The 55703-nt window shown below is 38.7% G+C and overlaps 1 protein-coding gene and 1 non-coding gene across 2 annotated transcripts; both read right to left on the bottom strand.

Moving 5' to 3' along the window:
- Positions 1-3654: 3654 nt before the first annotated feature.
- On the bottom strand, positions 3655-52429 carry FAM120B (family with sequence similarity 120B). The gene is made up of 9 exons (XM_010156512.1): positions 51410-52429; positions 48079-48259; positions 42242-42337; positions 36039-36211; positions 31624-31716; positions 12898-13104; positions 8902-9010; positions 7648-7761; positions 3655-3716 (listed from the first exon to the last, which is right to left on the bottom strand). Exons 1-9 carry the CDS (start codon positions 52427-52429, stop codon positions 3655-3657), a joined length of 2055 nt encoding a protein of 684 aa, XP_010154814.1.
- On the bottom strand, positions 17642-17712 carry TRNAG-CCC. Its single transcript has one exon. It is a non-coding gene; the product is annotated as a tRNA-Gly (tRNA).
- Positions 52430-55703: the final 3274 nt, after the last annotated feature.

Below are 55703 nucleotides of genomic sequence, written 5' to 3'. Positions count from 1 at the left end.
TGTACTTGTGCTTGGGATTGCCCCTGTACAAGTATAGTATACTGAAGTATACGAAATAGGAACTAAGTTGCACTGAAAGTTGACTCAAAGTACCTGCACAAGGCCCAAGAAACAACATTAAGTGACCAACAGTGGACTAAAACCAACAGAGTTTAAAACAGTAATCATTGTACCATAAAGACACAGGCAAGTTGGACAATAGCTGTAATACTACTTCTGAAAATAGATTTCAAAATTAGAGCTAAATTTTATCTTTGGAATATAAAAAATAATGCTTTTTCCTTATGCTTAACCCTTCTAAAGACATTTAATTTCAAGTGTACTTATGTACTAAAAAGTACACCTATCTCCAAAGTAGTAATAAAGTCTGTGTGATGAATTCTATGATAATAATAGACCAGTGAAAATTAACACAGGAGATACCCGATTGCTGTGCCTGTACTCTTGTTCAGCTACTTAGGTCTCTTGGGACTAATATCAATATAGAGTCAAAATCATGGTGCCACTAATATCTGCAAAAGATGCACCAGTGATCTCAACAGGGAAAAAAATTTACCCTGTGTGCCTCAAACAACTGCCACTTAGGAAAAACTAAGAAAGCATGCATTCAAAATGTCTGTTAGTTTCCTCTTGATTTAGTATTTCCTCCAAAATTATGCTGGTCAGAGGCTCACGCTGACACCTTTACTTTGAGGCTAAAGACAGATGTAAAGTCTGGCATAAACCTTATATGTTTTGTAAATGAGTCACTACACATGGAGGAGAATTCTAGGTATTTCAGAAGAGGACTATGCATCTGACTCAGCTCTGAAAGGCCCCAAAACAATAGGAAATTAAAGCTGTAGCAGTTTTGTACATAGAAATTAATTTTATAACTTTCTGGAATGTTTTAGCTCCTCTTTTCTCAACCTCTGACACCAAGTAAGCCACATGACAGAAAAGTAACATTTTTTAATCCTGACATAGTTGTAAACACTTCAGAAGTACCCTTTTTTTGTCTGACTGAAACTGGGCACTTTCAACCTCATACAGCATAAAGGTTTAACAGAAGAGACATGATAGTTCTGACAACAAAACCAGATTAATTAAATTTTTGCAGCTTTCTTCAACACCTAGGACTGGCCTCTACTTTTTAGATGTAATTTTTTAATGATCATTTTTCATAACTGTCAACAAAGTTTTTGTAGCGTGTTCCAAACAATACCATCGGGAACCTAAATTACACAAAAATTGTTTCACAACATTCCATAATTGACTTCTCTATGCCATAGGCTAGGAAAAAAAGTATACAAAGTAAAATGGAACTGAAAATGAGGCATGATAAATTCCTGATTGAAGCCTTCCCACCACCATTCTTGAAATACTGATGAAGTTTTCATGACCTTCACCATACAGCATTTAATAAAAACGTATCTTCTTCTCTTATCCATTTCCATCTACTTCCAGTAATGACCAGGGTCGTCTGAGTGATCTGAAAGACACACAGTTGTGAGGAGCCAAATAAGACACGTGAACATCAACACGGAAACACTTTTAGAAGTTACAGCCTGCTGCAGGGTAAGATGTTATGATCTGTATTATGCACACGATTAAGCTACCATAACGATGCATTCTTGGTTTAGTGGTCTATATTTTAATTATCCAGGTCAGCATTTAACGATTTGAACCTTAAGTTTGGCAAGTCTTAATGCAAGCATTAAGTTTTGGAGTGTCTGCTACGCTCTGTTGGTATGGGTCAGGAGACAGTTTTCACACAGAAACCTAATTTTCAAATGCTTATAAAAACAAACAATCTTGGCAGTATACAATAAGAAGCCTAAGACCGAGATACAGCTTCCATGTCAGTTAGATCTAGAATTATGATTAGGAGAACTACAGTAACAAGGTATCAAATCAGTATTATTCAAAACAAAAAAGAAAAATAATCAAAAAAAGTGGACTTTCTGGCATGACAAACATTAAGGCTACAGTTCTCTGCATAAATACAAAGTTTTGTCCATGTGGAACGCCACTGACTTCACCGTTGGGAACAGTCATCATCCTCAGTAACCAAACATGCTTTTATGAAAACATGCAAACTATCAGATTTCAAAACTTGCTCTTAACATTTTGCCTCTATCTTTGGATATCCTCTTTTTCTGCTGCTCAGTCTTTCTAGAGAGCAGGAACAAGACACCAGGCTTTCATTTTTCTTCCATTATATACCTCCCATATAGAAGATGAGAGTTTACTGTATAACTGAATGTACTGAAAATGCTGGTGCACAAAACTAAAGATTCTGTGATACCAAAGCACATAAACAGATGAAAACCCATCAGTTCCATGAACATCCACCTGAGCCAACCCAATTCAAAGATTGCTAGAAACCTAAGAAAAGCATTGAAGGCTCCATAGATGGACAGAGTTTTGGATCGGGTTGAGATGCAGATCAGTAAAGAGGTACCTGTGGTTTTAAGTGTGTTGCCCACTTTCTATGTGATATAAGTGCTGTTGACACTTTTTTCCTCTGGTACAATTTTTACATTTCATGATTTAAAATGGTATTTCTACCATAAAACTGCCTTTTTTTTTTTTTTTTCTGAAGACCTGAGTGTGTGAATGGAAGACATAGGAAAGTCGCTGCAATCTCTAAAACAGTTTCTTAAAAAGCACAGTAATGACTTGAAGAGGGGCTTTGGTGGTACCAATCTACTAATACATGATCCTATGGTGCTGTTAGAAATTGCATGTGCTCTGTTATTTTATCTCTCTATAGTACAATTTATATTAACTCTATTTACAAAGAATCAATGTTATGATTAAGGAAATACATACATAACTGAACTTGAAACACGAAGTGGTATATATCAATTTTTAAGAAGGAACTTTGAGAGTAAGTGTTCAAATTAGAATTCTGGACAGGAAGAAATACTTAGTTCTCATAAATATTATTTATTACAGAAGTATAGCATGGCACGACTCGGATTCTTTCTCTCCTCGACAGTGTTGTTGGTTGACCCTGCACAGTTTGCTGAGACAGAGGAAGTTGCTTAAACCGAAGTGCCAAAATAAATAGCAATTTTTGGCTCTCGAAAGAAAGCGCTGAATTTTATAGGCAGGTCATTTTGTTTCACTGCAGACGATGTTTACATCAGTGATGTTACATTTCAAACTTTTCTAAAGGTTTCAGTAACAATGATATGACCCATAAGATAAAGATATAATCCATCATTAAGACACAAACCACAATTCAGCATGGATATTCCACACTATTCATGGTGAGCAAAGTCTTGTAATATACACACCTATAATGAAAATATGCAAAACTTACAGTTTGTGTCTTAGAACTTACAGTCAGGAATTTCTAATTATGTAAAAACAATTTCTGCCTCACAGTGTCAAAAGGACAAAACAGTGTAGTTATACTGGGATGCTACTGTGTGCTTCAGCTAGTATCTTTAAGTGAAGTTTTAGTGATACTGGTCTCATAGCAAGCTTAGACCTCACATGACAAGTGACTAAAAGGCTGAATACCCTCAGCTTTGAGTGGTTTCCCTCTCAGTCACATGGTTCAGCTACTCTGTAAAGTTCATAAAAACAGGCTCTCATAGAGAAAAATTATCTCAATGACAATTATCCCATCATCTCAGTTTGCTACCTGTACAGATGCACTCTTCACTGAGGAGGAAAGTGGAATCTTCTCCTCCAGTCCGGATGTCCCACTCTATGTTCTCTACCTGGAAGGAACAGGAGAAGAATTAAATATTTTTAATTAACATTAAAGCAGAATAACAAGAGCTTATTCAGACAGTCTGAAAAAAAAAAAAACGTTTATAAACATTTTGAAAAAAGAACACATCCCTCTCCGGTTGGTGTAAATTATGGCTAGTATTTTGAGATGTTGGAGGATAAAGTCTGTGGTGGCATTGCTCTTTTTAAAGCTCTTGGGCTGCTGTAACTTTTAAATCTAGTTCAATTAATGGGTTGGGATCATACACTGCAGTTGGTAGATCAGACTGCGTAAATTCAGGAAAGGAAAACACACCATTTATAACCGGGCATAAGTTATGTTAACAAACATTTTCATCCTGGTATAAGTGTGCCTGTGTAGAATGCTGCTTTAGTTATAGATTCACATAAGCAAAGTACTACTCAAACCACAAATCAAATCTTTTCTTCAGCACCAAAGTTCTAACAATTCCCACCTACATTACAGTTCTATCAAAATCCCATTAATCAGAAACACGCTTGAACACAGAGCACGCAACAGGAGTGTAGAAGCCTTTATTAAATACCTACCAAACGAAAACTTGCTACAAACTCAGATCCTTCAGTACAGTTGTATCGTGTTCAACTAAATGTGCTAAGACTGAAGTGACTGTACCCCTTTTTGATGCAAATACCTTCCATGAAGAAATGGGATTCTGGATAATTCACTTTTGTCTTGGACAAAAGAGTTTCTCTTTACTGAGATGTACCCCCAACAATTCTATTTTTTCCATCTTTCCTTGACACTCATCTTCCTTTCCCCTGAAAAACTGCTTTCAATTTTCCATAAAAGCATTTCTTCAAAACCTTGTTTTTAAAGAAGAATGAATTACTTTTGAAAATTTGATATTTTCAAAGTTGAATTCTTTAAAAAAAAAAAAAAAAGCTCCCCATTTTCCTTCTTCTCTTTTAATAGAGAGATGGAAGAAAACCAAGGTAAAGGTGGATGGAAACAAAGAAAGTGAAATTATTTTTTTGGAGATGACACCATTTTCTTCGGCAGGATACAGCTGACCTCCAAATGCAACAATGTCTAAATGCAAGTATGAAATTCTCAAAACACTTGACTCTTTTTCCCAGCTCACTGTTTATGATTCTGGTGGTAGATGACTGACTGGTAGCTGAAATTGTCACCCATTGTCACTAGCTGTCTGACAGCTCTTACCCGTTATGTCCTCATCCCTCCCCTGGGTCCATCATACAGAGACTTGGGGAGTCTACCTTATCACCGTCAGAAATTCTAAATCCTTGCCAATACCTTTCACTATTACTAACGTATTAGAGTATCCTTGATTTCAACCATTCATGTAGCTGTTACAACCAGTCCCTTAGATACGTCTCCACTATCTCCTTCCCTTATCTTCAGTTTATTTTTCAGATAGCTTTTCAAATACTAGTATGAGAATCATTGTCCAAATAACTGAAACTTTAAAATATAGCTATAAAAGTTTATAAGATGCACAGATGGCGTTAAACTTTTTTTTTTTTTGGGGCTATATTTGGTACGTTGATTAGGATCTAGGTGGTAATTTATGTGCTATGACAAACCTCAGTGTTTACCAGTTGGACTGATGAAGAGACTGCCAAAGACATTTGATACTCAGCTGTGATTTCCACAGTTCTTAGTGCTCTGTTTATTTTTAGCCATTTGTAGAATAAGGTAACAATGTGAATCAAAACAACGTATTAATGGTCTTAACTGCCAATTAATTGGTCTTAACTGCCAATTAATGAAGTTTTGTCTACCAATAGGCTATATGTGGTGTGGTGCTTCAGCCACAAACCTAGAATCTGTAAAGTCATGCTTTATTCGACATCTAAGCTACCTCAGACAAGACTTTTAAACTCAAAACACATGGATTATGAAGTGCTGCAATACAGTTTCACATCTCAATAACAGACTTTTATCCTTAGCTTTAAATTATATACCTACGATCTTTAGTTTCAAAGGCATCAGAATGGATAGACACTCAGAACAGGATACACAAAAGTCCGTGTGCTAAATTAACAAACAAGAAACACTAAGGAGAAATCTACCTCCATGTGAGGCTTAGATGTCCTGCCCTGAGTCACATGGATGCACTCTCTGTTTGTGACACTCAGCCAAGAAAATTATTAACTTAAATAAATACAATCAAAACAAAAAAATACAAACCCCACAAAAAAAAAAAACCCACACCAAACCCACATGTGAATTCCCTTCTCTCTAAATACAGGTAGAGGATGAGATCTTAATTACAAGAGATCAGTGGTTAGTATTCACCATGAAGCAAGCAATGCCTAAGTTCAATTCTTGTTCTGCCTGAGGGGATTCAAACCACCATCTCAGAGAAATACCACTGCTTTTTAGGTTTATGTTTTCTGGGTGGAGGCACTCTTTCTTCCACTGTTGAAGTTGAGCCATTGTCATGGAATTCTTGAACATTAACTGATAAGAGAGAGCAAAGGCTGCCTAATCATTAGGTACACTCCTGACACAGCAGATGTGGGCCCCCATGGTTACTGTTCCATTACTTTTTAATGCACTTAATCCAAAGATTTATACATAATAAATGCAACAGCAGGAACCATAACACTATACCACAGGGAAGTATATAAAGAATAGGATAGATGGATATCAGTAATATGACTGGGAAGTTTTATCACATAAGCTAACATGGAGCACAAAATTGTTACTTTTTTATTCTTTTTTCTCGCCCTTTGGTGCAGAGACAACATGCTACACAATGAAACAACCCAAATAACTGCCTCAATATTAGCAAACTTTGTCAAAATGAGTCGTCTTGGCAGATCATTTTAAAAAGGAACTCTAAAACACTGCTGGGCTCTTTTTATGGACAGATATATTTTGCCAATAAATCTATTTTACTTACAACTTAGGCAATTTGACTGCACTTATGGGATCATGTTTTAAGAGTGTCCTGAGGGTAAACAATAGGGCTAGTATAGAAGAAGCCAGGATGTTTTACTAATGCTACTGAAACACTTTTACAACACAGTTCAGCACAGCTACCATGGAACATACTTGTGGAATACATCTAGTCGTAAGATCTCTGGAGCTGGTCAGAGATGCCCTGACTCTTGAATAGCAGGCTTCTAGAGAGTCACAGAAACAATTATCAGATTTGAATCTGCTCACAGTCAGCATACACACTCTCTATTTCAGCTTTACATTTTACATACACGATCAATCTGATCTGTGAATGAAATGGTAGTATCTCACTCTCAAGCATACAACAGGGGCAGCTGAAACACATGAAAGACTTTCTTTATTATTGCTTATTTTCTTTAATCTACATGTATATGCTTTAACTCATAATTATGAGAAAGTAAAACAATTACGTCAGCTCAACAATGCTCTCCACAGTGATGCTTCATTGAAATGTCTGTTCTGTTCAAGAAGTGAGACTAGTGAATGACTTAAGACTAACGCCAAGACATAACTTTCATTGGTATTACTTAGGTGATGATCTGGAAGCTGAGACCCTGATGTAGAAAATCACTTCAGAACGTGTTTAACTTTACTCATAAGCTGAAGTGCTTTGTAGAAGTATTTACTAAGCTCTGAGACTTCGGACAGACATTCTGTGCAGCTGTGCCAATCTGTTTTACAGCTATTACAATTTTAAACACAGTTCAGCTGAGACCAAGCATGGAAAGTTTAAATACCACATGAAAGCTTCTTTCCCAGAATGTTGTGAGCAAAAGACAACTCCAGTTTGCAATGCTATACTCCACCTCACCTTGCAGAGTCAGTTTTAGCTAATGGTAGTCCCCAGCTACAACTGATAGAGGTTTTGTTACTGACTGCTGTGGCCACAGGGTAGCTGCATATTGACACAAAGCTGCTATATTGTTGACAGAGGCAATTCCAAATACACACCCACACACATTTTTTACCTTGTGGTTGAGGATTTCTCCATTGGAACCCCCTCATCTGGTTATGATATGGAGGAACAAAAGAACTTCCGTGTGTTTGTCGGAACCTTGGATTAAATTCTCTTTGTTGTGTTCCTGAAAAACAGTATTTACTGAGCAACCCTGACTGTACATAAGATTAAATGAAGAAAAACAGACAGCATATTCTTTTTCGGGAAACAACTTTTCTTAGTTTTATGCCAAAATACTTATGCACAATTACGATTTTTTCAAACTGAAGTCAGCCTAATAAGCACGGTTCTAGTCCTCATTTCCATCTATGTACATCATGATTACAAGCTGTTAACAAGTGTATTTAGAAATCAGATCAAAATTTTATGACACAGATTTGGAGATTGCAGTCATTAAAAGAAAGCAGAAATCTTTGTCCAAATTGGAATCACAAGTCATAATTAAAATGGTTAAGCAGAGCTCTCAGGCAATAGCAGATGCTAACATCTGGTCTGGTATCATCCATCACCAACAGATACCCTTAGTTTTCAGTGGCCAGCACTACTACAGTTCGGTACCAGATCAGAAGTACTGCTGCCACATACTGCAAAGTACTGAACTAGTAGAAGATCATTCTGTCTGTTGCAATTTGCTCGAGGAATTTTGAAGGGGTAATTCTTATCCTCACAGGCATTACAACTGTTCAGGTATTAAGCAGGTAATAAACATAATACCAGCACAAACACCGAGATTCAGTGTGAATTATTTTGAAGCCTCAAAAGCCTCAACGTTCAGGCTGATTTGTGAATGATGCTGAAAACCTTTTAGATGGATTTTTTTTTTTCCCCTGAAAGTTAGGCAGATCAGGTGGGGAAAACAATGTCTTCAGTAAAGTTGGGGGAAAAAAGCAAGGGGGAAAAAAAATAGCTCCCCTAAGGGAAAGGAAGAAAAAACCCCTTTGACTCATTTAATTCCTCCTATAAAAATAATTTCAGTCACAGAGTAAATAGCAGCGATGCTTCTGTCAGAGAATGATATTTTATTTACTGCATATATCTCACTATGTAGCTAGATGGAAATATTATTTTATCCGAACTTGAGTAATCAAATTCACATGAATTCCTAAAACTGGAAATATTTTCTTATCTGTCCTTTGGTTTCTTGGAGAAAGACCTTAGAATTTACTCAGCTTGGTGGGCTGCCTATGTAAATACTGCTGCTCTTGAAGGATAACTGTGCTCATCAATATATTGACTTTATTGAGAAAATTAACACAATGCCAACCTCTGATAAATCCACTCCCTCTAGGTCTGCTTTGTATTGTTCTTTTCGTCGCCACGCAAACCTTGCAAATCAAAGATTTCAGATTCTGGAAAGGTGCATACAAAGACTCCTGCAGACAGTAAGGTTAAAAATCAATGACCGTTCTGCTTTTCTCTGTTCAGGTGTAGCACAAATCAATCACAGATACAACAACTTAAATAATTTTCTTAGCCAACGCTCATACATATATGAAGGTGCTAGATCTGGTTCACATTTTTTCAGGAAACAAAGTTCAAACATTTCATATTAAATGTGGATCCTCAGAGGGACGAGTAGGGGTGCAGATGGAATGTTTTCCCCTTTCTCAGTTAAGTTTTTCTTCTCTGCTCACATCTGTAAATCATGTGCTTGCCTATTCTATTACCTTGCACCTGTAGATATACCCAACTAGACTTGTATCAACAGTACCTCAGGTAGAAATGGTTAAAGCCTCCAGATAAGGGCTGATGAACTCATGGGAAGCACACCAGTGAAAATCAAGTATCTTAATTGTCATATATGGGAAACAAAACTTAACACAGTAGTGATGCATCAGACCCAACTCCTGGCTGATAAAATATAACCAAGTCTAAAGAGAAATGGCAAGAATTAAATAAAAATGTTTACCTTGTGGTGTGATGAAAAGCTCTATTGTCAAAAGCTATTTAAAGATGTAATACTAAGAGATTGATATATCCTTAACTTCCACTGATTTCAGTGGGCTTTGAAGTGTCAGGTCCTGGAATCTTTCTCTTTTTTATCGATTTGTACTGGGTGTGTGCAGAGTAGTACCCATTCAAAAGGACTATGGAAAAGACAGCAAGAGCATAATTTGTGATTTTCATAAAACTGAACTGATTTTTACAGGATGACAATTCCTTTTTTGTAACCACCAAGGCAGAGGGGGAGCAGGAAGGAGTGGAGAGGATTACAGGATAAGGTAAAACTCCAATAGGTGGCAAGACTGCAGCAACTAGAGAGGTTTATTAAATTAGAAGTAGAATCAGAATCACTGAATCCTCTTGAGAACTTTCCTAGCGCATTTTTTGAGTCGACAAACCTCTTTACAGAGCCTTAAGCAAATCCCACAGATTTTTTTTTTTCCCCTCACACAAACTGAGTACAGTCTGTGAAAAACACCCACTAACGGGAAAAAATTGTATACTTGGGAGAATAAATTCAGAACATGCTTATGAAGGCTGGATGAAAGGCATGATTGGAAAAAGGTTGAAACATATCAATTATGCTGACCCCATTAGGTAATTTAGTTTTAATTTTAGAAAACTGATCATGAACATACTCATTAGTGAGAAGAACAATAAAAAGGCTAATAAAGTGATAATATCATTGCCTCACTGCTTTATGAGACTATTATATCCAATTTTCTGTGTGGATAAACAAACTAATATGATTACTGTTATGAAAAACAGAACTAGCATAATATGAGCTTAGCATGTTTTTTTTTAAAAAGCAAGATGGCTCTATTTTTGATTCTTATCAGAAGCTTTCAATTTTTTATCTTTAACAGCTGCTAGGCTACACAAACACTTGCCCACAAATATATCAACTGCATTTAATTTATATATTTTCTTCTTTTGGTACAAGAATCTGTGGGAAGCAAACCCTAAAATGTTCAAAATTTCTGGTATATATGTAAATATTTAACCAATGTTGTATTTCTACTGCAATTTTCATAAAGCTATTAACTGTATTTAAGCCCATCCTAATTAAAACAACACTGATTCGGAGATCTCCTGAACTCCCTGAGGTAGTGTAACTGTCCAGATCATAGAGGAGGAACCTTAAGAGTTAGGATACAAGAACCAAACACCAAAAAGAGTAACTTTTCCCTATTACTTATCTTTTCTGTAACAAAACATCCCATGTAGAATAACTTCTTTTCTGAATACAATGCTATCGCTATCATCAGATAAGATTTATGGTGCTCAAGGGTAGATTGTTAACAAACAAGTGCTGAAAGATCTTGGCTTCCAGCAGTACATTAAGCTCTGCCAGAAACTAAGTACCAGTTTTATTTATTAAAGCTGAACTTACAATAATAGGAAAAACCAATCACATATGCTTGTTGCCTTGCCAGTGTCCCCAGCTAAACTGGCATCTCTTGGCAATGCTCAACCCATGAGATTCTTGCCTCAAACAGATAAGCTGGAAAGCTATTTTATTAGTGTGGGAGCTCTCTCTCCCATATATGTACCATAAAATCGTACCTAAACAAGAAAAAGACATTTAAACTACTCTAAAAATTCACAGGGCTAGACTATTTTTCCCCAGAAGAGTTTATCTGGCGTTTGTTTAAACTGGAGTATGAGGCTTTTAAAAACCCTATCCTAGATATTTCAGTTGATCAAGTGAATTTCCAACTCTGTTCTAGGGATCTAAGCATCTTCCTTCTAAGACAGGTTAAAATATAACTTTAACCTGACCCCATAAAGATTTTGAAAAGTTAGCAAAAACATACTACCTAACACATTTTAAAATGCCTCTCAGACAACACAAATTTTGTAGAGATTTAGAAACATACTGTAAAAGTTATTCACTAACCTGAATTCTACCCAAATGGAAAAGAAGTATCAATTTCACATAGAACTGTATAGTTTTACATTTTCCCATTTATTCTTTAGCCCCTCTATTGTTCTACAAAAGTTCTACATGAAAAACTGGATGAACCACTGTCCCAATCTAAAATCTACTGAAATCAATGGACCAGTTAATGGGAACAACAGGATTTGGATAGAGGCTATGGTCCTAATCATATGATTAATTCCATATGGAAAGGATTATCGTCTTCTCCATGCTGAAAACACATACATTCCACCCACCCACACGCGTTCCACTCATCACTCCAGATCAAGATGGTATGTAATTGGACACAAAATTAGAAAAGAAAACTAATTATACAATAACTGATATTGAATGCTTGAGATTAAAATAATTCAAAACAGAAAACTTTTTTCTCTGTAATCACTTCTATTTATCTTAACCTCGAGTGAGATATGTAAAAGCAGGTAAAAACCTTTCAAAGGTAAAATTTTCAAAAGTAATGGAACGATACAGGATTTTCAGCTCTACATGGAGAAGAGACACATTAATCAAAGGTCTTAAGAGTTATCGGCACAGATGAGTACAGATCTAGCCAAGCATCTCTCCACATATTCTGTGCTGCTGGGGTTAGAGCCAGGCCTGGTTCGAGGCTTCGCTAGTGCATTAACACAGCCTTGCACCCAGCCTAGCAGAGCCTGCCTCCACACTGGGAGGTGATGCCACCCCAGTGCACCTGACCTACCAGACGCTGCTGGTATCTCCCTGTCCTTGCCTGGGCACACGTTTTAAGTCATACTGGGGTTTTTTGTTACATCGCATTCAAACTGTACAAAACCCCAGCTTCTGAAAAAGTGGGATTGAGAACTAAATAAATACTTCGAGGTACAGCAAGGTGTTTGTCGAGATTCTAAACAAATGCATAGATATATATATACCTTCCTCTGATTTCCAGTTCCTCTCTAAATTCACCAAACCTTCACCTCGAACTTTAGGTCCCTTAGTATCTTTAAAAATATCACTCTTAAACACTTTATAATTATACCTCAGTATGCTTATTTAAAGACATTCTTAATATGTTGCCTAAAATCTTACAGGAAAAAGATTAATATCTTAGTACTAGAAAAGCATTACAGGCATTTTCATGTGTTGAAATTGACAACCATTTTGAGAATTCTTTACATTATTTTCTAGGGAACTGAAACAAAAATAAAGGTAAAGTTACAGCTTCCTTCACAGTTTCAGTATTTCTACCTTCTTTGTTTTATTTGGTGGGGAGGATGAAAAAGGAATAAGAAAGAGAGGAAAACTACGAACAAAGGGGACTAGTGTAAACACAAATACTAAACCAACAAACCAACATGGACAGGTACATTTGTCAGTGAATACAGAACTATCTAAAAGGACACGATTACTCACACTGCCTTCCAAAAGCTCTTCCATAGAGCAACCTTGGTGTGACTGCTGGTATTTTTCTTGAAAAAGTTTTCCATCAAACATTTCCCAAGGCATCAAATCATCCATTCTGAATGGAAAGCCACAGGTACTATTGGCCATGAGTAGAGTTGTAAGGCCACGAACAAAGACAGCGCCAAGATGTACAGCTCTGGGGTCCACTTGTGCAAGCTGTTAACACCAAGAAAAAAGGAAAAAAAAAAAAGGTAGGCCTCAGAAACCAGGAAATACGAGCAATCTTACCATCACATATAATAATTATGTGAACAGCAGAGCAAATGATAAACAGTCCCAAAGCTGTGACAATGGTAGTCCTCTACTGTGGGAAACCTCAGCTGGTCCAAGGGATTGGAATGTAAGCTTAACATTAACCTTGAGCAGATAACCGTGTACCCTTAAGGAGTCTGGAAAGTCCCGAGAAGAGCTGAGTAAACAAGAGCAAGGTACTGCCTCCACAAGGAGAAGTAGTTTATCGAAGATGTAACAAAGAAGAGATCATCCTATCATGAACTGTTGCTCCTTTGAGCGAACCAATCATGTATGGACACACATTCTTAAGATAGATATAAAACGGGCTTGTATGAACAATAAAGAGTCCTTTTTGGCCTTTGGCTTTGGTGCACGATTCCGTGCGTGTCATGTCCGTCTCAACAGCGACACTCTACTGCACAGTAGAATTCATAAAAGGATTCTGTATCTAATTTTAATCAATAAAGCAAAACAAGTGAAGTTCATTTTAACAAATAGAGCATATCCGTCAAGTTTTTAACACAGATACATTCAAAATGAAAACAGAAAGACAAAATAAATGGCTGCTATCCACAGTATTTCTCAAGCATTACCAGTTCCCCAGAAAGAATTCTGTTATGGAATGCAAAACATGAACTGGGAGTATGAAATTATGTGTACAGTGATCCATTGACCTTCCACAGTTTGATCAACCGGGAAATGTTACAGCACTTAGAGATCATTTAAATTATAAGATTGGACAGAACAAAGTTTATTATGCCCAGACGTTTCTTTTAAACACTACAATTTCCTCTGACTGTAGTCCGAAAGTCAAATTATTTCACTTCAACATGGATGTCTCCCGAAGAAATACTAGAATGGTATGACAACATCCAGAAAATGTTTAATGAGAAACTCAACAAGACAATTAAAACTCACAGCCAAAATAAACTTGATGGGTGAATTTAACATCCTGCTGTGGCAGAGCACAGCTAACTATAAAAGCCTTGAATCCAATATGGGGAAAACTGTGATTTTAAATATTGTGTAAACAGTACAAAGCTCCTCAGTGGGGAATGCCTTTTCCGCAGTCTGTACTGAAGCAGTCTGTCAGGACCAGGAAGGATTCATAACAGCGTGGCTATCAATACTGTAATCCGTGGCAGCTGGTACCCTTACCGTATGTTGTGGTTTAGGCCTCGCTGGCAACCGAGCACCACATGGCCGCTCGCTCACTCCTACCCCCAGTAGAATGGGGAGAAGAAAATATGAGGAAAGGCCCATGGGTTGAGACAAGAACAGGGAGGGATCACTCACCAATTACCCTCACAGGCAAAACAGACTGGATTTGGGGGAAAAAAAAGTCAATGTAATCTGTTACCAATCAAATTAGTGTAGGATAATGAGAAATAAAACCAAATCTTAACACCACGTTCCCCACATCCCTCCCTTCTTCCAAGTCTCAGTTTTGCTGCCCATTTCTCTCCCATCTACCCTCCAGCAGCAAAGGGGGATTGGGAATGGGAATTGTGGTCAGTCCATCACATGGTGTCTCTGCTGCTCCTCCCTCCTCAGGGGGACGGATGCTCACACTCTGCCCCTGCTGCAGCGTGGGGTCCTTCCCATGGGAGGCGGCCCATCTCTTTCCACTGCAGGTTCCCTAGCAGTTGTTTTTTCCCCTCTTAAATACATTATCCCAGAGGTGCTGCCATCATCATTGACAGGCTCGGCCAGGGCCAGAGGTGGGTCCAACTTGGGGCCAGAGAAGCTTCTGGCAGCTTCTCACAGGAGCCACTGCGGTAGACCCCAGCTACCAATGTGAAGATATGAGGTGTACCTCCACTGGCTGCTTCTTCTACAGAGCAAAAGCAAAAGAGGACCTAGAGATGATGATGCAGGCAAAAGATACCAGGCAGGGTGGTCAAGAGCCCTCTGGGAAGAACTGCCTCTAGTGATTCCTGGAAAGGCATCAAGCGGACTACCAGGGCACTGACCCATCAGGACACTCTGTACTTGAAATTCACCCAATACAGACAACTGGAGATAATCACTGACATCCAGAGAAATGCAGGCAACACAAGCTAATTTGAGCAGTCATTTAGAAAATGAAAGGGCCATCCTTTCCTGACTGTGACATTTCATATTGAGCAAAGGAGACCTTCTTCTCCCCTCCTTTTAAAATAAAAATATTTTCAGTATGGGATCAGGCTGCTGAGTTTCAGGAAGTTATTGCCTCCAGATGTAAACTATTGTTTTGCCAGCCGCGACTAGTGGATACTCATAACTCTTGCGCAGGAATGGAAAGCAGCTTTTTTGCATACCATTTAACAATGCTGAAATGTACGCGAAAGAGGAATGTGGTGAACTAGTATTGTTTGTACTAAAATAGCCAGATACCATGCTGGAGCTGAAAGATCCTTATATTGCACTAACCAGGTTGTTTCTGATCACCTGATTACATCTTAGGACCTGCTAAGGGAATGAGTCCACCTCACTACAAGCTTTAAAATGGAACCTCATTGGTTGTTATCACAAAGTAAGACTTTATGAGTGGGAAGTCAAAAGGGTACGAAGTGCTGGGAGCCCTCAGAACTCCATTTTTTTTGTACACTAATCCAGCTAGGGAATTCTTTCAGAGTTTATGCAACTTAGTCTTTTCCCAACACAACAATAAATTGAACTTTAACTAACTTCAATAAAATACTTTAGAACACACTTTGACAAGTTGTAAAGTTTTGCTCTTAAGCAATAAGGAAAAGGGACATGTGAAGCTGTAATGGGTAACAGGTTTAAATTGAAAGTGGGGAGGTTTAGATTAGATATCAGGAAGAAGTTCTTCCCGGAGAGGGTGGTGAGGCACTGGAACAGGTTGCCCAGAGAAGCTGTGGGTGCCCCATCCCTGGATGTCTTCAAGGCCAGGCTGGATGAGGCTTTGAGCAACCTGGTCTAGTGGAAGGTGTCCCTGCCCATGGCAGAGGGGTTGGAACGAGATGGTCTTTAAGGTCCCTTCCAACCCAAACCATTCCATGATTCTATGATTCTAAGCTACAATTAGCAGTAGAGGCCAAGAGTGACAGCAGCACACCAACCAGCTGAATCCAACTTGGCCAAAGCCATATCAAGATGATTTGTATCACCAATATACCAAGTCTCTTTATTACAGATCAGCACAAAACCAGACTTAAATTTCCTGTCATACAAATCAGTATCTTCTGTCACTGAATTATCAGTAAGTACTGATAATATCAAAAGATTTAATTGCTGAAAACAAACTTCCCTGAAGAATAATGAAAGCAAGTATTTAAGCTGCTGAAAATAAAAGAGTAAATTCTGTCACCTGCAGCAAGCAATTTCCCTTCAGATTTAAGGGCTGTGTACTTCACGAGTATTAATTCACACCTTTTTGTCATTTACTGACAAGATGCTTTTACCATCCTTTTTAATCCCACTGGTACCAAGGATGTAAAACAGCTGTTAGGACAGATTACTAACACTTCATGTGAATGCTGGATGCCATCTGGGCCATAAATTTTAAAATAAAGCTTCTATATCTTTATTTTATTCTGGAAACTCTAAGCATATACCCAACAGAAATATGCAGCTAACCCCCTTCCTCAGTTCAAGTTCATGCAAACCAAATGCATGTTTTGCAGAATAAGTGTCTAAAGAGAATCTGTAAAGTTTTGCTTTTGATGGTGATGCACAAAATAGTAAAATAGAGAAGAGGGCTTTGCTGTACCAAGCTGGAGATCAGTGTAGTACTGTCATTGATGCTCATTCTGCCTGAGTATGAAGTCTGAGCCACCAATACAACCCTAACTGTGCTCTTCTGAACTACACTTGAAACACAGAATCCTAGAATTGTCTGGGTACAAAAAGAACTTTGAGATCGCAAGTCCAACCATTAACCTAACACTGCCAATACCACCACTCAACCTTGTCCCTAAGTGTTACATCTACACATCTTTTAAATACCTCCAGGAATGGTGACGCCACCATCTCCTTGGGCAGCCCACTCCAACACCTGACAACCCTTTCAGTGAAGAAGTTTTTCCTAATATCTAATATAAACCTCCCCTAGAGCAACTTGAGGCCATTTCCTCTTGTCATATCTCTTGTCACTTGGGAGAAGAGACCAACCTCTCACCCCCTGCAACCTCCTTTCAGGTAGTTGTAGACAGCGCTAAGGTCTCCCCTGGGCCTCCTCTTCTCCAGGCTAAACACCCCCAGCCCTCTCAGCTGCTCCTCACAGGACTTGTGCTCCAGACCATTCCCCAGCTCCGTTGCCCTTCTCTGGGCACACTGCAGCACCTCAGTGTCTTTTTTGTAGTGAGGGGCCCAAAACTGAACGCAGGATTTGAGGTGCGGCCGGCCCAGTGCCAAGCACAGGAGGACAGTCCTTTCCCTGCTCCTGCTGGCCACACTGTTCCTGATTCAGGCCAGGGTGCCATTGGCCTTCTTGACCACCCAACAAAAGTTGTGCACCGACCGGTAATCGAACCCAAGTCACAAGAACGGGAATCTTGCATGATACCACTACACCAGCGGTGCTGCTGACATACAGATTAAAAAGATAAAATAATGTCGCTGGTGACAGGTTTTACAGGTAGGAGACTCCACTGTCTAGGGATATCAACCCAGAACTTTTCTAAAGCAATAAAGTATCGGGACAAGGATGGGGGGAGGAGGGTGGTTGGTGGATATCAGGTAAGGCTTGTTTTTTTAATTGATATCAATATTGGCAAGACCAAGGGAAGAACTATCAACAGTGATTTCTCAATTTTAATAAGACAGGAAATACATTCACTAAAGGGCAGTTTCTATTTCCCATGTCTGGCAACAAAAAAACAAAGGAAATGAAAGCACAGCGAGTCTATAACAATGAGCCTGTGCACATGGTAAACCACAGACTTGCTTTGCAATGGGAATGCACACAACTGCCTGGTGTCTGCAATGCAAAGATGTCATGACGAGGAGAAGTGGAAAATTCCAAAAGAAAAGAAGGCTTGCCTTCCAGGGCATTACACCCTTGAGATTACTTCTTATTGGAAATTGTGTCTGTTCTTTTTCCTATTTTTATAAACTCAGGACCCCAGTGAATCATGTGAGATACACCCCTGTGATCCCGCTGCTGCTACTCCTACCACCAGCTGATGATCTTTGTGTGAGAGAGACGGAGGAACGCGTGAGAACTGCTCCTCCTGCACCAGCTGCCTGCGCTGTGCCCCCGCGGCTGCTCCTACCAACAGCAGCTCCCCATCCTCTCGGCGTTTGGGGAAAAAGATTATTTTTCCTATTTTCCAAAATTAACTGAAGACAGAGAAAAGAACTGGAAAGTTCACAGTCCCCTAGTATCATTGTAGCAGAGGTTACAGATATCATGCCTAGAAGGCCTGAGCTGAACTGGGCAAGCTCACTTGAAAAAAGCAAGAGAAGTGCTACGTAAGAATACAAAAAATAATGCACTTTGAAAGCTGCACAACCTATTTTCAGGAGCATACTAAAACACCCCACAACTCCTTCAACCACTCTACTCTACGGAGTTCAGAGGGTTGAAATTCTATTAAAAGGATAAATAGGTTATACCGCACTTGAAATGTGACAGCAACTATCTGAGCATGCCAGATGTCAGCAGACACAAGTGAAGGCCAGAACTGTAACCACTGGCAAAGGCATCTCATACCTTCAATTCTAGAGACCAAAGAGAAGGCAAAGATACATGATAACCATTTTGCACTTCTTAATTGCACTACTTTACACGTCATCTATGTCTCAATGCACTAAATACTACATTTCATTTAAGGACTGGTTCATTTAGCAGGATTTTCAACAACATTCTGGGGACACACTTTTTCAATGAAAAAAATTTGTATCAATAATTGTTACTTAGGTTAAAGTTGTTCTTACGCATGTATTTTTTTTTCCCAGTCCATCGCCTTCTTCCTGTGGCTGAGCTGAATACAGAAGATATAGGAGTATGGCTAACGTTTTGAAATACAAATTTAAAAAGAAATAACTTAAAAATTACATAAGGCATCCTTCCACCCTCTCCTCCCTTTCCCTCCCCAGCCATTCTCAAAAGAACATACCTGTTTCTGTTATAAAAAGGAACACAAAACACTCAAGGACAGGTTAGTATTTGCTAATTTCTAGTTAAAATCAATCAATTGAAGAATAATAATTAAAAATCAATGAAATTTGACCCAAGCAATAAACTGCTGGAACTCAAGCGATGGTGATCAAAAGCTGAGTAATTTCCTAGTTTAACCAGTTCATGTTAGATCCATTTGAACTCAGTCACTGTATTATCAGTATAGTACTTCTTACATTACCTCCCCCAAACCCACTTTTATCTTAAATGACCAAATATTTAACCATAGGCAATTTATGCTTGAGCAATAAAGGCAGCAGGTAGATCCTATCTCAGGAACTTGTCATTAAAACAGTAAGGCTTATTAGCTTTGCTTGGGAGAGGTAAAGCACACCGTGTTCCAAATGCAGAGAGATGAACTGTCAACTGTTGACAACTTCACTGAAGTTAAATTCTCTGCAGTGTAAAGTATCACTAAACAAATTCTTTCAACCAAAAGACAGAGTCCTTTCTTGAATTCCAGATCTTCCTGTCTTTAACCATGAGTATAAATTCCCAGCGTGAGTTGTCACAAGATGCTGCAACCTCTGCGTCCTGGAACTATATGCTCTGTTCTTGAGCAAAGATAACCTAAACCAGTGCAAGAGTGGCAAATTTAAGGAGAGATGGGCTGGTGAAATTGCATTTGCTTGACATCACTCAGCTTTAAGCAATAGGCTGCTGGGAGTGGAGTACATCACCTACTTCCTTGACCTGTCAAATTGAGGTGGGAGAGGAGCACCAGTATTTTGAAAACACAACTAAGGTTTATTCTGATAAAAGATTACAGCTTAAATTAAGCTCTTCCTGCTTAAACAAGGTGTGTCCAAAGGAAAATGGGGATTGAAAAGCGATCCTATGAGGGCATCTGCTGCAACAGAATCTAGAAAAACCAGTTTTTAAACACTTCTAAGGCTTCACTGTAAATATTTAGCAGTAAACAACCTGATTGTTTAGTGTTTATATCTTAAGGAAAGATTATTTACTGGGTTTTATCAGGAGTTTGATGTAAAATGAAACCTCTCAGTGGATCAACACTGTTATTTACATTAAGCAAAAAACTCCAATGAAGTCAACCTAAAAAAAGCTTTAAAATTGCTTTTACCTTTAAGCATCCTACAACATAACAACACCAAAGTGCTACTGCTACCTAATCTGCAATCAGGTTAAAATCATCTTCAGTTCCAAAAAGACTGCTGCTCATTTCTTGTTTAATTTTCAAAGATACTGCCCTTTATCAGAGCTCTTATCTACAACAAAACCCAGCATAAATGACATTTATGTGATGAGATGAATCTCACCAGTTAAAAAGTTTAGCCCCTTCAGCTAATTTGTGCAACTTTAGCTGAGTTATGCAATGGACAGCACACAGACACCTGCAAAAAAAGATTAAAACAACATTTCTTATTGTAGCCACAACTGCTCAACTCTGATCTAAATGTCTACTGGGCTAATGACAGTCCATAACACACGTGACATTTACAGAACATTCACATAAATTTTGAGTTATAGTCATCAGACTCATAATCTGGCTGTAGGCTGGCTGACAGCCACATCCTTTCTACCAAAGTGAATGGATTCATTAGGATTTTAATTTTTACTGTCTTAAATACATGCTCATGTTTTTGATGACGTACTTGTCTCTGAGCTTCTTCACCTTTTCCTCATATAGATAATACTGGACTTATTTGGTAGCATAATATATTTTAGTTGTTTGAGACTGAAAACTCTTGTGAAGACATTTTCTTTCCTTCATTTGTTTTCCTACTTAGTTAAATGTTGTGGAATTACAAGAAAGGGACATACTGGTAGCTCCATCTGCCTTGCAACTAACGAAGTTTGTCGCAGATGGGGGACAAACTGCTGGCAGACTCCCGGTACGTCAGCACCAGGAACTGATGGGCTCCTGCATTTTTTTTTTTCAGCAGTTTGAAATTGTTTCCCACGCCTGTAGCAATGTCTCCCTCTTACATGGATGCCCTAATAATGTGATGTCACATTAAAGTTTCCTCCTGTTGGGCAATTTAGAGTGTCTTCCTCTTCTCCCCAGCTGTCTATTTAAAACAAATCAGCAGTAACTTATTTCTCTCAGAGACTCCTACATCTCTGTCAAAGGTGGCTGAAATTAGCCAACATATTCAAAAGCCATTAGGGGACACTGAGAAAAAAAATTAAACACATACAAAAGGTCATTACCCTCTCTTAATTTCTGTAACTTTCCATAGTAAGCCTTCAAAGATCAAACTTTTTCCACTCCCTTACTTGCTGACACTCACTATAAATGTCTGCATTCTACCCTACACTGACTAGCTCCTTGACCAAAATCTTTAAAATGAGAGGCTTCGTTTGCCACTACCTGCATCTTGACCACACTCCTGATCTAAAGTCCTTATCTACACCTTACCCCAGCCCTTTCCCGTTGTTTAATCATTGGGCAGGTCCATGGGACAAAGTTTTAGGAGTAAAAATTCTTCCACCAACACAACTACCTGGCAGAGCGTGCCTGGCTGCCTTTGGTAACGCGGCATGCCCTTTCACAGCCACAGACTACGTTGGCAATGATAGCTGGCTGGGTGTGCAACCCCTCGGCGTGCTGCTGCCTGGTGCCCTACCTTGTGGACATTTTTTGCAGTGTACTGTGAAAACGCTGCCGTAGATTAAGACATCGTTGTGCCTACAAATAAATTTTGATAGGTGGGAATTCATTCCTAAAACTGTCCAAGGCCTAATTAGCCAAGCTTTGCAATTAGTTTTGGGAGTTTTCTCCCCAGAGTCAGTGTAGATGCTCAAGATCTATTTAATTGTGCTAATGTATGACCATTCCCTCTCTTAAGCTGTTTCAAGTATGTACTTTCCAAGCGCCTGACCTATTTCCCACTGAAACCAACAGAAAGAGCAGTGAACTTCAGCACAATTAGATTATGCAAAATTCAGTATGTTTGAAGCTCTGCGGCTTCCAGAAACATTATAATGACAACTGTTACTAATGTCATATCTGGGATATTAGCACTTCTAATAAAACTGTCACTGAACCAAGATGGTTAGTATAGAGAATTCCAGGAGAACAAATACTGCTTGCCAGTGCAATATAGGATTTGGGTATTAGTTTGGGTTTTTTTCTCCGAGGGTTTCTTTGTATTGCAAAGCAGCTGCACAATAAGATTGTTGATAGTACAGTTCACCTTTTGAAGTGATATGGTCCAAGATAAACAGTTGTGGCTAAGGAATTCACCAGGCATTAAGTCCACAAATTGAGGAAGAAAAGAAGGTCTGCTGCTACTTCACAACAATCCCAAGGTCCAAGACAAATCAAATCAGGAATCAACCCAGCAGTATCTCAGATGACCTATGAAAGGAACTGCCAGCCCACAACCTGTGTTCAGGTGTGTTCAAGACACCAGGAATTGGTTTGTAATTAAGCTGCAACAGAGTATCCACTTCCAGAATACTTATTTCTTCTGGAATGGAAAATTGCCATACACGGCTCGAAAGCTGACACCTTTTGGCACAAGATCATCAACCCCATGCTGTAGCTTAGATGAACACATACAGCGAAATTAGAGAATCCTTGTTTGGGGCACGCAGCTGTTGCACAAAGATGGTCGTCTGAGCTACTGAAGAACTGACTACAAATAAAGGTTTTACAGGAAAATGTAGAATATTACATGTATGTGATTTTATTTATCAGCACAAGTTGAATATAAACAAGGAAACCGTTCACGTGGGAGTAATGGCCATTTTTAAAGGTGTACTTAACATGATGAAGAACGTTGTTTAAAAGAAAAAGAATGCTCTCAGCACTTCTGCCAGCATCGGACTCTGCAGGCACTTTGCTGATGAAGTAAGCGTTCACTGACATTCCAGCCAGAGGAACTGATCCACAGCCATTTTAAAACAAAAGGTACCCATTTTTTTTTGGTACAAAGTGTTGTGCCAAAATGAGGTTCCTGCAGAACCACTATGCTTTCAGCCTCCTATAACTGACAAGTATGACTTGCCATTGTTGCTAGACAGAAGTATGCCTCTGTTGTATTGAAGCCTTGGTGTACAAATGCAACATATAATCATATAATTTTGCTAAAAAGTAAATAACGCTGAGGGATGGTTTGTCAGAAGTGTTCTGGCATGGCTCTGCTTTTATTAAATTCAGTAGTAAAGCTCTCATTGCCTTTAGTAAGAGCTTACAGAACTTCAGCCCTAGCACAGAAGCATTTTCTGCCAAGACGTACTTCTGTATCCTATATACAGAAAGTAAATAGAAAACTATTGCTAAGTAGGGAAGGATACTTATGCATTAGCGTGCATTAACTGCCTTTGATAAAACCAATACATACATAATTTCATATTTGGCATGGAACTGAATGTCTCTTCATGTCTCCATCTATCAGAGGAATATATAGCAGCCTAGCTGAATGCTATATACCTTTTTAGTTAATGTGCATATGCTTTCTACTACTGCTGGTGTGACACTAGACACACCAATTAGATTCCTAAACAATTAACTAGATCTCCCCATAAGTCACTAATTTTGTTTGGAGGTAAAACACAACCACCTTTACACATCTGGTGTTTGTCCTTGTGCCTTGTTTCCTCACTTACAACACTGGGATAGAATTGTCTCAATGAGTGATGACATCTGGCGTTACTAAGATATAACACTGGTAAGGGGTGTTATGATGTGCATGCATCACTTTTAACACAGCTCCATTTCTTTACAAAAAGCTTCTTTAACCACAAATGAAATAATTCTAAAATAAAGGCTAATATTAAAAATATATTAAAAGTTCATGTTTATACAGAACTTTTGGCTAAAGAACTTCAATTACTGGTGCATGAGTGTTACAAGCAAGAACTATATGACAAAGAACTGCAAAATTTGACAAAGTAACACAGGAAGCAACAGGCAGGAACTGGACACTGTCTTGACTTTTGACCCTGGGACAATGATAACGTCAATCAAGAATACACTCGAAAAGAAAGGGAACAAATCAGCTCTTGGTTAGCCTTGCTGTCTCTGATACCTTCAAGATGACCATTTCTACTATAGTAATTTGAAAAATTCCAGTGCAGCCTACAAAGCAATGTAACCATACACGTAAAGGCTTGTTTTATTGTCTTCCTCCATCCACCTATAAATGGCTCATTAGGTCATTTCAGAAAACATTTTTGCTTCTCTGAAGTTACACACAACCACCTTCTTCTCCAGGGAAAGCTTAGACAGATGTGTAGCTGGCGTTCCTCCTCAGGCGTGACAGGGGCACGCAGGCAGCCCAGAGAGGCAGGTGCACCGTGCCACCTCTTCCTGATGGCATGCTCCCTTCCCTCCCCAGCTCCAGCACATTATCTGCCCTGTCCGGACACAGGTCAGCCTTTAAAGGCAACAGAGAACAACCCCACCTACGCCACGCAAACACCCCCTCCAACCTTCATGTACTGCGTGTGCTTTCTAACGTACAGTACGCAAGGCAGCAAAAAATATGTATCTCATGAGTAAACGTACACCTTGACCAACACAAGCTTGGCAGGAAAATGCCAGTTTATATCAGAAATTATTATTTTCTCTCTCCGCAATAAGTTATCTCTGACTTTTTCAAAGCTGCCAGTTCACTTAATATTTTGGGAGAGGTTTATTACTCTCACTACCAGTAACTACCTGTCCCCTTCTGCAGTATTACTGAGCATGGATTAAAAATTGACATTAATTTTCTTACCTGAAATTCTAGAGTGTCTTTTACCTTAACCATCATGAAAAAAGTCTTTGCTATATAAAGCCTAAGAGCAATTTATAAATGAAACATTGCTCCTATTTCCTTGCTGTTGAAACTTTGCTAATGAGCTACATGGAATTAAAAGGGAAAACTCACAGAAAAGCAGAGCAAGGAGAAAAACACAAGATTATCTTCCACAAAAAGGAATCCTCTAGTTTAAGGCCCTTGCTCAAAATCTTGCTCAAGATTATCTCTGTAAGCAAACTGCATCCAACTAATAGAATACATTTTTCTCAGAAGGTAGAAGAGCTGATCCAGTCATGCTGGGGTTTGCATTTGTGCCAGTGACACCTAAGAGAATTCAGAGTTACTTGAATTCTACTCCTTGAGCTTACGTCAAATGTAAAAAGCGTTCAGGGAAACAGACGCTGATACTACTAATAAATATACCCAATTTGGTAAAGAAGAAAGTAGGGGAGAGCAGGGCAGAACAGCAATCTTGCCTGGAAGTTGAGCATGTTAGCCTAAAAAAGCTGTTTTATATGTCTATGAACCCACAACAACAAAGAAAGATAGAGCCAGTTGTCCATGCAACAGGACCAAGGAAACTCAAATTTCTTCAGAACTTCAAAAGATGGTTATGAAAACAGCAACAGATTTAGAGATGGGACTTTCAAACAATACTGTAAACAGTGACTAACTTCAGCTACTGAGCTATAATTGTATTTGCACCAACGCTTGATCCATGCAAACGCAATACTTCTCTCCCGGTAATGGAATGGGTGAGCCACACCCACCACTACAAGACATTACAGAGAATAAATAGATTCTTTGGTACTGAACTAGGCATGCAGGCCCGGGAGGCCAAAACACAGCTATTATGAGAAAAGCAGAGTATGGAAGCCTGAATACATTCAGACTTAACATGAGCAGGTTCATTTGATGCAACATTCTCTTGATTATTCATGTAATTTTTTTTAAAAAGTGTTTTAAACCAAAACTAATTTAGCTGCTAGAAGACTTGAACTGTTTCTATTTGGTTAGTTCATTTAAGACTATCTTGAGGAAATGAGACGAAAGTTGTATTTCTGAGGTTAAACAGGGTCTGAGCCAACCTCAGTTACATCCCATACTGCTGATTTTTGCTCCTGATTAGCTGAGAACACTGAGAAAACCCAAAGACTGCAGATGATAGAATGGGCTGGGAAGCAATGCCAAGATCAGTAAACCACCTCAATCCCGACTGTTCCCCATCCCCTGCCAGTTACAATTTCACCTATCATTTTAAAAACACTTTTGACAGATGCAAATTTTCTGAGAATATGAAGCACGTGTGAATGCACTCAAATTCCACTTTAATTAACACCAGTGTGCACCACAGAAGCAGGTTCTAAGTATGTGAGAGGTTCATCTTTGATATCTTTACAATATTCTTACTTGTATTTTATGTTTTCCTCAATCTAATTAGACTTCAAGCAATTATTTATTAGGAAACAGTCACAGAGGCACAATAAACATACAATCCCTGGGGGAGGATTTTTTTTTTTTTTAGACAACTGTATTTTGAAAAACATAGATAGCTCAAAGTCTGTTTGGAGTCTGTCTGAAAAATATCACATCTAATGGCATTGACAAATGTAACTTGGCTTGCCAAATAGGTCAGAAGATTGAAAATCTGGAATGTTCAGTATCTGGGTATTGTTTATACTTTTCTGTCCCATGGCAAGAGAGAAAGAATACTAAATTGAAGAACACACAACAGATTTATCAACATCTTTCTGAAATTTGCGGGACCCTAACCAAGATACTTACACAGTACTCTAAAATACTGCTTTTTTGCATACATGTGGTGAAGTACCCTCAGGAAAATATTCAGAGAAAAAAATATCTTCCATGATTTGGGCATAATACTATTATCAAGCTAATTCTGCTTCTGTGACACTGTACCACAGAAAATATTCAAAGGTTCCATGCAGCTACAGTTCTTGCTAGAGCTACTTCTGACTGTCAAAATATTTAACCAGTTTGCTGAGTATTTTTTTATTATTCCAAAAGCTAATTAAGTAATACTTAGTATGTATATTATGAAAGTTCATTTGCAATCAAATCGCAAAGACTCTCTGGAGCTTATCATTTAAGATCTGAAATGACTGTGCTCATTTTGTACCAGTAATACCTTTTAAATAACCAAAAGCACTTGAAAAATCAAAGGAATACACTTCAGTGCTTGTCTGTCTTATACCCCAGACACAGCCAAACTGTTCCTTTTACATGTGGCACAAAAAATGTAATCACTCCAAAGCAGATATTCTGGAATAACTGTATATTTTATAGCAAAGCTCTAAAGATCTTGCAAATGCAATGAATTCCAGCAGAAACAGACATGTATGTCCACCTATGCATCTGCTACTAACTTTAAGTTCGTATTTTCTGACATACACTTTTAAAAACATTTAACAGGACCCAAATTCCACCTACCAATTTCCAGGTGTATTTCCTTTTTAACTAGATTTTCCTATCTGATCTTTGGCTACAACATCCAGAAAAGATGGGACTCGCAACTTCCCACCTCCAATATAAAGTTTTCATATATCTGCATATGTAGAGAAATGTATTTCTGTTTATAATGCACTATGGCCTCTCCTGCTTGGACAGTATTTTACATGCATTACAGGTGAAAGATGATCTATAACTGCAGTTGTAAACAACCAGGGCCAGCACAACATATGAAACAAAAGTGCAAGCATGACTGCTGGTGCCTCTTTTTCTCTACAATGGCCTCAAAGTTAGACTGATGGCCCTGGGCTTTTTGCCAAAACCACACACCAGATTAAAATAGAAAGAAGGGAAATAGGCAACCTGGGGTTCAAAATTTAATTCTGACCTTATGTATAAGCTCTATGGGAGACTTGGGCAAGGCAAAATGTTAATCTACCATATAAGTGGGGCACAAGGAAACTAGGAAAAAAATTAGAGAAAAAGAATATATAAAATCTCTCCTCTTGTCGTGTGTTTATTTTGGTATTTTGAAACATCGATCCTGAAAAACAATCAAATCTTCACGCATACCGTTATTCTCAGAAAGTACCTATTTAACGTGCATTTTAGTTATATGTCCATAGCCTGCCTTCTTTCAGCATGAGACAAGCTATATCTTTTATGGCTTTGACCCACTTTATAAAAACCATGGACATTGCTGTTTCGTAAATTTGTGGGTTTATGGATCTCGTTAACTATGAAATATGGACAACACATCAGAATGCAGATTTGAAAGTGAAGGCTGAAAAGACCTCTTCATCCTATGAGAAGAACAGGCTTTCTTCTGCTACCACATATTTGCTGATGGACTCTTGAAGAGAGCAATTTTTTTTTAATCAAATCTGTGTTCTTCACATAATTGTTAGCAGGGAATAAACACTTTTTCTACATTTAAAATAATACACCATTAAGTCCAAAATTGCAAATGAGCAAACATTTTAAGAAAATTTTGCAGATGCTAAGTTTAACATAACTTCCTTGAAAGCTAGGTGGGTCCCCCCCATGGGGTGCAGTCCTTCAGGAGCAGCCTGCTCCAGCCTTTGTACCCCACTGGGTCACAAGCCCTGCCAGCAAACCTGCTCCAGTCTGGGCTCCTCTCTCCACAGGGCCACAGGTCTGCCAGGAGCCTGCTCCAGCGTGGGTCCCCTGTGGGGTCACAAGTCCTGCCAGCACCTCCTCCCCTCTTTCTCCACTGACTTTGGGGGTCTGTTGAGGTATTGTGTGTTGAGGTATTTCTCTCACATCTCACTGTCTCTCTGCTGCAGTTGCACTTTTTTTTTTTTTTTCCTTCTTAAATACGCTATCCCAGAGGTGCTACCACCATTGCTGATGGGTTCAGCCTTGGCCAGCAGCAGGCTTGGAGCCGCCGGTTGTCATTGGCTCTGTCAGACATATGGAGGCTTCTAGCAGCTTCTCACAGAAGCCACCCCTGTATCCCCACCCAAAACCTTGTCACGTAAACGCAATACATTTGCTCTGTTACTTCACTGTTTCTAGGGACAGTGTTTCACTTCTCAGAGGAGAAGAAAAAGTATGGTAAACTGATTAAACCCCGTTCCTCTGTTTTCCTACTATAAAACCCATATAATAATTACCTACATGCTAGTGTAATCTGTTGCACTTGGATCCTCCACTGATTTTAAATACAAATACCCAGGAAATCAAGCTAGTAAATAACTCTTGATAATGCTACTTATTAGAATAACTTAATAGCATAAGTTAGTTTTGTAAAATTATTAAACAAACATAGTAATGAGTAAAAAACGTTTAAGCTATTCTGAGATGGAATCTTGAAAATTAGATACCTGCACTACAATGCTCAGAATGCTTGCTTTATTGATCATTATTTTTAGACTATTTATATAAAATATTCTATTAGTTAGTCTCCAGCCATTCCAATAGAAAATTCATGGGACATTAAGTTCATTGACACACCACATTTCAGACGCTCAGAAATGAGAAACAGACAATTTTTCACTTCCTGTGAAGTGAGATTAAAGTCATATGAATCTTCAAATTGATTCTGGTGCTGCCACAAAATTAGAGGTGGCTTACATATGAAGAAAAAAAAAATTTTTTTATGGTGATCAGTACAATATAACATCTTCTCTTGATATAGCTTGACAAATCAGATACACAACAAACTGAGAAACAGCAACTGTTTTCCACTGGGAGATCCAAATCGTTAAAACACAGGAGTGAGGTTAATTTGAAGGTAACAGGGAAGTTTTAAAACTGTTACTCACCTATTCACACCCTTGGAAGGCAAAGAGGCCAAAATCTTTCCTCACTACTCTCTTCAGAGTGATTTATTCTGGCTCAGCTACCAAAGGCACTACTGTGCATTTCAACAGAATAAGACAAGAGAGTGATCTACAAAATAACTGGATATAAAAATTTCCACTGGATTATATGAATCTTTTGTTGTTTTTTAGCGCAGCAGAGGGCACTGCTCCCACGAGCAGCAGCATGATGTAACTTTGAAAAGTACCTGCCAATAGCACCCAGAAGTCCATTCCAACAAGCTCCATGTGTTTCAGTGACAGATGATACAGCCTAACAGCTGAAACCAGCACCAGCTTTGTGTTTCATGCACTTCAACAGTGGCAGAGCAGACAATATCCGATCTGCCATAAACTTTGTGGGAAAGCTACAAAATTTTGGGAACAACTTTGAATTAGTAGAATGACTGCTGATAAGCAGCATACATGGATTAATATTACATGTTTGGATGTAACGCTCGTTTATAACTTCACAGAACACCACCACGAAGGAATCACGCAAAGACATCTAATTTGAACAGAATACAGACCCAAGCACTTTAGAAACTTACCTAACAGTACCTGTGAGTGCACCTATAAACAAACTGTTGGCTTGGCTTGCTTTATGCTTTCACTGTATGACTGCCACAACAGCCTTGGTAAAACAACGACACTCCCAGTGTTAAGTGCAATGTGTGTGCAGTGATGTCTTCGACAGAAATAAATCCTACATTTCTGCTGTTTCCCATATTGCCTTCATCTCATTGCTTCCTTTTCGTTACACAGATCTAACATGTGATCAGCTGCAGAACAAATTTGTGATGAATTTGGAAAAAAATTGATAGGAGGCTGGAGAGAGTTATTTTGGTCCCCATGCACTAGAAACCAATGGCCAGTAACAGGAGTGGTTGATTCACCTTGCTGTCAGCAAAAAATGCTTTTAAAATTCTAAACATGGGCTGTTCAAAGCAACAGAGAATTTATTGGCAATATAAGCAAGATTTTCTGAGTGAAGATACATTAAGGTTCCATCTATTTCTCATCTTTTGCCACTTTACACTGAAGTAAACCCACAACTCAAGTAGCCCCTTCCCTGTGCTGTCAGTGCCGTAGTCTCTGCCATACGCTGCTAATAATCCAAATGCCACCTCAAGCTATGAGATGGAAAATACGCTGGTATAATTAGATATGCAAGAACTATTATTGAGATGGTTCTACTGCAACAACCATCAGGGAACCTGCTTTTTCACAAGTGAATTCAACACGATAGGAAAGGAAAAAAACAGATTTGCACAGATCATATAAAAATTTCAAAAAGTATTCCTGAATAATTACAGAATAGCGTGATCCAAGAGGTCTTCACTACAGTGGGCCACATCAAGTAACCGGGCAGTTTTTCTTGTTAGGTTTATGTTATGTTTATGTTCTCCCACAAGTAGGAATACTAAACTTTATGTAGTGATTTCCATTCAACTTGTGTCCCAAAACACTATCCTCTTCAGGAAAAAAGAAGGAAGCAAAGTTGCAAGACAGGATTCACCATTACAAATTTTCCATCGGCTGAAAGTCTGGAAGCCAAGTCATGAAGAAATCTGAGACTGATTTCCTCACCCTAGGACAGCAACCACTAGAAAACGTCTTTTTTTTTTTTTTAAGTGATTAACAAGTAAGTATTCACATCAACTGCAGCACACTAAAAACCTATGTTTCCAATGACCTTCAGTTCCCATATCCAAAAAAACTTAACGTAGAAGAATTTTCCCAAAAACATTTATCCCAAAGTTAGCATGAACATTTTATGTTACTCAATTATTCTGGTCCATACCTGCAAACCTGCCAGTTGAGCAGCTGACTTCCCTTTGAGGCAGAGAATGACTGCCACAAATGCATTTAAATCCTCCAGAGAGAGGCTACTGACCTAAAAAAGATGAAAACATAAGACATTATCTGAAGGCTGTGAAGGTGAGCTTTCTGAAAATTGCCTCCTCTTGCTCAAGCAGATCAAACTTAAATCAATGACCTCATGAAGTTACGACTGCTGTGAATACATCATCTAGGAAAAGACACTTAGGGGATAAAATACTTACTTTCACTACTTGAATGAAGTGCGTAACCTAATACCCATGTATATACACAGACTTCCACACACCGAACAAAATGCCCACCCTTCCTGTATTCCCTTCTCTCTTCTCTTGGAGTTTCTTAATAACAGGAAATTTCTTCATGTCCATAAGACTAGGCATAGTGAAAAAAAAGGGGGATTTAAGAAAACATTATTTGCTTTATAATCAAGACCTCACTGAGCCACAGATGTGATGACCTTTAGGATTTCTTTCAAATGCTTACATGTTGGAAAGTTTAAATAATCTAAATATTTCAATTACCTATTTTAAGCTAAATTTCAGGATTTAACAAAATGTATTTGAATTCTTTCAGGTTTCTGGGTTACACATTGAAGTGGGAAAAACTCAAATCTATAAGAAAACTAAACCTAAAAAATTCATATGGGAAAACATAAAGAAAAATTCTACATGCATGTAACAGTTCACTCTAATACTTCTATCAGAAAAGGCAGAATGGGGGCATTTGCTATTGAGATTCTATAGATTCTGAGATTCTATAAAGGCACATGGTCACTTCAGGAGAAAGCCAGCACCTCTAGAACAGCTGGACTGATTCCCTGACAGTACCAGTCCAGTTCTGATCACCTACTTCCTCTTGTAACAACACTATACGTTATACATGTACACCATGACCAAATATCTGTTACAAATGTTGAGGCTATAAAGAGGGCTCAAAGTGAGATCCATAAAGCATTACAATTCTTTTTCAGCTGGAACTCAAGGAAAGGTTTCTCTTGCAAAGTGTGGACATGTGTGTTGTGGGCTTACAGTACAGTTGAAAGGCTGCCTAAAATGCTGCACTGCCTTTCTTTTAACAGCTTGATTTTCAGGGAATCATAGAATGGTTTGAGTTGGAAGAGACCTTAAAGATCATTTAGTTCCAACCCCCCTGCCATGGGCAGGGACACCTTCCACTAGACCAGGTTGCTCAAAGCCTCATCCAGCCTGGCCTTGAACCCTTCCAGGGATGGGGCATCCACAGTTTCTCTGGGCAACCTGCTCCAGTGCCTCACCACCCTCTCCATGAAGAATTTCTTCCTGATATCCAATCTAAATCTCCCCACTTTCAATTTAAACCCATTACCCCATGCACTATCACTACATGTCCTTGCAAAAAGTCCCTTTCCAGAATTCCTGTAGGCCGCGATAAGGTCTCCCCAAATGTTGTGAACATCCCATTTCAATCTACTAAGTGTTTCTATTAATGCTATTAAAAAATCAAAAAGAGACAGAAAAAATAACAAATAAGTATTGATGTAAATCAAGAGAAAAAAAAACCTAAGCAGGCATCTATAATTATTTATTTGCTTAGAAGCAGTAACCCATTATTTCCTCCTCAAGATAAAAATTATTCAACCACTATTGAGTATTTCTTTTTTTTTTTTTTTTAAATCAGGCATTGCTGCTTATTCCACTGTAAAATACTTTGCCCTCTATGACTCTTAAAACTTGCATAAAGCACAAGAATGTGAGGGGTATCAGAAAGGTTTTAAGCTTTCAAAATGCCTCTTGGTATTCATTAACTCCACCTGGCTGCTAAGATCTGATAATGGCCCTACTTCATCCTGTATTTCAAGTCAGGTGTCACCTTTGTGTAGATGACAACAAGAGAGCTTCACTAAACCTGCACATTTTATACACTGCAGTAACAGAAAAAGTGTCTGTTATCTATAAAATAATTCTTAATATTGCACAATTCTGTCCTAGAGAAAGCAAGTCAACCACTGCTTGCAAGTACAACAGGAAGAAAATGTCCCCAACAAAACAGATCAGCCAACACACTTCCCAGTGTCAAAATACTTCTTCAGAGAAATATTTTATTCAGTAACCCAAGTTGGTGAGTTATCACACTTTGTCAGATAACTTCCAAAACTGTAAAAGCTTGAAAGGGAAATTTCCCCTTTCTCTAGAGGCTCCAAAGTTTGATATTTGAACTCATTCACTCTTTACTTTAAAGGCAGACCTACTGTTTTGTAATTTTTTTCCACTATTTTTTTCTTAATTTGGAGGGTATTTGAAGATCAACCTCACTGAAAAGATGACTCTCTGAAATGACACGATGTTTGCATAGTTAAAACTTGCTTAATGGAATTTTTTTCCTCACTTCTAAAGAAAATGCATCTGAAGTTTTAATTAAATACTTGCACATCAATTTTGAGGAAGCCAGATGGGTTGGTCAATATGCCAGTTCCTGCAAAAACCTAAGTTTTAGGCTAGATTAATGATAAGTAATGGCATTTTAAAGAAGTATTTCTCCCTCATATGAGCTGAAGGAAATTACATTAGCCTGCTTGAAAGCAACCTGCAATTGCGCGTGAATCACCTTTGGGGTAACAAACCACTTTCCCTCTCTAATACAAATGTAAGGCTAAAGTGTAAAGACAAGAAATAGGCCACAGTTAGACAGGCATTATTTTCTCATATATAAAACAGACGAAAGCAGTACGGCCAGCTCAAAGCACGGTTGCTGACACTCTTGCTCTCACATTTTCCTCTCAAACACCCCAAGAAAACAAATGGAAAATATTAGACAACTAACCAAAGTTTAAAAAAAAACCAACCTCAGCAATGAAAAACATTTTAATCCAAATCAATTCCCTCGTCTGGTTCACAGGGTACATTGTATCAGGGCAACTCAGAGGGCAGAAGAGAATCAGAAAACAGGACAGGTGTTGAGAGACTGGCACTGCCATGAAAAACCTTCCATCAAACTAAGCCCTTTGCATAATCTCTCTGCTGCTATTCTGGTTGAAAACATGAGCTGCAAATCTGTTTTTAACACTGGCCATTGGATAATAAGTTCTGAAAACCGTATCCCAAACAAGCTTTTAAAAAGATTTTATTAATATGTTGTGATCAAGGCTCAGTAAACCCACGTTCTGTAGGTGTTCTGTCCTCTTACTCCTCCTTTCAATCCCAGAAAAGAAACCCTTCTCAAATAGTTTAGTAATCATGCTATGAAAGGGTGTACAGGATACTACAATAAATAAATGAAACTGTGATTTTTATATCCAAATATGAAAAAGCTTTAAACATATTTTAAGTGAAAGCGTGTGACGTGTATTGTGCTGACTTGAAACCGCAAGGCATGGAATTATGTTTAATGAGTTTCATCTTCAAAAAAACCTTCCCGTTTATATTTTGCTATACAAAAATCGTAGAAAAAAAGAGCTATATGGATCATTTGTATAATTCCCATATGCATTCGTCAATACATCACCAAAGTTTGAACGAACACATATGAAGGAAAGAGAAAGGAAAAGTCAGGGAGAACTTGCTTTCAAGCATCACACACCGGTATAAATCTGTTTTTGGGAAAGTGAAGTCTGAAAAAGCAAAACAAATGACAAAATGCAGTTCAGTGTAAGTTAGAGTGCAATGGAGTTTATCAGATTAGATAATGGCATTATAATTCTCTCACCCTTGGAGAGGAAAATCTGCTTGCAATATCAACATTTGAAAGGTGGCAAGTACAGACAATATATTAAATACCTAAGAGAAATGTAAATAATGAAGCAATACTGCATTTAATTTTGTGTTCCTTTTTAATATAATTAAGGTAGTCTGCAGGCTGCCAAATGTTTGGATTTAGAACTGTTACCTAATGATCACCTATTACTCAGAATTTAATGAGGAGAGCCATATCCTCAGATCTGGCTTGAAACTGAGTAGATTGACAAGATGGTGTGAAAAAGCAGTGAGAGCTGACTAAGTATTTATACTCTCTGTTTGCACAGCCTGCAGTCACCTGAGGGAACGTCTTCTTTTGAGGACACAAAGGAAACACAAAAAGAGAAGCCATAATTTGCAAACAGGTCCCAAAAAGCAGGGGAAATCCCTCAGCTTAAACTCTGCTAAACTGCCCACGGGGCTTTGTCACAGGCATGTGAGAGTTATGATTAACTACAAAAAAACCCCAAGTGTTTCTTGAACAGGATGATGCATGTTAAATGGGGCAATTAAAAATACTGTAATGCAGTACTATTATATTTGATCAACTATGCCTACAGTAAAGATTAAGAGAAAAACCCAGCACAGGCTAGGAAGAAACAGTTTATTAGTCAATCACATGTATAGGGGCTAACAGCAGATGAAAAAAAGCAACTGTCCCAGTTACCTGCATCATTAGATAGGCCAGCAAGCAGCAGAATGCTGCAACAGGTGCTTCTAGAGCTTGGAGCTCTTCCATCCAGTCCTGAAGGTGAAAGCATGCCAGAAATGTACTATACCGTTGCTTTTCCACTTCAGGTCCTTTGGCAAACCACAGTGTTTTCAAATTAGGTGTTCCACCTACAAAAGAAATCTATTCTTTTATCTTGGCAACAACAAGATAAAACATGCCTACCCCATTGCAATCTGAAAGGAAGCAACTGATCTGCTCTTGGCACTTGCAAGGACCACAGAGTTGAAAATAAAGTGTATTTCACAAAACTTGGCATTTGAAAAAAAATAACAAAAAAATTAAAGCCTGTAATTTAAACAAATTGTATTGAATACAGGCATGTTTAAGCAGAGTGAACTGAATTCAATTGTTACAATATAGACATCTTTGAGACATCAGGCTTTTACCCTTCGCAAGAACAAAGTTTTCCTACATGTGTGTCCACTGTTTGAGGATCCACAGTATGAAATAAGGTTAGCCTCAACATAAAACAGTGATTCAGCAGAAAACAACCATACCTGTTTCTTCTCTCTCTCTCCTAGTCCAAGCACATCAGGGGTCTTTGAAGGACCCTTGCATCACCTCCCTTATAATCACCTGTTTTACTGAACAAACAGGTCACCTATGCCATTGGCTGGCAAGCGGAGTCTCCACAAATCACTGTGCTGGTATGACTCCTCTGCAGAAGGTTCCAGTTTGGGAACAGAAATCAAGGCTAGCTGATATTTTGCACTCCCTAGGCTACTCTGTAAAACGCTGTTGCAAATATACACAAAAGAATTGTCATCAGTTATGTATAATGCATCTTTCTAGACTTTCTATAGTATCATTCACCCTGGTCTCTAAACCCTTAACATTCACCCCATGTTGCCATCCCCCAACTTGTGACACCTGTGAACTCACATAAAATTCACCCCCATTTAAATTACATTTAGTACATTATCAAAATAAACACTAATGCACGTGAAATAACAAAGCAGCTAACTGATTAAGCCTAAGAATCCCAATCAAAGGCAGAATCCTCCCATAAAGTACTGCTGCTTCTCTAGTTAAATAAAACGAGGTGTGAATTTTAAATGTGGACTAATTAAGCTACATTTGGTAACACCTTTTCTTTCTTGTGTGACGTGCAGCAGCTGCAGTCCAGTTAGGAACACTTGGTGATAATAAATGGTTAAAGTGACAAGGTGCTGAAATCTACACAGACAATGTTTATTTAACCAACAAAGCCCATTAACCAAATGGTACTAATTCTTTGGAGAGGGGGAAACTAGAAGTAGCTTCTTTCTTCATCTCCCTGATGGATGTTTCTTTTACTATTTTTAAGACTAGCTCTCCTCTCAAAAGTTTTAACCATGTAAAGAGCTACCATCATGCAATCTGTAAGTTTCTAACCTTATATATGTATTTATCTACAAAATAAGGAAAAAATCCAACAACCCACAAACCAAACAATCGCTTGATGGGTGTTAGAAACACAGGTTAGTGATAACGCAAATACTGGCAGTGAGCAGGCCAGTTCAGCCAGCATAGTAAGACCCAGATTACTGGTTTTGAAACTGGTAATTGCAGCCTTAAGAAAAAAAAAAAAAAAGGAGCAGCAGAGACTGAATTGCAGGAAGAAAAGCAAACGTAACAGGCATAAAACCAAAGCAAAGGCAACTTTTCCTACCAAGGCTAATCAACTTTAATGTGTGAGACAATTTTTACACCGGTTAACTCAAACGGTTTTGATGATTTCTGCTTTCCAGAAGGTTCCCAATCAGCTGCATATGAAGAGATACGCCAAGAATCAGTTAAAGGAAAGTACTCTTTCCATCTGTACAATTTTTTTTTTTTTTTAAATGAATTGCATCCAGGGGTATACCTAATAATAGAAATCCTTCTTTCTTCAGAGTAAAACCATGAACTACATCAATAATCAAGATTACATATCTATATTGAGAGAGCTCAACAAAAAATTCAAGACATCTCTTCCATAAACAGTTTCTTATACTTTCAGAAACAACATCTACTTGCGCCTGGGAAAAAGAGGTACTGATGAATTATGAGTTATTTACTCTGGGAAAGAAAACTTGACGCTATCTCCTTGTGGAACATACCCACCAAAAGCGTTATTTTTCTGAAAGGACCTCTTCTACAAGTAACTAAATTCTATGTAATACCCAAGACCGAGCCATTATATTAACCCTTAAATAGAAGACAAGTAAAACAATGCAACAAATTACACAAGTTTAACGACTCTCCCATCATGCAGACAGTCAACAACAGACCTAAGATTCATATACAGTTGTCATGGTTTAAGACCCCCAAAATTGTTCTCTGCTCTAGTTACATCCTCACTACATACTTTACACCAATGAGAAATCATTCCTGAATGAGAGAAAATTACTTGGATAGGGAAGAGAAATGCTTTACTTCCTGAACACATCTAAATATTTACTAAATCAACCTAAAAAAACCCCAAAACTGAGAAACACGAGGAAAACAGAACAAAACATACTTATATATAATTGATATATCTTCACTGCAAAGATTAGTCATGAGAAAATTATCTACCCTATCGGGGTCGTAGGAACCACAAGTTCTTAGGAATTACAGACTGATGCTCAAACACTGCATATGCTTATGGTTACTCTCAACAGGCACCGAACTGCGTAAAACCTGTATTCAATACTATGTAAACCTGGGAACTACAAGAGCAGCATCACAAACACCTCCATGGAGGTCAAGAGGTATTACTTGCCTAAACACAAAAATGGACAACCAACAGTTTAAAAGTATTGATTGAATTATTTTTTTCCTTTTCACTGAAACATTTAGAGACACTGTCATATAGAAAGCATCATGATAAGAACACTTCAAGGGACTACACAAATATTTATTTGAACTTCAATAACTGATTTATGATACACAATGCATGCAAAAGTTGTGGAATGCATTCATACTAGGATATCGTTGAACTCAAGGCTTATACAAAGATGATCCTCACATTCCCACCAACTTAAAACATGTCATCATTGTGTATATAGATGTATGTATAGTATTAATTGTTCATGTATATTTCAAATAATGACTATAGAAGTTTCACTGTACAAACACCAGTAATAGGACTTTTAACACTACAACATGTTGCATGCTCATATAAATACTGAGCAATAAAATTAAGTTCATTAAAACTTACTTACTAGGAACACTGAACATTAACTTGTCAACAACTGCAGACAATAAACCCAAATGCCAATTAAATCTAACCATTAAAGCAGTGTTCCAGAGACAGCATTTTGAACATAAGCATATTCATGATATATTCCTGTGAGATACAATGATGAGAATACTGAATGTACATCCAACCTCCTGTGGTATGACGCTACAACACCCTACACGTTTTCAGAAATACAACGAAAAGCAGAATCCATACGTTTCCAGCAAAAACTTCCTCTGTTCCATATACGAAGAGATCGGCTATGTTCACAAGATATGGATGTTAAACAGTATTTTCCTGGATCATAAATCTTCTAACAAAATTCATTTCTCAGAGGCGTTTTTTATCAATTTAAATGCTGCTCTGTCAATGTGTGAAAAACATCATGATCACATTCATTCAACTGAAAGAAAACATTCCAGAAGAGAAAAAGAGAGAGCATGTGAGCAAGTGCAGATGCTAATTCAGAAGACCATGTCTCAAGAAAAACAGATGTTCAAAATATACACTGTATTTTAAATATATTTTAAGCTATCATCTCACAGCCTTTAGGATTCAGTATTTCTTAAAAAAGCTAACATTCAATCTATCACCTGTAAGCTTTTCAGATACAAGACAGTTCTGCTGTTTTATATACACACAAAAAAATGTGAATTCTACTTTTTTTGTAAAGATAATGCAAAATTTAAAATATTTATGGTTATGCGCATTACAGTTCAAAGTTCGTAACAAATATTCTTTCTTCAGACTTTTTAACCAAAATCAAATTTAATAGGGTCAGGACTTCCCATATATTCCCAGTACACTTCTACACAAGTAGTCGTGATGAGAAGGTTATAACTTTTCCCAAAAAAGACAAGAAAAAGAACCTTCCCAGATTACTTGCACCTGCAATTTGTCAAATAGTTTCTAGTATTTTTTCCCTCTTTTTTGAGTAACCTGATCTCAATTGACAGCTTTAAACTCTAACTTCCTATAACAACTTCTTTAAATTTAGCTCTAAATACGATGCCCGTCTGAAAAATGTGATGCGCTGTTGAGAACCTTATTTGGTGAATTAGAAAGTCATGCTGTGGAAAATAGAAGATGCATGAGCGAATGCAAGGCATACAAATATGGACTGCAAAAATTTTAGAAAAATATTTGTTCGCTGAAGGAATGACAACAGAGCACTAAAAATAAACACTAGAAGTCCTCCTCCCCTTTTTTAATAGTCTGCCTGAACAGTCTTTCATTACCGAGTTAGTGAAGATTATGGCTGAGAAGATGTTGTTTTTATAAACTCCTTTTATGTGGTTGCTATCAACAAGCAAACACTGTGATTTTAAATCCTGTTTATTGTCAACATGAAGGTGGGTTCTATGTGTAGCATGTTTGCAGGGCAGTAGGACCAGAATACATGAGATTAAATGGATTCCCCTCCAGAAAGGGAGGAAGGGACCATACTACCTGGGAAGGAAAATTTCACAACAATAAATACAGCATATTTGCCATGCAAACTGAAATGTAACTCCTAGGTATGCTTTACACTTTGTTGAGTTTTGTTTGCTTATTTTACAAATGCATGTTCCCAGACCACTGTATGCTGAAATAAAACAGTTGTACGGGACAGACCGATCAGTTTTTACCCTGCATATTCATATCCATTTGGAAAGTTTCACAGCAATTTCATGCTATCATCTAGTCAGTTAGATAATCACTCTCCTAAAATTGTATTGGGGTGCCAGACAGAGAAAAAAAACTATGTATCACACATACTTTGTCTATATAATTCATTTGTTCCAATCAGCTCCTTTCAAAAGGATTTTGAAAATGGTGATACCTAAAGACCCACTGGTTTTTCTTCATCCTTGAGTCTGAAGACTCTCATAAAATATACAAGTTTCAAACATGAAGATAAACACACAAGCTTAGGATACCTTAAAAGAAAATTTACTATAACCCTAGAAAAATCAAAAGAAAGTAGACTCTAAAACAATTCCCAACATAAATAAAAAAAATCAAAACCCAATAAAACACAACTCTCAGGAAGTCAAGTAGATAATTTTTCATAACAAGATTCATTGATACACAATACCAATGATAACTAACTCATTTCATATGAAAGACTATGAAATACTCCAAGCTGATGGCCATGATAGTGGATGTTGGACAGAAAGAGAGCTGCGAGCGTAAAGACAGAGGGGTTATGACTACAGTAGCATGGACAAACGAACAATTAGGACAGTTTTCCCTCTGAAATAACAGAACCGATACAGTGCTGTTTACTTCCTATCCTAAATGTGTATTGCATGATACAAGTTAGTGATAAAGAGGTGAGTGACACATACAGCGCCCAATCTTTTCACTGAAGTGTACGATACTTCCTCGGAAATATAAAACATTCCTCATAACACTAATTTCACTAAAAGTGTTCATGAACGTGACATTTACCAAAGGAAAGAAGATGAAACCACACAAAACACTTGATGCTTAAGACAGTAGAAGGAGCTTCACAGAAACAGATAGCCTAATGATTTTTTTTATTGAAAGCTGTATTCTTTCTTGGAATTGTCCCAGATGATCTCAAAATGGTCCTTTTTTACAGTCCCCGCCAGTCTCATAAACACATTCTCTCAAACAGCTTAATAGAAGATTTTTAATATGGTCCTACCACCGCTTATCCTGGCCTCAGAGCTGTATTTAGAACCTCTAAGAAATTGTTGGCATTTCAGAGCTGATGTTTGAATTAGCACTGGGTTTAGCAAGACACAGCAGTAACATGTAGCTCAAAGCTACAAAATCACACGGGGTAATTAAAAGCAATTACAGACATGCAGTGCTTCTGCTTTAGCTCTTTGTTCTCCACAGTCATTTTGGATTCCATATCAAACATGTGATGATGAATTATCTAATCACCTGATTTTAGTGATGTCATTATTTCAGTTCACACTTGAACACATTTTTATTCTACCTGGAACAGAAGGTTGTACAGGTTGTATCAGCTCTGGCTGCTGGAGAGGATTTCCAGAATAGACAAACCATTCTTTTACCAAAGGATAGGCTCCACCTAAAAAAAAAAAGACAGAATCGGATCAGAAGTCAAATGCAAATGCTTTGACACTAGTGTAGAAGTTGGAAGCAGTGATCAGGATTCTGAAGTAATAGAAGGCACTTCATAATGACTAGTTTGCTTAGCTTCTTTAAAAACAAATCAAGAAAAATTAGTTTTATTATCTTTATGACAAATCATCAGAACAAATGAGAAGAGTTTGAATTATGTACTATAAACATGAGTTTGGAGTTGGGAATTGCAGCCAAAAATGCAAGTACAAAAGTCTGTGGAAAGTATTCTAAAATGGTTTTCAGCCAGTGTTAGGCCTTCCCATTCCAAGGGAGTTCAGGAAGCTGTGGAGGTATCTGGCATAGCTTAGGGACCTACATGAGCTACCTCTGTCTCTCAGAGCTGTCACACTGCCACATAATCAGGCAGTCCTGAACAGGATTCTCCATCCAACTTGCCCTGACATTTCCTGTGTCAGGTTTTGAGACAAAATCTTTCTAAGAAGGCCCTGATGGCTATTTGAATGCTGACAGCAATGGAGTCATCCCACTGTCAGATGCAGAGCTTTTACAGACTTTTATCCAGGCTTTTTTCCAGACCTTTTATCTAGTATAAAGGGGTTGATTATGCATAATAGATCAAGTAGCTTCCCACCCCCTAAGCCCAACTCTGCCCCACCCCCCTGTAAAGGGTAGGGTACCTCTTAAATTAAAAATTTCACCACTTGAGTTGTGCATCTAACTACTTGATGCTCAAAAAAAGGGCAAATGAAAATACCTTCAGAAAAAAAAACCAAGACCTTCAGAATTTCTGAAATGCAGTCTATTCAATTTCCAACAGTCAGCTCATCATAATTCTAATCAAGTCTTAAAAAAAAAAAAAAAACCACAAAACTAGAACCATTATCATTGTTATAAATGGTGCCCAGATTTTGCTTATGGTAACTGTGTCATAGTGCGCTGTATTTTCATCCTCTGTAGTCTGGTAAACAGTATGCAGCAAACAGATTTAGCCAGCCCTGGGCACTTGGAATAGTGTTTGCAAATCTTTCCCAGGAAAATCTCAAAGCTGCTTTTTTTTTTTAAATCTTGTCCCTTTCCAGAATTACAGAATTGCACCTCTAATTCCTTGCAGTTCTCACCCACTGCTGAAGCCACTGTTATTAAAAATTACTGCCTTTTACCACCAATTCCAATCACTCTGCACATTACTGCACAAGTATTTCTGATGCCACATTATGAACCCTAATCAAAAACTTCCCCTATCTTAAAACAAACCAAACAAATCCCTCCAGTACTCTCCTACCCTCCAACACCCTGAAAAGTTTGGTCACATTGGTTTCCTGATCTTGTTCATAGCCCAACACTGCGAACAACTGTTGGCATGAATGAACGAGTCAGTGTGCTATGGTGCAAGGGCAGAAATGCCTCAGATGGAGTTCTGGTGTCAAGGATAAGAGAGGTGTGAATAGAACACAACCAAATCTGTTCTACAGTCCTGCTACTTCTCCCTTCCTTACCCATGGACCTGCAGCACAAAGTCCCAGTAAAGGTGAGGGACTAAAGAACCAACAGCTGGAGTAAGAGGAACAGCATTACATCTGGCTTGCCATGCTTCACTGGTCAAAAACTGATGACATTAAGAATAAAATGAAAAATGCCTACACTAGGGGTAAAAAAGCCTTAAACTGCACATTCCAGTAGCTGAATAGTCTCACATCTTGATAATAAATCATTGCCTATGATAATGCTGTTTCATGAACAAAGCATTCCAATTTAATATGCCAAAGTCACTTTCAGAAATATTCTGATGTTTTAGCATTCTGGTTCAGGATTTATTATGCAAATTACTCTGCTTTATTCAATCTATTCAGCTCACTCAGCCTCACAAATTTCAGCCTGGCTTCTTAAGGAAGCAAGCCTAATACAATTAGGACATCTGTCTTATAATTAATTCATGGATGCACTGCTCTGTTTCAACCAATTCTGAAAGAGGAGAAGAGATTTCAAATGTATTAAATTCCTAAACATTTTGTGAAACTGGTGACTCAGCTGACAGGGTGATCCTATTAGGCACCAACCGAAAGGCAGGAAACTCAAGTCACCTGTTGTATCCAAACTGGATGGCAAATCAATACACAGGTATTGAACAACTAGAGCTGAATAAAAATGTAGGTGGGATCTGGGGAGAGCAGAGGGCAATAGGAAACATACTCGAGAGCACCATATATTGCAGGAGGGAGCTGTCGAGGACATGGGGAGAAGTTAAAAGGATGCTAGGAAGGAGCATGGAAATAGAAAAGCTTTGCTGAGGGGAAGCTGGTGTGGGGAGTCATTCTTTATGAGTTCGACAACTCACCGAACAACTTGCCAAACTGTCACTTGACTGCAAATGCCAGTGAAATATTATTTTTACATCACCCATTAAACACAGTAAAGAGAGAAGTCAATAGGAAACCTCAAGTTTTGTTCTTTTAATCTGTGTGAATGTTGGTACAGGATGTAGCACCACATCAGCTGACTGCTTTTCACTATCATAACCCATTAGTCACTAAAGTACATGACTATTCACGTAAGTAGCCAAACAAATATAGCTGAAAGCAGGGTCCTGCAAACCGACAGCACATTAACGCACCAAGAACAAATGTCAACCTTCCTTGCATGGAAATATTTCCAGGAAAAAAAAAAGTAGTCATTTTTCAAACATTTTTCTCCACAGCTCCCCACAAACTATCATCAGTGAAATTCAAGACACAGCAGTTCCTTTGGTTAAACAGACTGACCTGTGGAAGCACTGCTTAGGCAGCCTAAAGAAAATTTCACCTATGTGCAAAGCACCAAAACACAAGACAGTTGAAAACTGTTATGTGTGCTCCTCTACACCTGCCACAATGCCAACCCTCCTGAGCCACCACTATGAACTGGCAAAAACTCTGCCAAGGGAGTGTTTTTGACAGTGTCAAAACAAGGGTCAGCCTGGCCTGCTAATGTTAGAACTGGGAGTGATGCCAGGACTTCCAGGAGCCGGCCACGTTCTCAGGCCACATTACATAACCTCCTGATGGGCAGCAGTTAGGCTGGTGCAGGTATTTCCGTCCGCGGAGATAGTGCCAAAACCTGCCGGCTTTGTTCTGAACTCTTCGCCCACAAAAGAGTGAGCTTGGCTGGCCCAGCAAGGTGCATTACTTAGTTGTTTTCCCCTCCTGCTTGAATTTTTCCAGTAGTACTGGTTTTCTAGGACAGATGCTAAAAGTTGACAATGTATATATCACTATATGTAGTATTCCACTTATGATCAGAAACAGCTCCTTTCATTACAAAGGTACCTTTAAAATACACAGAAAACAAATGCCATGCTACCAGGATCCCCCTCCCTATTTATTTTGGTAGGGTTAAAAATAAGGCTGTGATTCTAGCAACATTTCTGGGAGCAAAGGTATGCCCATACTTACCGCACCCCAAACTGAGCCAAAGGCACAGCTTCAGGAGCAATTCTTCCAGCAGCACTGTGCCAACTTTTTCAGGCAAGCACTGATTTGCACATTTCCACTCCCTGCCATTCCCCCAGGCTGTTTCACTACAGCTGTTTGTGGCTACACAAAGAGTCCAGTGGGGAAACAGAACCAGGACAGTTACCTGGCTGCAAGGAAGGGAGGGAAGAAAGAGAGGAGCTATTTTCAGTTTCTCAAACTAGGCCACCATGCAGCTGCACAAACAGCTGCACCCGCACAACTGAGAGGTTGCACAGGGACTGAAATGAGTGGCTGTGCAAGACAAATAAACTGGCGCTGACAGCAAAAGAAATGCTTATCACACTGTGGCTTCAGGGGAAGTGGCATGATCTGTGCAGGTGATTTCAAAGGATATGACAACCATCAGCTCCTATGGCCTCTTGGGTCTCTTAGACACCCTTGGAAATCACAGCCTAGATATTCAAAACTAACTGTTTCTTGTTTCAGGATGGAGGATATAGTTTACAGTATTTTTAACCTGTTCTTACTAAAACTGTGACTGCTGCTTTTACTAAATGTTGGCTGCTTTGCTACAAGGTCAGTTGTCAAACTGTGAGGTCAGTTTCAGATACAGGAATCTTGAAACAGGGGGATCTTAAGAAATAAAAAAGGGGATTACTGGCACATACATCTCCAGTGCAAACTGGAACATTGTGTAGTTAGCTTCGGAAGAGGTACATCAGCAACTGTATCACAATGGCAGCAGACTCCACATGGACTGATTTAATTGGTTGATTCCTTCCAATAAACTCCTTTTTAATGCTAATCAAAATTAATTCCACAGTATACTACAACCTACATACTGTGCCTGCCCATGCAGACACACACTACCTACGTTCCTGGAAGGGTTAAGGATTGAGGGGGCACTATGATTTACTTTAGCAAATTATCTATGGAATTTGAAACATGAGCCGAGAACAAATAATATGTGTTACCTGTGGTTTTATTCTAAAATTACTTTCTTAAAAGAAGACCTCTTCCATGTTAAAATTTCATTTTCAGTAGGATTCTAAATTAATGTTTCTGTATTTCAATTCTAATCATCTTCATCCCAGCCTACAAACCCTGTAACACAAATGCAAATCTGCCTACTACCGTGCCATCTTGCAGCAACAGTTGTTAATTAGAAGTTTGGTCTGGGTGTTTCTGAAAACATCAATGAATATCCTGCTGCTTAGAGGAATAAACAAAACCCAACCAATTTATAATTGTCTACAAAATTTAGAGGCAGTAGGCCGAAAAATGAAAAATGACAGATGTACATGATTACTGCTGAGATTTTTGTTACTCTCTCCAAATGACTATGTAAGTTCTGATTCAGTTTTTCCTATTTTTTTTTCCTATTATGGCACAACTTCAACCCCTAGTTGTTGAAGGAAGTCAGGTACTTAATTACCTTTCTGTGCCTTTCTAAGCACACAGTTTGAATATTAGGTTTGATGGCGGTGCCCTTTCATCAACAAAATGTAAAGTGATTACCAAGGAGAAATCAAGATATTATAAAAAGAAGTTCAGAACATTTTTTATTTTCAACTCACTGCCTAAAAGACTTGTAAATATAACATTTAACTAATGGAAGCCTTAAGAACATAAAATTTGTCCAAGGAAGTGAATAAAGAATTCTCTGTCTTAAAGCAGAAGAATGGAAGCACAGATACACATACCTGCTACAGAATCTGTTTGTACCACTGGAAAAAGGAATCATAGTTTCTTGCACTTTCATCAAAGAACTGGCATGACTACTTGCATTTGTTTTACTACAGTAACTATATTTGACTATCCATTGCTCTTAAAATTGCAGACTTAAAATCAACAGAAAGTAATACTGTAACAGTGCACTACTCTTTTGCAGAAGTGTATTACAACTCAAAAATTCATCAGGAGCTACGCTTGCCAAAGCAACATAAGGCTTCATATCCTCTCGAACTTTTTAAATCTTCTAAATATCATTGTTTTGCTCAAACTTTGGATCTTTAACAACTTTCACAGCTTCCCATTTAACAAGGAAAAAAACCCAATTTTTAAAAATGTCTTTCAAAGCTCTGAACAGCATGTCGAAAAAAACACAATTTCATTGTCACATTTTCTCTTGATTCCTTAAGAAGCACACCTCAGCTGCCCACAGTTTTTATCCCAAGTGCCATGCTGATGTAGCCACTGAAACAATGAACTCAAGATTTCATATTTCAAAATCGAAAGTGTACTTGAATAATGGTGAAAGCAGTTATATCCTTACCTTTTCCAGATTCCAACAAGACAGAATAAATATGCTGACGAGCAGGGCGGTAGATAAGTGCCTGTCCAGGAATCTCTCTATCACAATCATCTTCCAAAGAGTTGCTGCACTCAGTCTCTCCATTACTCAGGATATTGAAGATTGTGTAATTTTCAGATCGGATATGCTGTTCTTTAGCTAACTGTTGGTTCAAAGAAGGAAGAAAGCATTATCTCCAAAATTAAGAAGGATCAAAATGTAATAAAACAGATTCACTGTTCAAGGAAACTGGCCAGGAAGGGAGCAAGTGCTTTTTCAAATAACACCAGTATAGTATATTTTAGAAATCTTTTTGTGGATAGCAATTCCCAGGAAACCCATCACTGCCTTTCTTAGCCCCTTCTTGAATTCTTAAAACTTGGGTCATTTAATGACAGTTTTTTAGAGAGTAGTTACTCTTAAAATGCATTCTGAATTCAGACAAAGAAAACTGAGCCGTCCTCCTGAAAACGTATCTTCCCTCTAAATGGTGAGTGAAGGCATGACAAAACCCAAACTTGTAATTTTATTGCAAGATGAACTACATAAGACATCTCCATTCCTTTCCTGAGCTGACTTTGCATAGTTTACATTGTGGTGAAATCAGAATACTTAACTTCACCACGCTTTTACACTGCAGTAGCCCTTCCCCAAGAAAAGAAATACAATTTGCTCTAGTGAGGAAAACCATGTCTGCAGGCTGTTGCTGAAAAGCAGAATCACAGCATCACCCAGGCTGCCTATTAAGCATGTGCTGGATGCAGATACATCTGGCTACAGCAGCCGGCTACAGCAGCCGGCTACAAGCAGCCTTGGTACCAACAGGGACCACTGGTCTGGAGCAGTTCAGAGAGAGAAGTAACAAGGCTGCTCTCAGCCAGCACAGAATTTCAACCAGTAACACTTGTAATCTGGACTGGACAAATGCTGAGCCGGGCAGACTACTTCCCAACCTCAGACCAAAACTACGGAGGTGTTCGAACAGCTGAATGGAGCCAATTATTTCCATGGGGTGCCACTAATAAATTCTGCTGGACCTATCCCGCACAGTGAGCAGGCACTGAAGTTTCTCTGCTCTGCATTCCCTGCATGTGTCACACTATCTCCGTTATTTGGGCGGTGCCATCCAGACAGCTACCTCAGCCTGTTTCACTGGGAATTACCAGGTCACCAGCCAGAGCCAAATCAACCATTTCTGCAGAATGCCAGCATCTGCAAATCTGGGAACTCAGCAGGTCAAAGCTGCAGTCAATCACTGGGTCATTACTGATCAGAACTAATTCTACTGAAACACTTTCAGAAGAAATTCTCACATGAGCATAAAATCAGTGATAGGCTTCTGTGTACAATGCCAATCAACAAAGCATTTTCTTATAGCAATAAATTAATGGTTACCCTAGAAGAAATACTTCAGTATTCCTAATATACATAAACAATGTAATCCCCCAAATACTTCTGTATAAAGCAAAACCAGAGTTAAGTATTTCTAAGCACGATTTCAACAAAGCATACTAGTTTCTTGCAATTTGCCAATAATCTACACATCATTAGTACTGAAAAAAACCAAGCTGATTTCGAAAGTATTGCTATATCCAATGCCGCATCTTGAAAACTATTCCTGATGTACACCTACAGTCCACTAGAAAGTTATGTTTTTCTTTTCTGAGGGAAGCAGCAACATGAGGCTATGTCCTCAAGGTTGTAACAGAGTTGTGTATGTCATTCACATGCAGCTCAGATTATGTGCAAGAAAACAGAACTACATATGGCTTTCCAAGCATGAAGCAAAGCACACACATTACATGCACAAATATTTAAACACCTGTAACAAAAACAAAAGACAAGTTAACGTGTCTGCAACTTTGACTGTAATTTTCCTTGGCTCAGAAACTGGCTTAACATAGGATTTATGCAGCAACAGTGAGGCATTCTCCAATGGTGTTTCTAAACATTATTATTTTATTCCAAAAGTAGCTCAGCATGATGCTAGAGAACTGCAACCCTTCAAATCAAAGATCAAGCCAAGAAATAATGCCCACTTGTCATAAAAACCGCATGGTACAGTCTCTTAAGAAGTAAGGATATTACCACTATTACCCTGGACATAATCCAACCTAGATAATTACATTCTGGCTAAATTTTCCTTGCACTTATTTTTCAACACTTCATTAGAACGTAAGTTTGTTGGGTTTTGTGAATAATGTCTTCTCTAACTACTACAGTCAAAAGTGACATTTATTGTCTCTATGTGTGGTTAATAAAAAACACCAAATTATCTGCAGTTCAGCTGAAATAAGCACTGCATAGGTTACAATGTAGTTTTTACATCTTTTAGACTTTTTTTGAAATGGAAAATGGAAATTATAGTATTAGAGTCACATCAGGAAACAGAAAAACAGTTTTAAAGAAAATGCTCAAGGTGAGACAAAAAAAAGACTGAAGTCTATAGACAGGTAACAAAACAGAGTAACACATGGCTAATACAGGGTCTAAAATATACTACCTCATGTAGATTTTTTTTAAATTAAATCTCAATAGGTTATCTGAATTGCCATGAATTTACAGAATTGTACGTCAGACTTAGTACTCTTACATAAACTCTTGATGAAAGGTAGCTCAGTTTTTTCTTCGCCAGGTAGGCTACCCTAGCTAACACATCCAATCTCTCAGTGACCCACTCTGACTGTACCATTCCTCACCCCAACACCTGCACATCTCTACCCATGTGGGAAACCTTAAGTGAAACTTGCTCGGACAGCCCTGCCCTTTAAGGATTAACAAGCCACTCAAAGTGCTTTCGGCTCAGTCAGGGACTACAAATCTGAAGGATAATTAACCTGACCCAAAATTCAGGAAATACAGATTTACAGGAAGTTTCTTCATCTCTTCCACAACAGCAATTTCAACTTCTTCATTCTTGGCAGAGCTTACTTTGACAACTGGACTGCATGTGCCAGGCACAGCCAAGCAGACCACTAACCAGCTGCAGCTGACCTCTGGGTTCTCAAAGCAACTCTTTACATTGTGCGATAGGTGGGAACTACATCTCTACGCCCAGCTACAGGCCTATACAGGAGCTGCTCCCAATTATCTGACCCATCTGATACTTCAAAAAGAGAGGAACCGCTTTTAATTAAATGTGCTGCATCTGTCCTCACTGCAATGCCTTTAATAGTCCTAACCACAGCTCTACTCTACAGAAGGAAGTTTTGCTCAAGGAAACTTAAATCAATAGGTTTGGTGTACTCATTACCAACTTCCACTGAGTAGTCATGGTAATAAAGTAACCATTAAGCTTTAAAACACAAGGTACCTGAAAGATTTCCTTATCTTGACACAGGGCTGTTTGCTGTTGAAGAGAGAACTTTTGGCAATTTGTTAAGTCAGGAGGAATCCACGGAGACTGCTGCCCAGGCAAAAGATAGGACTCCACTCCTCTGTAAAGTAATGTCTTGTCTGACCCCAAAGGTAGCATCTCTTCCAAGTGTTTCAGGCTGCTGTACGAGCATGGAATTTTTGAGATGTAATCTGCCACAGCTAGGAGTATGTTTGTTCTTCTGTTGTAGCTGTTGTTCGTATGGGGACTGGTGGCTAAACATTTACGCCAAAAGCCTTCCAACATGCTCTCTGGAACAACATCATTACCAAGCAAGCAAGCAAAGAGGGGGAGGTGTGCCAAACTAAGACCCAACGCACGGCAAAGCTCTTCTCGAGAGTACATAACAGTGACCAGTCTGTCCAAACGGAGCTTCTCAATGGAAAAGTAGGGGCATGTATTATAGATGAGGTAGTCACTATCTTGCCCAAGAATTCCCATGCAGTTATGTTGCAAACCATACGCAGCCACCTCACAGTCTGCCTCTTGCAGTGTGCATACTGTCTTTTGACCAAGCGACTTCAGGGCAAAACGTGTAAAAGTCGGCAAAGCTGAAGGAATGACGAACATTCCTCGCCCCGGTTGTTTCCTGTGAGTCTTGATAAACTGAAATATCCTGGCTATTTCCTTCTTATTCTTCAACCTCCGTTTGATCCACTCATCTCTCTTTTTGTCTTCTACCACTCCGTCAAAGTAAAACACCAACTTGATACCAGCTGCCGTAAAAGCTTTGATAAAATCCTCTAAATTGGCAAGGTACTCCCGCCACTGGCCACCACACACCCAGGACTCTGGTGTGTACCACTGTCTAACACAACTCATGGCATCTACTACGATAACAGGCAGGAAATCGGGATGATCGATGCGATGTTTTTCTGCCATCTCTCTCAGATCTATCGTTCTGCATGCACCAGGACAAACTCCTGTCACAAATCCCTGCAAACCTTTAATGCCCATGGCTGATCTCTGAAACTCACAGCAGTCTGAAAGAAAAATAAAAATAACATTCTAAAATGCAATGCTGAGAAACATAATTAAATTCTACAATTAAAAAAAAACCCCAACCCAAACGATACCAAAGAGCTATTTTTCTGCTTTTGCGAATAGCTTGTTGTGTCACCGTGCCCTTCAAACAGTTTGAACCAGTTAACTTCCAATCAACAAACTGGAAATAAGTGCCCATTCACTTTGCCTTCCATTTCTGCTTTTTATATCAGTGAAAACTGTAAATATCAAGAGGTTTTCATAAACACGACTTTAAACACTTCAGATTATTCATGTAAAATACAGAAAAAAAAACCACTGCTAGAAAAACAAGTACAGACGTAATTAAAAGCTTTAGAACATCTTGGCTGACAGTGTGTAACACAGAAATTAATGGCTTGATTTTCACACTAATAGTATACAAACACCTTTAATCGAAGTCAGTGGGAAAATGCTGAATAACTTTGGAAATCAGTCTTGTACCTTGATTGTGCAAATGGCTCAGTTACCACCATCTGGGTTTATAGACCGTAGCCCATCGATACAGCACCAGTTGCAACACCTCTGCTTCTGCAACGGTTCTGGCAATATCGGTTCTGCTTTGAGGCAGACATTCAATACATGTTACCATCCTGTCATTTGAAGACATAGTTTTAAAGACCTGTTTAAAGAATCAGAGGTTCACCCCTATTTTGTGACTCTACAAATCTGACCATCATGAATAGTGGTTTGTATATTAAATGGGATTTCTAACATGCAAGGCAATTTTGAACCAATCTATTTTAAGAAGTCACAGGTGCAAACATTAGCTGGAAATTAAATGATTAAAAATAGAACAAGCCTCTTTTCAGTTTAGAAAATACTGAAAGATTAAAGAATGGAGTCTCCAAATTCTGTGACAGAACTTAGTATGGGGCCAAATGAACCAATTTACATGTTTTGTAGAGAGAGTTGTGGGATAAAATTACAATTGTTGATTACCTCCATATTTATTTCCAGAAATCTCACTGCAAAGAAGATTGGCACAGCTTCTACGTTACGTGTGCTCTTTCCTCTACTACAGCATTAATTTCCACTATAACAGCACCATTTTGTTTTAAAGGACGACCTTCCAATGAAAAATGGAGGTAAGAAGCTCCATAAAGCTTTGTTTTCTTCTTTAGTCTCATAAAATCTGTTTTGTTTTTATTTTGATTTTACTGGAAAGTCAAATTCCTTCCCAGTTAAACAGTGAAGAAATTCACTGTTTTAATTAAGAGAGGTACAACTTTTCCTGTTTTTCACACTGCTGGTTTCTGACAATTTCAATTACAGACCATCTCAAGAGTGTTACGTTACAACATACATGCTTATGGTATACAAAAAGAAAAACAAAAAAGGAAGTTGAATTCAAAGTATTGTGAATCAACAGCTTTTAAAGGTATTCTTGAGTCCTCAGAGTTTAAATATCTAATTACCCCCAGACAAAGTTTTTGAATACCATCCTCTTTAACTATAGAGTGGTCTGGGCTGGAAGGGACCTTTAAAGCTTATGAGCAGGGACATTTTCAACTAGATCAGGTTGAGACCCATCCAGCCTGACCTTTAATGTTTCCAGGGATGGGGCATCTACCACCTCTCACAGCAACCTGTTCCTATGTTTCACCACTCTCATTGTAAAAAACGTCTTCCTTATGTAGGCATTTCATATTGCATAATATAATAAAGCTGAAAGCATACAGTAGACCTCTTTGTTATAAACCCAGAAATAAATGCGTATGAATCTGCTTCGTTGCTGCGCATGGATACAAGGTAGGGCACCGCCTTCTCTGCAACGCCACTTCCAGTGCTACCTGGGTACCCTTAAGACTCCAGCCATTTGATTTTCCAGGAAGGCTGCATCTCTGATTCCAAGCTGTTTGAGCACTGGTAGGTTATCAGGTTTTATTACTTTCCATAGGGACCCAGCAATGGGTGTGAAGGTCTTCGTCTTTCCATCACTAACACATGTGGACAGACTAAATGGTGTGAGGTCACTACACAGCCACGGTATGCCCTGGCAGGTCTTACTTCCACAAAAATGCACTGCATCCAAGAAAGTTTTAGTTATGATTCAGTACAGACTCTGTTCTTAGCGATCACACACCTAGAATGAGAAGTGTGGTAAACAACTGACTAGCTATACCACACTGTAATAAAGGGAAAAAAACCTTTCCCACCTCCTCATACCTGTATTCGAAGGACTCTTCTTGTCTAACTATTTAAGCGAGTAGATGTTAGAGATTATCAGAAAAATTTTCATTACCAGTACTGCTTAATCACTTGAAAGTTCACACACAAACACACAGCACACTTAGCATTTTAATTTTACTATCACATTCACTGAAAGCATAATAAAAAAGTTTGTATTTTGTCAACCATCCTGTTTCACTACTAGATAGTAACAGGCTTGTTAAGGAAAACACCCTCTAACCCATCACAGTAGAAGAGAACGAGTAGTCTACTGACTTGAGAAGTGCTTTCATCTGAGGCACCTCAATAAAGTTATCAGAGTAACGACTAAAATTACTTATGCTGTAATTCTAAGTTTCCCAGGAGAGGGAAACACTCACATTCTGTGCAACAGGTGAACAGTTGAAGGCTGGACGGTTATTTCTAATGTTACTTGTGTGAATCGGAGACCTCAGGTTACCACAGGATGTCAACCCCACTATTATCAAGTGCATGAATCCACAGGGGTAAAAAAAGTTTTCTCCACAAACTGAAACAATGAAAAGCCTTTTCCTCCCATTTTATACCAACACAAAAATTCAGAGATGACCCCTCCAACAGCCGACACCACCACTAACTTCATCTTATCAGCAAACAACCTCCACGACACAAATTTTATCAGTAACCTGCAGCATCGCAAAGGGTTGTTAGCAGAAACGTTCACAAGAAAAGCCCCAGGCCCCAAAAGAGGCCTCCAGCCGAGGCGCACAGCACATAGGACGAGGAGCAAAGCCCTCCCCTTCGGACACACAGCGGCGCGGAGAGAGACCCGCAGCCCCCCACTGCCTCGAAGGGCCGGAGACTGTCCCGACAGCGGGAGGCCACAGGCAGGAGACGGGCCGGGGGTATCTGCTCGCCGCTGAGAGGAGCTGAGGCCTGCCCCGGGCGAGCTGCGAGGGCCACTGCGTCCAGCCTCGGAAGGGCTAAGCCCATCCCTCGGGAGGCCGTGCGGCGCCCCGGCCACGCCGCGAGCGAGAACCGGGGCTCCCGTCGCTCA

This window comes from Eurypyga helias, unplaced genomic scaffold (genome assembly GCF_000690775.1).
Source record: "Eurypyga helias isolate BGI_N326 unplaced genomic scaffold, ASM69077v1 scaffold6948, whole genome shotgun sequence".
Taxonomy (NCBI): Eukaryota; Metazoa; Chordata; class Aves; order Eurypygiformes; family Eurypygidae; genus Eurypyga; species Eurypyga helias.
The sequence above is the reverse complement of the archived record's forward strand: the minus strand, read 5'-3'. Positions and strand labels throughout refer to the sequence as shown.

Coding starts and splice junctions, on each gene's coding strand:
- FAM120B (XM_010156512.1), bottom strand. CDS start 52,429: ATGGGCATTAAAGGTTTGCAGGGATTTGTGACAGGAGTTTGTCCTGGT. Junction 48,260..51,409: donor AAGATAAGGAAATCTTTCAG/GTACCTTGTGTT, acceptor TTGAACCAACAG/TTAGCTAAAGAACAGCATAT. Junction 36,212..42,241: donor TGTACAACCTTCTGTTCCAG/GTAGAATAAAAA, acceptor TTTCTTTTGTAG/GTGGAACACCTAATTTGAAA.